The sequence below is a fragment of the Conger conger genome, chromosome 5 (genome assembly GCF_963514075.1).
Source record: "Conger conger chromosome 5, fConCon1.1, whole genome shotgun sequence".
NCBI classification, from domain to species: domain Eukaryota; kingdom Metazoa; phylum Chordata; class Actinopteri; order Anguilliformes; family Congridae; genus Conger; species Conger conger.
The window spans coordinates 16,350,482-16,404,807 of record NC_083764.1 but is presented as its reverse complement, the minus strand read 5'-3'; the positions used below and the strand labels follow the sequence as shown (position 1 = coordinate 16,404,807).

Sequence of the window (54,326 nt, the reverse complement as noted above, 5' to 3'; positions counted from 1 at the left end):
ATGAAATATACAGGACATTGAGGGAAAAACACATAGCTGCAAAGATGTGTGGGATTTGTAGTTGAAGACATGAAGACCGGTGTCTATTTCCGCAAAGTTATTTTCTCTAACAGAGGTATGCTACACATTTACCCGACGCGGGAGCTGCAGGGATCTCCCTGCTGTTGACTTGCTAATAATTATACAAAATCGACCAGAATCCTGAACTATTACAAAAAGACGGAATTACAAATAGGCTAAATCAATCCACTTTCAACATTTTGAAATGGGTTTAAATTTGGGCCACGTGAATATTCTCTAAGAAACAGAATTCATATTAAACATATTAAAAACATAGAATCTTACCACAGTATTTGCCACTACATGTTGATGAATTGTATACAAAACGGACATACAGTATCATTTAGCAGTGGGATTTACACGAAACTCCGATAAACACTGACGAGATCGACAGGCCGACCTTGCTAGGATTAAAACGCAATGCAAATGTATCTGCAAATAGTCGAAAATTCCAGCAAGATGCAAAGCTTGAGGAAAGCACCAATGGAGTCACGTTTTGTACAGCATCAGCCCACATAGCGTTTCTACAAGGGAGCTTTAGCCTGAAAAAAATATGATGTAGATTTCTACCCTAAGGGAGTTTGCATGCAATTATAAATTATCATGCTGCACCAGACAGATTTCCTTTACAGTGGAAAGAAATCTCTTTTCATCCCCACACTCTGTACATCCTTAGTGTGTCATTTTTTAAGAAGAAAATAACCTCCTACAGCTCCACAGATGGAATTGAGAAGGAACATTGACATCAAAACACACAGCAACAGGCATCCGTTTAAGGAACAGCCAGGCCTTGCAAAAATATGTTGGTTGTTAAACAGGCATGACCAATAATTAGAATTAGTTTGATGTAAATTTTTATTAATACACATATTAAAACAGATTCTTCAGAACCCATTTGCAATGGGGTTGGTTTCACAGGTTGTTTCAAGCAGAAAACCCAATCAATAGACCCTTATACAGACCAGCAATTCAAGACAGCTTTTATTTGGCACATTAATTGAATTCAAACTGAAAAGGAAACCAAATAACAGTCATTGCACCAAAACTACAAAGACCCATAATGCATGGGTATTTGCCTACCCCAGAACATACAGTGTTGTAGGACTCATTCTGGAAGCATACATCCTTCATGGTAGGATTTGCAGTAGGTGAGTAGGAAATACAGTCCTGAAGTGTCCACAGCAGTATTTTTGGACAAATTTTCAAATGTTAACTTTTTGGAGAAACCGTTCAAAAATGCTTTAAAACATACATTGTAATTTTACTGAAATACAATTTGGGACCTACGTACCACTTCGGCCTTCCTCATTAAATAAACAATCTACACTATTTAACCTTTGATAACAGGAATGAATACGACAAGAAGATGCAAGTGAACTGAAATTAATTCCATTTCAAACATGAACAGATTGTATGTGTGAAAATCGGTGGCAGAAAAAAGCCGACAAATCTGGGAGGTATAGGTTCCCAGAAAGAAAAAGAAAAACGACTGCATGATTATGCAAAACTAATCCACCAGATTAGTGGATACATTCACAAGCATTCACTTGTGAGGCGGTTTCTTCCAAGTACATAAACACAAAAGCCCGCAGGGTGGAAAGGGGTATGTGTGTGTGTGTGTGTGTGTGTGTGTGTGAGTTGGGAGGGGGGTTCTTGTACTCTATGACCTTTCCTCTTTCCTCAGGTTCAATTTTAGGGAGGGGTTGAGTCTACACCGGTTAGTTTACACCTGCACTGAGGATGAGCACAAGCCTCAAGTCCACTTAGAGCTAATACAAACATGTGCCGTCTCTGTTACTTGGACAACAGCCTGAAATGAGCCGTATAGAAAAGAGCTCGACTGAGCAACCTGAAAAGAAGGAGGACATGTCATAACCTAACCAATCAAAGTAATGCACTTACTGATGTTCTGGTCTTTAGAAATGTCTTGCTCAAGGCTAATTACGACTAAATGGCAGTTATATTTCCAGCAATTAATAATGTGGCCATAAAGAAAATGTGATTGTAAAGCATACATATCTTTGTATTCATTTACTGGTTTGGGTTTAATGAGAAAATACGGCTGAAGAAATATGAAATCCTCATCTTTTGTGTTCAAAAAGTCCACTGTGTAGTGGAGTGTAGTGTACAGCCAAACTGCACACATCTCAAGCCCTGCAACTGGAAAACTGAATGAGTCATACCTGGAGTGCTTGTTGAAAAAAACCAAAACAAGCAAGGCATTGAGCCGGGGCTGGTCAAGAAGCACATCAGAGACAGTGTGACTCATTTGGGGAATGATTAATTGGGTTTTGCGGTCACAGAGATAGGACCCCGTGCCAGAATGCATCCGAAAATTCTGCCAGCTAAGGAAGCAGGCGAGCCGGGACGGGAGGAGGAAGACGCAAGCACGGGTGGTGTTGTTAGACAAAAGCCAGGGGGGCGAGAGAAAGCCAAGCGCCGTGATTACGTCAATTACTGCAGTTCTGACAGTGCCTCCGGGGACCCTTCTAACCGCCATTCATAACGAGGCCTGCCACAGACAATCTTCTTGTCTCGGGTTTCTCCCAGGACTTGTGACGGTTCCCGCACAGACGGGGAGAACGCGCACATGCCGATGGTTTAGCAAACAAACAGCTGAAAACGGGAAGTGAGATGCAAGTCCAAACTTCCCCAGGCTAGCGGGTTGGCGGGTCGATGTCGGCACCAAAGCCCTTTGGCGGGGGTGCACTTTAAGCAGATACCTGCCAAACGGTCTGCCACAATTCCACCATCTGCCAATAAGCTGTTTTTGGGGCCAAAGAAAATGCTTTCCTGACAGACAGGTAGTTATTTCATGGTTAATAACTGCACTAGTGTGTTGGTGTGAGCAGGGGAGTTTAGGTGATGTGGCAGGGTTCAAATCAGTGTCAAACTGAAAGTTCCGTTTTTTGTACATGAGCAATCACTCACACAATGTCAAAGGTTTCATAGTAAACTATAAATGAGCACTGCATACTGACTGTTCGGTCTCTGTCCAACACAGAGGTGAGAATGTGCAAAGGTGAGAATCAGCATAGAGCCCTCAGGGTGGGGCTGGCTTCTGGAAGTATGCAAGTTGCTTTTGTGCTTGGTCTTCGTGTTCTTTTTAACCCAAGCCAAAAGTTTCCCACGAGTCAGTTTACAGAAACCGCTATGTAGATAGTATGTGAGACTAAACCGTGGCAAGAAGGTTCTTGCGCTCCATATGTAGCCAAGTGGCCAAAAGGCTTTCTTCACTCAGGGACACTAGGAGGCAATGCCACCACATTCTGTAGACAAGTAAACAAACAAAAGTGAATGGAGTGTGAACAGAAATGACTCATCACTTCTGAGCGCTGCGAGTGTGTCAGTCTGCTCCACATCCGCTTTCCTGGCCCTGGTAAGTCTCTGCACTGCTTCAGACATTACTCTACGCCCACATGCCTTAAGTCCAGCTGCGGCAGCCCCACCTGAACCTGGTCAGCTCTGCGCAAATACGAACAACGCTGACCAGTCCCGCAGAAGGGAGCAGAACTGACACCTGTAAGCAATGCTTCGACACCGTAGAGACACTGCTCGCTTCGCGAACCGAGAAGATGTTTGTGGGCGGAGCGGGCGTTTGAGACTTCCCCCGCAGCGGTAGGTCCTCAGCTGACAGGGTTGCGGTTGGACCAGCCTACCTCCCACCCCCGCCCCTGCCCCCGCCCTCCACGAGTGGCAAGTGGGAGGACGCACGCCGCCCCCCCCCCCCTCCCCGTGCCGATGGCTCGGGGCCACCTGGAGAGGAGATGTGGCAGGCGACGCCATTACACACGGGCAGCAGGCCTGCACCACTCAACTCATCACTCACTCACAGCGTGCCTCTTCAACTGAGTCACCGTCTTTCAGAGGGGAACATCTGTTTGCATTACACTGCCGCGCGACAGGCCGCAGGGAGGTTTTTCTCATTTCTTTTCCACCCTAATGGAAAGAAAGGTTAGGTGTCGATAGTCTTGACAGCTGCGATACAACCGTGTGCACACAAGCCTCAGCTCATTGAATAAGCGGGGAAAAAATAAATAAACAAACGAGGCTTATGCCATCTCTTTACTTTACCGGTGCTCTGTAGCCTCCCTTGGCATGCAAAGATGACTGACGTTCTCATTTCGTTTTTTTTTTTTTTTTTTTTTTTTTTTTTTTTTTTAAATCACTGGTCTTGTCAGTTCAGGGATCTGGTGAGGGTATGAAGGCAACATCCCCACAAGTTTCCATATTAGTCAGACAATCTCATGTCATGACATCAGTATTTTATTACATGTACGGTAGTGACACATGGCAAAAGTAGAGATGACATTTGCTTTTGTAGGGAGCAGAATTTCAGTTCGAGTTTTAACCATTTTAACAGTTTTCACTGTAAGACTGGGGCACAAGACTAATTAAGGAGTAATACTTTGGCTATTTTCCTTCGTACAAGAAGGCTGTCGCAGCACAAATGCAAATCACACTAACCACAAATGTAACCTTAGGATGTAAACATTATTTAAATTGTCCAATTAGGCTACTGCAGAGGACCTACTAGGTTTACAGGAAATTGTTTTACATCATACATGGGTTTTATAATCACAAATCAAACGTACAATCTTTTCATCTAGGGTTGCGTCAGATGTTAGCATGCTGCAGCCGACGCCGCGGATGCTTCACGTCAGACAGGTGCAAAACTGCGAACGCAAACAAACAGCGTGATGCGTCACCTCGGCCAGAACACAGTGGCTCTTGCCCTTTAAGCGCTGAGGTCTGTGGTAAAGCCTCAAAATCAGCAGCAAAGTTGACATTTCACATTTGCCATTTCAATGTTCAAATGTGCAAAAATCAAACAATGCAATTTGCCAGCGACTTTTTTTTTTGAGGTCTCGACAAAACCTAAATATAACATACCGTGTCAGAAGACAAGAAAGGTGATATAAAATCGGGGGTTCAGTCGAGACTTGACTGGAATTAAGCTCACTCTAGAAGAGTCATACCACTTATCTCTTACCGTACCATTATTAAACGGGAGAATGGCTGCTCTTTGTGGAGACAACAGGCCTCTAATAATGTAAAAACACATTCAAAAATCAAGTGGAAAAAATAAAAAAGCAGCAGTGTCCCAGTAATGATCAACTACTACACATACACCTATTCCAAATTACTTCAAATAAATAATCAAAAAAATAAAAAATGAAATCAAGAAACAAACCAAAAAGGACCAAGAATAACAAAGGACCAACACCAGATGGTCACACTTGGACCTCCCAGGATGAAATGTTGCAATGCTGCAGACATCACTACATTAATGTCAGAAAGCACAGCTTCTAAGAAGAGATTTTCGATATCGCCTCCATGTCTAAACCGAAGCAAATCTCCAGAGGGGTGTCAAGTCAGATCTTGGCAAGCCCTTAAATAATAGCCCACAGCCACCTCCCGATCCAGTCAGGGACTCGCATAGATTAATGGAATACGTATCTGGCACACAGTGCAATTTATAGACCAACACAAATATTATGACCTAAATTATATCCATTATTAAAAATGGCAACATCTCTCCTGTTTCTAGCCTATTTATGTCGCTGAGTTTCCATGGATACCATTAGATGGAAATAAGCAGATATGAAATTCCAGCTAACTTATTCTCTTTTCAGCCAGAGATAAATGAGGCTGCCTCCAAGAGTTATTAATGGACTTCAAAAGATGCATTCATTTCTACAAAGGGCAATAAATCACAATACTACAGAGCGATATGACTTCAGCAGACAGTATTTAGACTTATTATTTAGAAACTTCTGGGACATGAATACTACATTACCCATAACATGCAAAATATTGCCTCCGTGAATGCATCGTAAAAGCCCTTTACATTCTTAAGAGCCTCTTTAAAGTAATAACACCTTTACGATCACCCGCATTAATTCATCACGTCAGCGTTATTCCCGGTGACTGATGGTGTATCCACGCTCAACAGCTACTTTCCTCAAATTGGCGAAACCACATTAATAGTCTCTCGTTAAGACTCCTGAATTCTGAGGCCGTAGCAATGCTCATGTGCACATACTCCATCACATACTGTTCCTTTTGTTAGAATTATAGCGTCATTAAAGTGCTGTCACCGTATCATTTCCCCGGATGCAACAGGGGGGACATCACCATACAAAGATTTAGTGACCCGATTCTGATGTCCTCAGGGCTACATTGATACCTGTGATGCGTTTCAATCTGAGATACCAGTCTTTTCACAATTATCTAAGAATGTTGCTCCTTAAAAACTCTTGGTCCACACTGCAGAACTAGACTGCCATCTCTAGTTGCTGCGCTCTTTGTTACACACCTGTACTCTAAAAACTGAAAAGGAGGGTGGACAAGAACACTATTTCAGAGTGAGAAGGAAGGGATGACATCACCTGTCCTGAAAAGAAGCAATTTCCCAAGAATCTGCAGGCTTTGCCTCTATTGTCGAGATGAAAATAAAGGCTTTGTCAGCAACGTGGTCATATTTTATTTATTTATTTCTTTTACCATAAAAGCAAATCACAGATTCTGCATTTTTTCCTTTTCTTCTCAAAGAAATTACTGTGACCTCAGTCGAACAAGTAGAATGCAGTAACACAAAGAGCCTTCGTAAGGGAAATACACTAATAAATAAAAATAATAAATAAATAAAAAGAAACATCAGTTGCTTCAGTTACTTTAGCATTTTAAGTCAATGGTTTAGTGGGACAAAGGCTTATGTTGAACCTTTTGCACTTCTGTCAAAAAATGAAACATGTCCTGGCCTATGCTTAATGATAAAGTAGAAATATTGGGAGACCTTCACACAGACCTGTCACAATAAATGGTGATAAAACCTACAATGTAAGAGAGGCTGTTTTTGGTTACCCGTGCATTAAAAGGGTGTTTTATTCGATGATAACCTCTTCAGCACTGCTGCTATGTAGCATACATAAAGAATTGCAGACGCTGCAGAGCTCAGTTTCTTTGTCTGTGAAAACCACTCTCACTGTCGCTTAGGGCTACTGGTGTATGGGAAATGGTCCTAGAGCACCACCTATTGGCTGGGCCCGGATTGTCTGATGCAAAGGCAAGGATTTCACTATTTTCACCCCACATCAATTATTTTTCTACAAACTAATTCTTTTGAGGTTGGATGCATTCATTTACGGATTCATCCAAATTATCATTGCTAAATTCCAAATAACACGATCATGGGTTGATCTGGGTTTTTTCCCCCATAATCCTGAAAATAAACAAAGTAAAGTTTTAGGATTTAGAAAAAATGCAAACAAACGAAAGTTATTTAAAAGCTTCGCAAGAATTACTCGAAGACCAAAAAAGAGCAAGGAGTGCTGGACAATCCACAATCACCTGACTTCAACCCCACTGAATATTTATGGGGGCACTTGAAGACTGACAAAAGCCATTCAGTAACATCACAAGATGCTCTTCGGAACACTGTCAAATAATGCTGGCATAACATGAATCATCAGGTTATGCACAAATTTGTGGAGTCCATGCCAGCTTGAGTGCATGTTGCCATTAAAGCAAAAGGTTGGCATCAAGTACTAAGAAATTCTGAAATTAATGTAATTTTTTCAAAGATTCAACGTTTAGTTCAAATTGTTATGCTGATAATATAATTAGTAATGAAAAAGTTTGTATTAAATTAGAAAATAATTAAACACACATATAAAAGCATTCACATAATTATGAAATGACTACATACATGACTGAGCAGACAAAACATTCTTCAATCCCTTTATTTCACCACAGTTCCTGTTTCCACTGATTTATTCCCATATCCATAGCTTAAGAAATCAGATATTTTATATACAGTACATAGTAAATAGTATAGCGTGAACTCAAAACCTTAAAAAAAAAAAATATGTGGGGAAAAAACCTCACTGCATATCATAACTGAATTGTTTAAATATGTATTCTATACATATCGATAAGTTACTATTTATTTGGCTTGTATAATAAAACAGCTGTTTTCACATACAAGACTTCAACTGTATAATTATTTGCTAACGGGTGTTCAGTAAAACCATCTGATTGTGCAAAACATTGAGGGGCCTAGAGTGCATGTAAAATTAAAACAGTATAAAGGTACACACTTAAATTAAAAGGTGCACTCCTCAGCGTTGCAGAAGCCAAGTAGATTCATTCATTCATTCATTGCATGAGCGACTCTCCAGGGTTTCGGAAATTCAAAAGCGAACGAGAATTCCTTTGCAGCATATCTTCGACAATCAATTACAGCGAACAATCAGGGGCATCGGCTTCCTGCTTCCTGGTTTGTTCATTTGCATATGCAATTCCCGGAGTAGTAGAAGTCACATTTTTCAGACGGCTAATTACGTTACACGAGGTTCAGTTTGACAAGCTTTCAGTACGGCGAAAACAAATGAAATACTTTAAACTGCAAGCGATACAATTCTAAGGCATCTCTGTGAACTAAAAATGTACTGTGTTGAGGCGGAGGAAGCCTTTCTGTTATGCGAAGTACCGGAGCAAAGCTACTGTCCACAAACCGGCCTACGCGTCATGCGAAACCTACTTCGTAGAAAAAAAACGGCGAAAAAAAAAACAAAAAACGGTGAACCCGTGATGCTTGTTTAAAATGTCGCCTCTCCTTTTGCACGTTCAGCAGATGACAGGCAGAGCGATTTCTTGTTTTTAGTGTGAAACACTGTTACTGCAAAGCCAAAATCTGCTTAAAGTTTAAAGTACCTGGTACAACTGCACGGAGCAAACGGTCAACAGAATTTCATTCAGCATTGTTAATTATTTGGTTGCTTTGCTTTAAAAAAAAAAAAAAAAAAAAAAACCTGGAGAAAATGGAAATAAAACAAGTCTTGCATCTTATTATGTGAAGATAAATTCAAGGATTGTATTGAAACTCGCCATACATTCCTTGTCTTTCTCTGGATATTTGACCCATGTACAGTTAAAGCTATACTTAAAATAGATCCACCATTTAAACAAACAAAAAAAACAAAAAAAAAACAAGAACATTTCATGTTAGTGAAGAAGTTGCGGTAGACGTCACTCACTCTGCTTACGTTCACATTAAATTCTTTACAGGGGTAGAAGAGCCACCAATGAGCATTCGCCCCCCAGACGAAACCCCGGTACCCTAGCAACGGCCACGTTCCAACGAAGGCGAAAAAGGTATACAATCAAATACGCGACGTCAAAACAATCGGTTTGGTGTGTGGCACGCACAGCCTGTTCAGTTAAAATGCACTGGTAATGTTTTGTTGGAAACGTGGCCATCCAAACCCACCCCGTTCCTCTTTGATTGGGGGGGGGGGGGTAATTTGCACCACGACTGACGTGCTGGTTGCTGTGCTCTCTTAAGAGAGGCTGAGATGTGTGGGTGGGGGGTGTCTCACCAGATCCGCTAAAAACATCTCAGCCTCTCCACCCGTGGTGCTCCTGGAAGTCCTGACTGGGGCGTTACACGCCTTCCTGGGATTCTCCTACGCTCTCATTGCAACGGGTATTGCTGGGACGACCCTCGCTCGGACCAAGCCACGCACGTTCGATCCGCGTCTACTGTGTCGGCGCTCACCAGACGGTTGAAAGAACGAAACGCGGACCGCATTGCCATTCCTTACGCCTTAACCGGGATGCGGCGGTAGCCTTGATTGTCAACGGGAATGGCGCCCCGGTCCCTCCCTTCCTCCGCATTCTCCCCATTCCCCCTCCCTGTTCTGAAGTCACATCGGGTGCGTGATGCAGCATGCTCGAACACAGTAGATTCTAGGTCTCTTACAGTGCAAGAAAGCCAGTAACCTATAGACCAGGGAAACCCATTACCCATGTCCCACATGATAAGGTGAAGGGGGGAGGGAGGGTGGATGGGTGGGGCGGGGGGGGCCGTGGTGGAGAGGCATTGGAGGGGAGGGGTGGGGGTGTAGGAGGGGGAAGATGGTGGTCACGAGGTGCCCTGTCTCTTTTGCTGCTGTGCGCGGATGAGCTCCAGCTGCTTCTTGCACTTGTGGAAGTACGTGGACAGGCTCTTGTTCTCCTCCATCAGCTTCTTGTGCTCCTGGACCAGGCGGGAGGCGTTCTGCTGGTCTTTCTCGTCCTGGTCCAGCTCGGCCGTCAGCTCTTTCCTGACGGGAGGGAGAGAGAGAGAGAATGAGAGAATGAGAGCAAGAGAGAGACAGAGACAGACAGAGAGAGAGAGAGAGAGAGACAGAGAGAGAGAGAGAAAGAGAGAAAGAGAGAGAGAGAGAGAGGATGGGACAGGGAGCAAGAGTGAGAGACAGAGACAGAGAGAGGGGGAGAGGCACAGACAGGGAGAGAATGGGAGAGAATGGGAGAGGGACAGACAGAAGGGGAAGAGAGGAAGTGAGAGGGATGGGAGGGGGAAAGGTGATAGAGCGGGAGAGTGATAGAAAGAGTGATAGAAACAGTAAAAGCAAGAGTGCAATAGACAGAAAGAGGGGGAGAGATAGAAAAAGAGACATGCAGGCGGGGGGGTAGGAAGTGAGAGAAAGAGCGGGATGGGAGGGAGAAAGTGAGAGATTGATAGAAAGAGAGCGAGAGTGAGACAGAGAGAGGGGAAGAGATGGGGGGGGGAGAGGTGTTGAGCTGTGGTTTAATTAAAGTGTTGACAGCTGTAGGGCATCAATATTGACAGGCCGTCGAGGGTCTTGTGGCACAGTGCAGGGCACGCTTCTGCCAGCCCGCACGAATAATGTATTTTTCGCCACTGCATACCTAAACTTTCCATCGCCCCCGCTCCATAATCAACTTGGGTAATTAAAATTGATAGCATTGAGCAACGTGGCATGTTGCACACATCGACAAGGTCTGTCAAGTCAGCGCAAAGCTGACGCGTTCTTGACCGACTCTGTGAAATGAGCGATTCACACATAAGCAACGGGGTCGTTCGCACTTAAACGCCTAAGAATTGGACCCTGTGCCGCATTTTGAAGAAAATAAATAAAATGGCCAAGATTGGCACGCTTTAAGAAGGGTAAATGCATCCTTCTCTGCGTAAGTGAAGATCACGTTCCACTGGAGTTTTTCAACAAATGTGAGCCGTTCTATCATAATCAGTCATAAGTCGCGCCAGCCAATTTCACATAAATCAATGCTTATGTCAAAATGTTCATCTTTGTTTTGTAGAACAGTATCTTGGCTTTCCGCATATAATCTGCTTGTCTTGATGCCAAATTCAGAGTAAATATAGTTTAAGCTTTGAAATGCAAAGTGAAAGTAACACCAGAATTGTGCATTGTTGAGGCCAGCCGGCTTGTCATGTTAATGTACTTGCTTTCATGGTCTGTATGTCTTAATGTCAAGAGTAAAGAGAGTAGATGGATAGTTTTAAAGGGTTTATACATAAGATGAGCTATAGCCCCAGAGTGTCAGTAGTCTCCCAGCCTCAGGTAACTTTCACATCAAAACTCTGAAGCAGTTTGTTTTCTCAAAAGCATGGTTTGGTGGCACTCGAAACGTAACGGGACACAACTCCCGTGATATCTGGAGTAGAGAGATAACTTTGGTATTGTTAGAATGTTTACATTCCATTTTCAAGCATTTCACAATAAATAAAATTGCATTCGGCAAAAGCTCGGACAAGATGCCGCAGTCACCTAAAAACCGAACGACGCGGGAGAAACGCAGACACCGCGCAAGATGTGCCCAACTTTCCGCTGGAGTCATGGTCTAAAAATACTGGATGAGTGCCTGGGCAGAGTGCAGGCGGCTGACCCCACACACTGGGCTGTCACTGGGAGATCTGTGTGACTTGTTTTCCTTGGACCCGTCTTTTAAACGTTCTCTTCTTCAGGACGGGTCGAGCCTGAGGCCCCCTTTTTAAATATAGAGCTTTTAATCTGGCTGTACTTTCTTTGGCGTGGTTCCCTTGGCGATAACTTACCATGCCCGTGGTAGACAATGCAAAACGTTCGGTCCCTACCATTGGACAGAAACGTGACATTGTGTGATTTCTGTGCTAGTGTGACGGCCCCAAATGCACCGGTGCGACGGCTCGAAGCTTAAAGGCACACACACATGTTCTATACTGATTCAAGTTTAGAAAATGGCGGGGCGAAGTATGCATATTTTACAGTCAAAGTGCAATTTCTCAGAGCTCTTCGTAAAACGACTTCCCACATGGCATGACGTACGTTTTTGCATAATTATCGGACGACGTAGCTAAATGTTAACACAGAGAGCTAACCATTGGGCTCTTGGGTGCTCGGGGAGCAGGGTTAGGGACTAACCACTAAAAACCTACTGCTCTTTGCAAACTTGTTGTGGGTGTTTTAAATACTAAACCCGCACAGAGAAAGCCGATGCATGCAGGCCTTTAAAACGCACTCATTTTCAGGCTGACGTAATTTCTGCACGGCCGACAATAAAATCATTTAATAAAAATCCAATGAAATATTAATGGAACCTAATATGGCGTAGAACATGACAGCAAAGCTAAACATTAATAAAGCTGTGATGATGCTCTCGCCATTCGAGCGGAAATGGACAGCAGAAAGCCACAGTTAATGACAACACTTGGACGGACGCGTCGGAAACGGGAGTTCTCCCACTTACTTCCTCTGTAGCAGCAGAGCGATTTCCGTCTGGACTTTCAAGTACTCCTGGGCCATTTTGCAGTGCTGCTCAAACACGGCCATGGACTCTTTGGAGTTAGGACAGGGTGCGAGGGGCTGGAAATAAACGGGCATTATGACCACGTTAATCGCTTCTGAAGATTACGGGCCATTAGGCGGCAACACAAACGTATTTATAACGGCAATCATCCCAGCTTTTAAAAATACCCCTCGAAATCGGTGTTGAAATGTGGCGCCCGCCCACCGCCTTTGCCAAAATGTATTTATATTGGCGTTCCGCCTATTACGCGCCATCATTTTCTCTATTTGCAACCAGAGGTAATCCCGGCTTAATTATCTAAATTGACAGTCTGCTTTCGGTGTCCTTTGAAACATCTTCGAGTTCAGCAGATACAGGTTGTAAACTGAATACAAATGTATCACCTCATACGTAGGAGTAGACAGATGCTTGTATATTTTTTATGAAGGTGATTAAAATTCAGATGGACCGACACACGCCTGGTGACTTTTTGTTTGGCGGAAGCTGTGGACTGGGGGCTGGGGGACTCAGGGAGAGATGGAGTTGCTCCCTACCTGAAGCTGGTGGTCCAGTGTCAGATAGGCCATGGGAATGGAGTTGTCCGATCCGTTTGTATCTGGTTGATGGCGGGAAAAAAAAAAAAAAAGCAAAAAAAAAAAAAGCCATTTTACACCTTTTGCACAATGCTAAACTGGAGTGTGCTAATCAACACCAGACCTGGGTCAAATGCCCTTTACTGAGCTTGTCTGGTGTATTGGAACCTATGAAATAGTCTCAAAAAGTGCTAACCCTGCCTTCTGGTCCTCTTGGTTGGCTCAATTGCACCAGGCAAGATCAATCAAGCACAGTATTTGAATCCAAAACAATTAGGTATTTGACCCAGGTCTGATCACCACACACAAGTCCTTAAAATATATTTTTCCCCAGGTTGTTGGGTGCAAAGAATTGAGATGTTTAGTTAATCTTTTATTCAATTCATTGATTCATTCAATACAGAGCAGGTACAGTGAGAAACCAACAGTGACTCAAAGACCATAAAGGGATGCCTTCGCCAAGTTTCTTACGGTCTGAGAGCAACATGATCCTACAGAACGATGTAGAAAAAACTATCCAACCTATCAAAGTAGTTCAGTGGAATCAGTTTGAGCCGAGTCATTCTCTCTTCAAAGAAAACGAATAGGAAATACCAGAGAAACATCCTGCAGTTTCTAACTCTGCTGGCCTCAGCATTCACAGTGCTGCTACAACCACTTCAAAGAAAGTGAGGAGGGCCCTCAGAAACAATCGCTAGCAAATGGCTTAATGAGGAGAGCCCTGCAAAACGGTACAGTGCTCCAGTCACTCGCCCTTTGAAATAATGAAAAGAAAATGCCAAAAAAAAAAACTCGCTGAATTACACCGCTAACCAATTTTGAGGGAATAAGAAAGTACCACAAAAACAAATCATCTTTAACATTTACCCCGGCTCTCTTGTTTAATCTTCCATTAATCCTCCAAGAAGCCTAGGAAATACATTTGACACGGTCTGTAACAGTTTAGATTTGCACTGTCAGTTCAGTTCAGCTGAAAATGCACTCATTTAGGATGGCTTTTTAGTTAGTATGTTGGTTTTATTACCGATTTTGTGTTTGTTTTTTGTTTTTGTTTATTGAAATTTGTATTCCTCTTGTATACATTTTATTGTTCTCCTGTTTTATGTACAATGTCTCGTATCCTTGTGTTATTCTTTTTATTATACTTATATTTTCCACATATTTGTTTATTTCCATTTTTAATGGCAAATGCTCTTCTGTGAAGCCCAATAGGCTACAAACCATTATACAAAAAGTGCCATATAAATATAGCGATGAGCTGTTTTTCGAAACTGTGTACGAACACACTACTCATACTAAATTTCAAGCTAATTTTCATTGAAATGTAGTACGAGTTGTATGCTAAATATGCGGTTTCGAACACAGCCAGTATTTAAACACAGTGAAGAAACTGACTCTCGGCCCTACCTGTGGGGTCGTCTGGGGAGAAGCTGTAGCCCCTCTTGTCCGACGTGACCATCCTCATGCTGGGGCTGGAAGACCGGCTGCTGTTCCTGCTCCCCTACAAGAGAGAGAGCACAGCCAATGAGTGGCCCCCTCGGCATGCCGTGGAGCCAATGGGGGACAAGCCCGGTCAGAGGCACGGCCAATTATCGCCACTGAAAGGGTTTGGTCAGTAAAGATTGTGCTTAGTCTGTATCATGCGACAGATCGGTCACTGCTGATGACTTAATCACTGCGTGCGCTAGGCCAGACTGGACTAAATCTGGACAAAGATTCAGACGGTATTATCTGTGCGTATCATCTCCATCACCAAGTCAGTGAGGTGATTATCAGAGGTATTTTTTAAGACCGAACAAACACACAAAAAAACCACAAAAAAACTCAAAATGCAATATGTAACAGCCTGTGCAATACAAATACAAAAAGGAAATCACAACAGCTCCCTGGTCTTTTTATAATATGATTCCAAGATATAATGGTTTTGCTCTTTGCTCCATTCAAGTTTAGCAGAAGACATTCCTAAGACGGCAGTACAGGGAAGACGAGAACTGTGTGTAGCATTTCAGTCGTAATTACTGGAGGCTTGTCATTTAAAAACGACATCTAATGTCTGCTAATGGTGATGTCATGTTTACTAAACTTGCAGAAAGAGCGTTGTTAGCAACTAACAGGGAACATATTGCTTGGTACACTGTAGCTGACTTTGATGAACAGTGACACGTACCACAGAGCTATGTATTTCTGAACAGGTAATACAGAATACTGATGGGCTTAGGTTTTGCCTGAACCTACTTGGAAACTCAAAAGGTGTTCCAAGTAGGTTCACTGTGTTCCAACAGTGAACAGTTACCGATTTTCACCCATTCTTTTCTCAAAAGACTATTCTGCAGAAATTCCATTAGCGGTTTCAGCACAGCCCAGTAGGCCAGAGGCTAGTGTTGTGACATCATGTTCAGAAGCACAAATTGATAATAATATTACACGTGGTTCTCCTGAATGCGGGCATTGCTCCTTTACTGGTGTACGCTCTTCCACAGGAACTCCTGCTGAGATGAAACAGGACGCAGAGGGAAAGCCAGCTTGAGAAAACATGTGGGTAACCTAGATAACACTGGAAGGAAATTCTGCCATCGATAAATCTTCCGTGGGCATCTCGAAGAATCACACAGGCATGGATTTAGCCTCAGGGAATTAAATTTAAATTAATCTCAAACAGATATCAAACAACCAGGACCCCCATCTTGCCTGCTTTCCCTTCCGAAAGATGGGACTTTCACCATTTTCAGACGATTCAGCAAACGTATAGAGCATAGAGTCATGTGCTCCTTGGAAAAAAACGTTAGGACAGCCCTGCCTTTCCAGTTTTCCCCTACTGTTTCTGCAAACACGGAAAGCCGTATTCTGGCTTGCGTGCCTCCGGCTCCAGAAACGGAGGAACAGCATTCCCTGAGACAGCAGGACTCTCTCAGGAAGCTGTTAGGAAAGACGCTCGGTTCGAGGCGGTCCTCGGGGGAGGGAGGATTTCCTAAGCCTGACATAAAGGCGGCTCCAACTGCCATTCTTCCCAGCCGCCACGACGCAAAGGCGTTCGTTCTTCAACAGAACGGCTCACAACACATCAGAGGAACGCTGCAAACGACGGCTTCCGAGTTATGTTTTCCGCTGTAAGCAGAAAACCCAATGGGGTAGACTGAAGCATTCCTTAAAAAAAAATACAAAAAACCAACAAAAGAGACAAAAATAAATAAAATAGGTAAGACCTAATAATAGCTTTCACCCTTTTCCAGGAACAGGTGGGAACAGGGACACATAAATCTCGGTCTGAAACGCGGCCCGAGTACGCAGCTGTGACTTTGTAAGCCCCAGAGACCCGGGGACGTGTGTGCAGTGAATTGTAACTCGGGTGTTTCCGTACCTGGCTGGACTCGCTGCTGATCCCGGGGAGGTCCTGCACGGATCTGCGTCTCTGGGCCTCGCAGCTGGCTGGAGGAGGGGGGGGGGGGGGGGGGGAGAAGAGGGGACAGGCTGACGCACCGCGAGCAGACACCACAGCGGGGGCCTCGTCCGCTACAAACGCACAGAGACAAAGGGACAGCCAGCCAGCCAGCCACACACACACACACACACACACACACACACACACACACACACACACACACACACACACACACACACACACACACACACACACACACACACACACACACACACACACACACCTACTCTGCCTCTTTCTTCTCCCAAGCTTTCCTGTCTCTCGTTTAGACAGACACCACCACTCGGCAGGCTGGAGGCCGCAGAGACGCTACATTTTGGGGACCTGACATTGCGGAGGGGACACCGTGCAACGCAAGCGGTTCCAGCCCTCATACCGTGCCAAAGTCAACTTGAGGGCAGTGTGGGGACTCGTCTGGCATCTTCAGAATAACAGCTCAATCTCCAGCGCTCTGCCAGGGAGTACGTGTTAACGGCTTCGTCACAGCCAGACTGCTCCCGACAGCGTCCTCGGTCACGACTTATGACGGAAATACTGAAATACTACTCTAAACTCTGCCACGTGCACCTGTTGTCAATTACCAGACAATGACAGCAATGTCAACTCCCCCCAGCCCACCCCACCCCCACCAAACACACTCACAGCTGTCCCAACAACAGACACGCTACAAACTGTACCAAAACACACACACACAGGAAAGGTTCAGAATGGTCTTAATCTTTGGAATATTTACACCAGAAAAGATAGCTGGCACTGCAGACCAATGACAGAGATCAAATAACACATCAAACAAAATGGAGGTTATCAGACTGGTAATTAAACGCATCACAGTGTGCGAAGAGACAGCAGATTCAAAGCCCAAATTGAGACACAGCTACTTGTAAATGAAAACCACAGAAGTTCTTAAAAGGTGTGAAGGAACTAGTCAAACCCACACTAGGGAGAATTAAAAGCCCTCAATCATGTACAGGTTGTGACTGGCAAATGTATAAAAGCATTACTGTGAATACTACTTGTACAGGTCTGTAAGTATTTTGACAGCGTTATAATTTCTGTTCTTTTGGCTCTGTACTCCAGCACAGTGGATTTCAAATGAAACAATGTCAAAATGCAGACCGTCGCCTTTCATTTGACGGTATTTACATCCATATTGACCCATGTAGGAATTACATCCCTTTTTATACAGTCCCCATTTTAGGGGACCAAAAGTAATCAGACAGTTGCCTTCTCAGTCGTCTGATTAGACAGGTGTAGTCAGTCACTTCTTGAGTGCAGATATATAAAAACGAAAAAGGCAAAAGGACAGAAATTGTACCACTGCCCAAAGTGTATCTCTCAGTGTATATCTAAATGCGTGTTGTACAGTTGGCAATGAGCTACAGGTAAAACAAAGACATCAAACACAGTAATAATGTGTGAAATAGTGCCATCTGCAGTATAAATCACCAAGCACAACCTGTACACTTAGAATGCTAAGGGTCTACACCGGACAACCACACAAAAGGACTAAGACCAGATAGGGGAAAGAGCGCGCTAGACCCACAACTAGTTTACGTGACAGGTACCTACTTTTTAGATGGGGTTTCAGCACTGCAAGCCTTAGCGAAGAGGGGGAAAAAGAAGATACCTCCATAGACTCCTAACTATCCCCCTCCCGCTTTAAAACAAGAGAAAAAAAAGATGCTCAATTAAGAGCACGTATACACCCCTCATTACATTAATTGTCGCCCCCCCACAAACAACCGCAGACAGCACCAGGAAAGACTGAATTTGTGCGTGAAATCGATACACCGGGTCTGATAAGCAGGAACCAGGACAAGTTGTAAGCACTCTGCAATATGAAGACAAAGGAATACTTGATTTGTTGCTTACTCAGTTTGATTTTCTGAACCCGTATCAATACTACAACGGGCTAATGTACAAGGCGCTCCAGATCCACGGTAGCTTCTACAATGGATAAGGGTACGTGCTTGAATTTTATCCAATTGAATACGACTACAGCAGCTCTGCAGTTCAGGTGTATTAAGACTGCGGGTTACTGTGAGCGGAACCAATCCAGTGACTATTTCAATGGTTAAAACGCACATGGAGTGGGCCCATCGGCAGGAGGACTGACCATCTCGATGAGTGGATTTACTTAATTGCACTTGAGCGCCGACGACAGTGGCTTACTATTAATTAACATCAACCCGACTCTGCAGAGCCACCGAGTCGCTACGTTTAATTAATTAGCGAGTAATTGAGTTGGATGTAACTTCCACTTCAGACGTGCTTTTCCTCTGGTCTCCCCAATTCCTCGCCCTCTAATCCCTGATAATGCCAGAAATGATCCTCGATGTGAGACAAATTGATTAATGTGACATTTGGAAAGTTAATGGGAGTGAGCGAAAAAAAACAATTAGTCGTGCTTTTTTTGAAAATGTCATCCTGGCGCGAACAAGGTGACGCCGGTCCGGGAGCCCGGGCGACCGCGCGCTCCTTTGGCGGATTCGGTCGCGGCGGGAGCAGACCCGGCGGTCTGGAACCAAACACCACAGAGCTGAAGGGCAGGGGGGCCCCTCGTGCATGTTACTCCAGGTCCTGTTCGCTCGAGTGCGCCTTTAATTGCGGTCCCCGACCTGTGCCCCGTATGAATATTTATCTCAGAAATCCCACCTTGGAATCTGCGGAGCAGAATACCGTGTACAGGCACCGGGGGAAAAGAATAAAAATCAATGCTGTGGGGGTGTTGCAGAGTCTATAGTCCCACCAGACTGCGTTCTTAACACTCAAGTTGTGTCTCCCTGAAGCCAAAACAATCAATTTCGGCATGTACATGAATATTAATCTTGGGGCGTAAACCAAGTTATTACTGTTACTATGGAAATGGATGTTTTGGATGTTTTAACATATGCAGTGGAAATTCTGGTTTCCAACTGAAACCTGCCGTCTGTAGAAAAGCAGAGTGAGCGGAATGTACGCAGTAGCTGAGCTTCTGGTTAGCCTATACAATCTGTGGTGGTATCAATGGTCGTGACCCATAAAGTTCAGACCACAGCAGGAAATCATAGGGCCTAAATCGTGAGAAGAGATCTCTAGAGCCTACGTCCTGGAGTAACAGACAGGAAGGGCCGCGCTACAGAGCAAGCCACGGATTAAGAGCAAGGGTTCAGATGGAGACTGGAGGCTGGAGGCGAGCAGGCGCAGACAGGTCCCCAGGCCCGCTACCACTGGTACCTGTGACGACGATCTTGGGAACGTCCAGAATGGTGCCGAACGAGGCGGTTTTACGGTGACCTCGCTTATACTGGGGGCGTGCTGCGAAAGACACACATACACACACAGCTGCGTACAAGCATGCACACCACACAGGAGGGCCGGAGCAGGCAAACGGTACGGTGTTCAGGGTCTCCTCTCTTCACGTCCCCCCTGCTCCCCCCACCTCCATTCCACAGGGGGGGAGAGAGACATGCAGGGTGTGGTGCGTGTGCGGATGGGGAGGGAGGGTTTCACTGAGGCAGGCATGCTTCCACAAGTCAGACCAGACATTACAGACATTTACCTCATGCAGCTGCCTCTGGCTTCCGCCAAATCGTAGCGATAAACGTTGAAGCAGTGGATATGTTGAAAAAGAATGAGGAATGCGAACGGTTCAAAGGAATTCGCAAGCCTCATTCATAATGGAGAACCTGAACTGCTAATGAACTCTACACACTATGGGAGACTACATGAAAGTTAAACATATTCCCTAAGCCCTTTCATGAAGTGAAAAATGATAATGGTAGTTATTTGTCATAAAATACATATGCAAGCAATAATGGTTATTTTGCACAGTAATTATCAATGTTGTAACCAGGGTTTTCTGACATAATAGAACAATGCATTACAGTACCACAACAAATGTTACGATTAGTCAATATGTGAACAAAGCAAAGTACAACATGGTTAATGGCCCCGAATCCCAATGTAATGAATATGTGAACTTTAACAGCCTCAATCTATCTGCCGTGTCAGTGTGGAACATGATGAAATGAGCGAAGCCTTGCAGTGAAGCCTTGCAAACGGTTACGTGAAACAGGAACTGCAAGCACACCGACGCAGCAGTTAATATTCCTGTCGGTTAGCATAAACACACACAGAAAGCACATGACAAAAACAGCCAGGTGAGATGGCGGTTATTAAGCGCTGTTTTTGCGCAGCGGCGACCGGACGGCGGGCTGGAATGCCGAAGCGCGCGTCTGCGGGAAGCGCGCGGTCCGAGGCGGCGTCTCGGAATGATGAAAGCGGATGAAACGTGGGTGACTTATAGCTGCTGTGGCGGCTTGCCGCGGGGACGTTCCTCCCCCCCCCTCCCTCCCGCTCGCTCGCTCGCTCGCCCTCCGAGCGCACAGCTTTCTCTCTCTCTGTGTTATTGACGAGATGAAACGTACTTTGTGTTTCCAACAGCTCTCAACCTGGATGCCTAACAGCGATAGAAACAGAGGCCGCTTTCTCAAGTTCACTCCTGCTTTTCCCCTAATAGATGTCTTGAGTGTATCTGGATCATTTCATGAAGTTATCCACATTTCCCTAACACCCTTATCCAGTTCCTCGCACTTACGCAATCCCTTGTGGATATCTGCACGTATGCATGTACATACACATAAAAGCTTCATGGATTTACCCGGTCCCTTACACACTTCCCGTTTCTAGAATAACCTTTGTCTCGTAGATGGCGGTAAATGGCCTTGGTCTCGTGCTTGGTTGCCGAGGTTACCCGTTCGCCGGCGTTACCTGCGGGTCCGAAGGGCATCCTGTGCTCCAGCTCTGATAGGTCGGTGCTCATTCGCTTGCTGTCGAGGGACGCCAGGCACTGCGGCCGCCCAGCCAGGCTCTCCACACTGCCCCCTCTGGACAGGGGGCTCCACATCGTGTCTCCCTGGGAAACGGATGCCACAATAACGCCACCCTGCAATACCATCTCACGCCTAATATCCTGTTGTCACTACATAACACTAGCCACTCGAAAGGGAACCAAAGTCCCGGCCTGTTAACAATAACAATGCAATGTTAGCCAGTCAAGGGAACATAATGGCCAATAGGATTCACATGCCCATGGGATTCAGTCATATCTAGGCTAGCCTTCTACAGACAAGCCAAACATCCACCTCACTGCGAAACAAGCGGCAAAATTGTAATTTATATTTGACACATTTTAGAAATAAAATATACACTTAGCATAATGCCATTACACTTAGCATAATTCTGATAGGGGAAGGCCATAGATTTTTATGGCAACTTTCAGAGTCTCTAAACAGACCATTGAGCAGATATTATTTGTTTTTCTCCCTTTTTCTCAGATTGATTCATTTCGATCTGATCTAAAAATAGACAATATCATCATCTTCCAATTCAGCTTGCACGATTCAACTCGTATAACTCACACGGGACTGAAGGAACGTACCTTTGGTTTGAATGGAGGTACAAACTTTGTCTCCATGATCTTGATGGTGTCGTTGCTCCCCTGAGAGTCTCCCTGTTCCATGTTAATGTCACTCTTGTTACTGGTGCTGGTGCAGGTGTATTCCACGTAGGACCCTGCAAAGAAGCAAGAGATGTTACCTGTAATGCAGTAGCTCAGATACAGGCAAAAAATAAATAAAAGGTGTATACATGCATGTGTACACATATGTGTGTGTATATATATGTGTGTGTGCGTGTATATATATATATATATATATATATATATATATATATATATATATATATATATATATATATATATATATATATATATATACACACACACACACACACATGCATACACACACATTTACATAGATATTAAAATTTGCAGTAGCTTTGCAGTCATATGCAAAAAAAATATGAAGAATACACGTATGCAAGATGTAAAGGTGAATAGATACTAGAAGCGCCCATGAAATGATAAAGTAACCTCAAAAACTACAGCACCCACTAGCTCCACTATCATCTTTTTGAATTCCTCGACCAGACTATGGGCTTGAATTGAGGTCTTCCAACTGTACCTGTGCTGGTGGCAGAGTTACTCTGACCTTCATCCGAATACTGGTAGGGATACTGCAGGGGTTCTTCGGATCCTGGAAAGTACTGGAAGGAGACGGAGAGTGTCACTGCACCTTCTGCAGAAGGCAAATGGTTTCCATAAGACTGCATGTTTCTGCCGGAGTTACCTTCATGAGGTGGGTCATGATCTTCACAATCTCCTCCATGGAGGGACGCTGTGAGGGGTCTTTGGACCAGCAGCGCGTCATCAAGCTCTCGATGGGCTTCGGAAGGTTCTTGATCAGGGGCGGCCGCGTACCTGGGAAAACACGACCAACGAGCGAGAACCCGTGCTTAATAACACGTTCCCATTCGCTCCCGGGAGTGCTGGCGTTCAATTGTCAACGCAACACACGGAATGGCACAGGAACAGTGCAAGGCAAGTTTATTTATATAGCACATTCCATATACAAAGATAATTCAAAGTCCTTTACCTAGGCATAAACGATTTTATGTAATTTAAAAATAGCTTTTTTAAGATTTAAAAAAAGAATATAGAGCAATAAAAGGTGTAAGTAATAGCAATATTGAAAAGCACACAATCATTGTAAACACGGTGTAAACAGCAAACATCTTCATTTAGCCTGGAGAAAATGAAGGGCACCAAATGAAGCGCTGCATTATCTGCTATAATGAGCAGCCGAAGACACGGCTAAAGCGCGGCGTAAGTTTAAAATTGCACGCGTTACCGCCAGGCCCCCGGGCGTATTCCCCGCGTCCCACCCGCGTTTTGCTCAATCATCACTCTGCCGAGGCATCAGCTGGAGCCGTTACGCAGGTGAAGCAGCTCTTTTAATGCCTCCCCCCGGCGCAGCCGCTAAGCTAATTAAACCTGGGACTCCGCGGATCTCCCGGGGCGGAACCTCACCGTTGTGCACGGCCCACATGATGCGGAAGGCGGGGCCTCCGATCTCGTCGAAGGGCTTCCTGCGCGTGATGACCTCCCAGAGAATGATGCCCCAGCTGAACACGTCGCACTTCTCGCTGTAGTTGCTGCCTGCGGGGGACAGAGGACATTTCCCATCGCTCAGAAGGCCGTTCGGTTTCGGCGGCGAGCCTGACGCTGCAGTGCAAGGCCGAAAAACGCACCTTTTCAGACCGGACCTTAGTCCTCCCTCCTGATTTACCACCCCCCTTTGCCCCAAAATCCCTCTTCTATACCTTATATACATTTTAAAATAAAGAAATTTCAAAACCGGCACTTATGAAAAATATTGTTCATGGTTTCAACTGTTCTACATGTGTGTTTGACGCCTTTCACTTGAGGAACTTATGCACTAGTAAGTAGCTTTGGATTAAAAGCGTCTGCTAAACGACTGAAATGTAAATGTTAATTTAAACGGAATTCTCAGTAGTGTGTTTTTAAGAAAGAGAAAAAAAAAAAACCTAACAATTTGCTCTGCGTAGCACGGGAGCACTTTACCATTCTCGCAACTTTTGAGCGTCCGCAGCGAAAACAAGGGAGGCAATTTACTCAAGGACAGCTCCTGAGATGGGCAATTACTGTGTTTATCATGGTGGAATTAAACCACTCATTGCTCGTACATTTTAAAGTTATTACATTGACGCCTTTTGATAATACAAACACTTTGCGGTGATGCCAATAAGCTTAATTGAGTTCATTGCGAGCGCAAATACGCTGGGTTTAATTGCATGAGCGGTGTTATTCCCAGCGCAAACACGACTAAATTAGAACTTGCGCAGCGCTCCAGCTCCCAAGACAAAAAGCTTCCATAGGTGATCAGTGAAATGAGGTACAGTCGAGACCGAAGGTAATTTAATATCCCGAAACACTTCAATTCCATTTCACAAACTTTCATTCGGGGCCTGTTCCTGGAGATGCACCATCCTGTAGGTATTCATTTCAACCCTAATTTGGCATACCTGATTCTACTAATTAGCAGCACAGCGATATCTAGCTGTTGAATGAGGCGCGCTTTGTTAGGGTCAGAGTGACAACCTAGAGGACAGTAGATCTCCAGGAACAGGATTGGGCAACCCTGCTTTAATTGCCATCAGAAGAATAGAGGTTACCTTTCATCGCTTAAATCTAGGATTTATATTTCCCAAATTATACAAACATATACACATGCAATCAACGAATGCTGAATAACATATAGAAGAAAGACATTGTCTCGAAAGCAGAGGGATCATCAAATCTGGACCAGAAATGGAACTGGAACTGGTTTTCTTTTCTCTCAGGTAATTAGCTGAACAAATGGTTCTACCAATTTGGTGGAAATGGTGGAAAGCCAGTAGTTCTCGGACCTCGACGACCGTGATTTGATGACCCCTGCTATAGCACATGATAGGTTCATCAAACATATTGTACTGGCCTTCAAACACTTCCGGGGCCATCCAGGCGGCGCTCCCTTTGTTGTTGGTCATGTGCGTCTGAATATCGCAGGCCGTTCCGAAGTCGCAGATCTTCAGCACGGTCCCTCCCGCCACAAGCAAAAGGCTTCAGAGAGGCAATCAAAGGAGGTGGCCATGTTTAATCGAAACAGGGAGCCATTTGCACGGCGACCAAACAAACAAGCAATTGCCCTCGAAGTGCAGACGTCTAAATGTAGGAGACTAAAACGTGTAAATGTGTGGCTACTTTACAAAGCTCTAAAGACGCAATTGATCGCGCTCGTGCAAGCAAAGAACTTAATGGTGTGGCGAGGCAGCACTAAGCAATTCAATCAAAACTACATTAAAATGCCCTCATCTCCCAAATCCTAATACCGCTGCAAAACAACACTTTAATGAACATACTTTAAAGATCTCACAGCGGGGAGCAAATGTATTACACAAATTAAAAGCACTACCAGCTCATACCAATATAACAGGCTGGCTAACACAATTCTGAATATGCAAGACATCAGGAGACCTGACCCTAGCAACCATCTGTGGACGACGATGGAAAGTTATCGGTGTGAGAGAGTGAGAGAGAGAGTTTACACCCTTATTGTAACACTACGACGAAACCGCACAAGACACAGAAAACCATCGACTCCTACAAATCGCAAAAAGAAAGAAAAAAAGGCGCGAGCGAGAGAGCTTTCATACTTCGGTGGTTTGAGGTCCCTGTGGATGAGGGCTTTGGGCTTCATGCCGTGGAGATAGTAGACCCCCTGGGAACACTGTAAGGACCAGCTCATGGCGTGGGACGCCGTGTAGTAGGGGAGGGGTTCGGCTCCATGCAGCACTGTGAACAAACCGCACCATTACATTACACAACGATATCCTGCTTTTTGGACTAGTCACAGTGATTAAGCATTATTGTGCAAAAACCACTAAAATGGCCAAACATGCCATTCGACATAAGAATACGTTTGGCTTGTCATTCTCCTGCACAGCAATGATTCCTGTAGGCTTCTGGACCCAGATGATTCAGTTTTATGTAAAATGGTTAAAAAAAAAATTTAAATTAATAAATAAATAGATCTACAACACAGCCAGGCCATTTTAAAACAATGACTCACCATTATATAAAGATCCTCCTTCAGCATATTCCATCACAAGGCAAACCTGCAGATGAGAATGAAGAGGTTTAACTGAGGCATACTGTAAAAGAGCAGGCAACAGACAATGCTGGGCAACCAAAGAAATATATTGGTTTATAGTCTTATCTGGAATATCCCCAAAGACTATGAAAAAGATAGCACACATACTGTTTCACTCTATAAAACTAAGCTCATATTTATTGTCAGAACAGCCCTATGCCAGACAACAGCCCAGTATATTCCTGACAATCCCATAAAGGTGCACTTTAAATAATGGACTTACTGGGTTATTACATGAACCATAAAGCTTCACGATGTTGGGGTGGTTCACCCGCGAAAGTTGTCGAAGCTGAACGGGACAAAAAAATGACACGTTAAAAGGAGGGTGATGGATTCGCTTCGCATCTCAACGCAAATAACGTGAACGACGGCATTCATACACATTCCGACGGCTTTCAAAAGGTTTTCCAAAGCAAGCACTTAACAGCACCTCACGCCCCCACCCCCTTCCCCCACCCCAAAGCGTGTGGCAGCCTTCTAATTTCCTGCTTTCCACTTGTGAAAATACGCTCGCAGGTCGTGATTAATAACGGTGCCGACAATGCCACCGAATAGCGCCGGTGTCTCGGTTTAATAAAATGCAGCTCTGCTCCGTGATTACCATACAGAGGAGAGAGATGCACTAATGAGAGGACACTGGGAGTAAATGTAAACACATTACTGTTATAACTAAACTGGGAGCTGCCGCCGCCGTTGCTACATTTTTAATCAATATTTTGGGGCACGGCGCAATAATGAAACTCTTTTGGCTCCTGTAGGATGCAGATCCGAGTAATGGCTGGCTGTTAACCGAATAATGTTGCGCCCATTTATTAAGAACGCGCGGCCCACTTTGGGGATAAGGAAGGCAAATACAAACAGAACAAAATTTAAACCAATTAAAAAAGAAAAACTGGCGAGAGTACCTCAACTATAAACGCTTTTCGCTCGGATTCGCTCTCTATTGTCTTGATGGCTACGTCCTTGCCTCTCCACTTAGCTTTGCAGACAACGCCGAAAGCTCCTCTTCCAACCACCTGAATAGGAAAAGAAACAAGACAAGTGAAATGTCTGGAAAGGTACTGCTTTTAAAAAAATTTTAAATACACTGAGTGTCACCAGGTGTCAAGCAACGCAAAGTTGCAAACAGCCTACAGGATTCAGCTTTGGTAGTGGGGAAGGTTGAAAGGAACAACCATGTGCTAAAACCACAATTATATTTCTAACCCTATAGTTGATTGTGATGTGTATATAATCTATAAATATACTGGTATCAAAATGCTGTACCATAAGAACTGGTAGTTTGGGTAAAGGTTTGGGTAAATCTGAAACCAAACAGAAAATTAAGCAAATAAGTGTACCTGTATATAAACTACCAACACAGAATACAAATCTCAGTTTGTGTATTGACAAAAACTGAGCAATTCTGATTACGGATATACAATATGATAATTCTGGGGACAATTTCAAAAACCAATATTTGACTGGCCATATTGCCTGATGCAGATACCAACAGGTTTTACATTAGAGCAAAAATGCAAACTGCAACACAATATCCACATTCAACACTGATATCAGCATAGCTGATAAAAATATAGGCCGATATACTGTTATATATATATATATATATATATATATATATATATATATATATATATATATATATTCAAACTTGCGTCTTTCATTATTTAGCAGACAGAATTAGTCGAGAGCTATGGAGTCTCCGTACAGCTTTTGCTAGGGTTTAGCCGGCAAACATTATTTACTTATGACACTTAAGATGACTATGATTAGGTTACTTTTTGAACATGACCTATTCATTTAATTTACAGCGTCTCCAGTCACATAAATGCATTGGCCTCTCTGATGCATGCATGCCTCATCACATTGGGTGTTGCAATACATTTACCAGCTGGTGCAATACATTTTCGGCTGATACAGACACAGCTCCAATATTATTGTGGAAATATTTGTTAAGTACAAATGTCGAGACAGAATTTTTAGACCATGAATTGCTGTGTGGCTGTGGCAACAAAATCTGATAGGCTAAACAGTCTGAAAACAAAACAAGCACAAGAACATTCACTAGTCCATCAACTCAAGCATTATTTTTTAATTGACCAGATTTTGGAATTAGTGAGACAGTGGTCAGTGATGACTGTACTACAGGAGCCCAAACAGTACTACAGGAGAGTGCCTTTTGGAGGATTTCCCCCTAATGAAGACCCATAGCTTTGGGACACTGGTGTGTTGTTGAAACCTAATGGAGCAGCCAGCAACCTGAAGAACCTGGTTGATTGAAAACCCCCCCTGGGTAATTCCATGTCAACTCAACACACTTTTGGACTGCACTGCCACAGATCTTAATGAGATTACAGTAGGTAGGAGAGAAATGGTTCTTATATCAGTTAGGTCTTCACCAGGTCTATCTTCCACAAATATATATGTATCGAAGTGGTTATAATCTTGAAATCTGATCTGGAAAAAACCTATACATTATAAAAATGGATGACATTTTGAATCATTGTTGCATTTTTGGGTTGAACATCACACATTTAAAAGATAGAGCTGGTGAAGACATACAAAGTGATTTCAGAACCATTTCTCTACGACCTACATTAATGACAAGTCAAAGTCGGGGAGTCACATGAATTTGTGCAAACTTTGTTAACGCATAGATTAATAATTTGTGGCAAGTGTAATTTAGGTTCTAGGGGTTTCTTATCAGGCCAAATCAGCATGCCAAATCTAATTAAAAGCTGTGATGATGCGGTCCTAAAGTGTGGGGAGTTGACATGGAATTACCCCCCTGCCAAATCAAGGCCAATATTTCATCTTGCCACAGTGGTCTGCCGGACCTGGGGAGGACACTGCTTTGGCCAAAACTCAAACAAGGCAAATATAGGGCACCTTTACTGGCTGGGTCACTTGGATTTAGCTGACAATTCCTGTGCAAGCCCAGCCAACCCCCCTACAGCTGACTCACCATTCCTCATTAACAGGAAGCAAGCCTTGTAGGGATAATCTGTAGACATGTCCATCAAAACACTTTTATTGACTGTTCAAGTAGATAGAGTGCTAGTCGTTGAGAATTTACTGGTTTAAGCAGCTTAAAAAAAAACTGGGTTACTTCCCCATCAGCAAAACAGCCTAACTGGCTAGCATTCATACTGAGTGGCTAAACAAAAATTGGAATGTAGGGGGAAAAAAACATGTAGCTTACAAGAGAAAGCAACACACAGCCATCACACAAAATTATAGGCCACTTGTTTACAATGGGTATGACTATATTGCCATTCAAAAAGAAAATTCAGTTTCAGTTGCATTGCGACTATACAGTGCCATCCATTCTGAAATCAGAAGTGTAAGCCAAAGTTACCACAATCCAACAGAAATAAGGCCAGAAAGCTTCCTATCAACAGGGTAGGTATTAGTCAAATCTAATAAACTCGTCAGAAGTCACAATCACAAATGACAGATTCAAGACAAAATTGATTCAACACCTGCATTTGTAAGAGTGAGACTTCAGAAAAACATATTTTGTCATACTGCTGCCATTTGCAGTAGCTACAACACATATTTCACAGCATTCTGCTAAGGTTTTTAGAAACACGAGAGGCTCGCATATTTTAGCTACAGAAAAACAACAAAGCAAGATGTTTATAAAAGGAGCAGTAGAGTTTCATTCAATAGGGAGGCTAGTAAAGGGAAACATTTTCCTGATTGCTCAATTTTGCTCAGCAAGACGAAAAGTATTGTCACACAGACTAGGGGAGTTAGAGTTATCTATCCAGATGATTTAGCTAGCTAGCTACCTAATTTGCTCATTATCCTGCATGATACTGTCATTGACAGGTAACTTGGTTAATCTACTCTACAACAGACAACCTCATACAAAAAGTCACGTTGACTGCCAACAACCAAGCCAATTAGATTAACTTTTAGCCTTAACGAATGTTAATTGTATGCATGTTTAACGTTAATGAATCAATCAAACACATAAGTAAAAATGCTGTACTAGCTTTTAGCCTACCTTAGCTAGCTGCATAACTTGTTAGCCACTTCATACTGTAAAGTTAGCTAAGTTTAAGGTTAGCCTTTTTCAAGGTGAGTCCCTTTAATGCAAGAAAAACTGAAGTTACACATTTAACGTCAATAGTGACAGACTAATTTATTTGGGTACTCCATTAGAACATGATGGTTTGCACGACAGATAGCAAGCAAGCGATTCAACCTCATTTGACACTGGCTGCATAACGTAGCTAGCGGCTAACTAGCTATATCGCTAGCTAGCTACTGCTAGTTATCAAACGCTAGCCAGCTAAACTAGTTGCGGTGGTTTTGACTGCAGGACCAGGCAGTTCATGACTTACCTCTTCAACTTCAATATCCCCATATTCTATCTCTTCAAAGGGATATCCAGGTGGGGTTTCAAGCATATCGGCGGAAGGTGTAGACATTGCAATATGACAAATTCCGAGTTATGGCTATCTAGCCTTGCTAAAATGAAACAAACATTCAGGAGGTAACGTTACGTCTTTCTACCTGAATTATAGGTTTTTAAAATGAAAAATAAAACGTATGCAATAAAAACAAACACCTCAAATAGAGAAATTATCACTTTGAAAAACTTAGCTAGCTTGCTAACTTAACGTTAGCTGTCCAGGTTGAAGATTAGCTAGCTAGCAACCTACAGCGCAACTACAGAACTAACTAGCTAGCTGGCAAGCCAGTTGTGTTATATTCAGTTAACGTTAGCCAACTAAGTGTCATAAACACACAACTAGCTACAGCATAATTAAAAGATACACGATATAAATAGCCATGTATTGGTCAAACTAACTAGCTAGCTAGCTGTCACTGATCTAGCTCTAAGTGACTGCGTTTAGGCCGCTTGGTGGCCTAAAGCCTACGGATGCAAGTAACAACACCGCACCGTGGAGCTCCCCACATCGGCGCAGTAATATTGAGACATGGAGCCTGGACGATACCCCGATTAAATGCGTCTAGAACTGATGCTATTCGACATATCTGTTGTACAAAATGGGTGCTTTAGACCCATCTGAATACGCTTTTCAACTTTACAGCGAAGCTTCCATTGACTGTTATTTTTCCGCAGTTAGCAAGCTTGCTCCTGCTGCAGCTCCAGGAAGTCGGTGTTCCTTTGAATTCAGCCCCTCCAGTATTTGTTGCTTTGATGGCTTGCAGTATTATGCCCACAGAGGCGCTGTAATGTGACAAGCAATAGACTACTCAATTGTTACTACCACTTAATGCAGGCCAACATCAAATCCACTTCATGTTTCTGCTTGTTTAGCAACAATACAAATATATCAACCGCTAGAAGGTGGGATGCTGTCTGCTTCAGACCAACAATGTAGACTTTACGTAGACAAAACACCAAGTTACAAGTCAAGCTACAAGAAGTAAAAAGAAAGGCAAATGTGACATTAAATTGCAGTAAATTAGTTATACATGGAGATAGTGTATCAGAAAGGATGACCACCCAATGCAAAGCATTATATATGCTTAAAAGGGGTATTTTAAAAATAGAAAGCTCTTGGACAAAGAAAATAAAACATTTCAATTCAATTCAGTTTTGTTTGTATAGACACAAACAATGTGTTTAATAGCAGTATTATATGTAATATATACATAAATGTAATTAATTAATTAAATCAGTTATTATACAATAATACGCGTTAATAGGTCCGGTTCTTGGCACAAGGAGGACAGAAGTAGCAGGTTAGCTGAAGCTGGGGTCAGGTTGTGGTGCTTGAGCTGCAGCTCCAGGCCAGAGCCCAGAGCAGGGAGGGGAAAGCAGAAACAAAACAATGATTAGTAGATGGTAAAAGTGGTAGTATTAGAAAAGAGAACCAGGACAGCAGACCATGGCTACATCCACTCAACACAGAGGGTCCATGCCATGATATTAGTTACGTTTTGAGCATAGACTCAAAGTCTAGAGCCTCGCGTCCACAAATGTCAGTGGGTAAATTGATCCACAGGAGAGGGGCTCGATAGGAAAAGGCTCTACCGTCTACAGTACATCTACCCACTCTCAGAACGATGAGAAGTCCTGCATTAGGGAACAAAGCTCTATTGCACTTCCCCAATAGCCATCCCTCCCCATACTCCCACACCCTGAGCCAGCGAGAAGAGGATGGGCTCTCCCTGTGAGTCTGGTTCCTCCCAAGGTGTCTTCCTGTTTTTTTGAAATAGCGTGGGTTACCTTTTCCCGATCCCATAAGTGGGATTTTTTAAATTTATAGTTGACTTATTTTTTATAGTTAAACTGTAAAGATGTGAAATTCTGGACATCAAACAATAATGTTGCACATATTGTATTTTTTCCTACTTCAAAGATAAAGGCTGGAATTGAAGATAAAGTGTTTATGATAGAAACAAAAAAAGGTCCCTTGATCCACCCGGTCTAACTGAAATATTCAATAAATGTAATACAGTACAGTAGTAAGGTAATAGCATACTCTTAATACCAGAGCAAAGAATACGTGCTTTACAGTGAATGTGTAATAACTTTGGAGTATGTAATTAACTGTTACTGTATCTGAAATCTTGTCATTTTCACAAGGAGTTTATGGAATGAAGATTGTATTTTGATTGATCACAAGCGTCTATCAAAGTTGACCCGATATAAACAATCTTTACATTCGTTACAGAGACACCATTTTAAATTATGTTGCAATTACTCTGCACTTGCCCTGTAAGTTGCCTGTATTGAAAACACCATGGCCACTGTTACTGCTACAACAAGTAGCACAACTAATAGTGCTAATAATAACTTTAATTATTATTAAATGGAAACTCTTAAATTACCCGGCATTTTCTGGAACAATAACTAGGAAGAAATAAATCCAATTCCCTGTTTAAAAAAGAAGAAAGTAATAATGGGGATATATTTTAATACACAACACTGTGATTAGTGCCTTAGTGCATCATAAATCACTCTCATAGGTAAATCTAATGAGATTAAAGCAGCTCGCTGTAATTTATTATTTTGTGTGCATGATCTAAATCCCCTTACAATAATTATTTTAATCGCGAAGGCGAACGTCTCATTATATTTGCTGCCCCGGACCATTTGCAGTGACTACTGATTGCAACATATGGTGTGGGAGCAGCCTATGTAACTGTTTTTCAGACTGGGGAATGTTGTTTTCACACTGCTGCCCTCCTCAACATTTATTTAATTATGTATTATACATTGATTTGTTTTTAATCAATTTATTGAAAAACATCTATTTATTTAAACACAATTATTTATTCTAGTGGGTAGGTCTTTTCAGCTTTATGTTTGAATATCATATATGTTATCCTTAATCATTCCAGTAAAACTCCCTTGTCAAGGATGTTAACACAAGGATGTTATACGGCCTGTGTAATATATAAAAATATAGGCATTGTGAATTGTACAAATGTAGTACATCTGCTTGTAAAATAATTAAAACAGAAAACAGGTGGTTTGAAAAAAACAATGGTGGGGTCATAAACAGTTGCTGCAGTTACCACTGCATTTTTATGTTCTCAGGAAACACATTCAGAACACCAGCCTTGCCTTGTAATTCAATAACTTGTAAAGCAATTGTGTCTGAATATTATTGCATTTCTAATGTAAGAAAGGAGCCTTCCCACCCAATTAAAATAGAACAGACGTTAAGGAAGGTGTGTGTAATAACCTGTACTATCCACACAGTGGCGCTGATGTACTTCCAACAACAACTGCTATGATGACACATCTTTCAGACCAGTATTTTATTGCTTTGGGTGAAGGAATATGCGCAAGGAGTAAGACGGGTTCCAGACATTTGTATTTATGTATGGCTTTCATACAATTAAAATACTTTCATTAATATTGTTCTGTCAGTATCAGCAATCTCTTAAATTGGAAATAATCCTTTACATCTAATAATTTATATGATTGATCGCGTAACACTTCTGCAGCTGACAAACATTTGTCTTCCATTTATGGCTTTTGGTTGCCACAAGCTCTTTAGCTAGACATTATGAATATCTATGTCCAAAATAAGGCTAACATTGTTTAATTAGGGTGGAAAGAAAAGACTAGTCTTGCAAATATTCACTGGAATTGTTATATATAAGTAGAACAATTCCCTAAGCACCAACAGAGCAAATAAACATTGCAGGCACACGGGACTACCGTGCTGTCATTTTGTTAAATCATTTCAACTTCATCTAAATGCTCCATTCATTTGTGCCGAATTTATTTGACAGACAAAATAAATCAACTGAAAAATAACAAAACAGGCTAATTAGTACAAGTTTGCGATTCTGTACCTGTAGTTTCCGAGGCTGGAACACCCAGGGGAATGTTTCCGCGAGGCACAGCGAGGGCCTTCTAGAAGGAACGCACGTGACCCTGTGTGCTTCCAAAAGAGTAGCTATTGCTGGAGAGCTGGTTTTGGGGGCCTGCGATAACATTATTCTCATTTTTGCAATTCAAACCGAGGGGAGCAGAAGAACGCTTATGTTTGATTCATGACAACCAGTCTGCAAATGTTGACCCAGCAAAAATGACCTGACTTCTTCCTCTTCTTCACACATCGCCATTGAAAACGGTCTGGACCTCTTTCCCAGTGAGCAGGGATAGGGCCACTTTCCTAACCCACTGCTTGCTGCAGGGACTCTGGGGGCTAGGTCCACTGCTGTGGCCGTGGAACTTTGGCGGGGGCGGGGCAACCAGCTGAGAGTGACCTTTTCCGGATTATTCCGGCCCGAACTGAGAGACACGGCGCTTGATAAGTGGTGCTGAGCGAGAGGGCCAGAAGAGCGGCCGCAGCACACTTCTTCTCCCAGATCCCCACGATACTGTCTCCATTCTCCACGTCTCCTGTGATAATTTCTTTTTCCGCCCAGTCAAGGCTTAAAGAGGACATAACTGAGGGGAGGGGGGTGACCTTTTCATTTCAATGTGGCGGAGCGCTGCTCTGTTGAGATTGGTGCTTTTAATCTCCTTGACGGAGGAACATCTCAGACGCGCGGCTAATTGTTTACTCAGCGCAAAGTGGGTGATGCGCCCTGCTTGCTGTTCGTGGACCTCGCTTGACCCTACCCAAACTAGGTCCCTCGGGCTATTTTCTGATAAGTTTCCACTAGACATTTCAAGTAATTGTCCTATTCATCCCATCACCAATGTAAACATTTAACAAGAGCAAATAATATACACTCACCAAGCACTTTATTAGGTATTTATTGGACTTATTCTACTGCTGTAGCCTATCCACTTAGAGTTATGATGTGTTCAGAGATGCTCTTCTGCATACCACTGTTGTAATTTGTGGTTATTTGCGTTACTGTCACCTTCCTGTCAGTTTTGACCAGTTTGGTGCTTCTCCTCTGACCTCTCTCATGTTTCTGACTGCAGAACTGCTGCTCACTGGACTTTTTTAGTTTTTTGCACCATTCTTTGCAAACTCTAGAGACTAGTGGGCGTGAAAATCCCTGGAGATCAGCAGTTTCTGAGATTCTCAAACCACCCTGTCTGCCACCAACAATCATTCCACGGTCAAAGTCACTCAGATCACATTATAATGGTTCATGTGGACATTAACTGAAGCTCCTGACCCATATCTACATTATTGTATGCATTGCACTGCTGCCACACAATTGGCTGATTAGATAATTGCATGAAAAATAGGTGTAAAAGTGTAAAAATGTTCCTAATAGAGTGTTTGGTGAGTGTACACTGTAAATAACATGTTTATCACCAACAGCACAACTGTCCTCAAAGTAATACCTGCAGTCATTTTCATAATGAAAAAATGAATAGACAAAAAATAGACCCGCTAACATGATTTGAAAACCTTGTATAATGAATTTTCCTGCACCGAATCGCAACCATTTTTAGAACTCTATTCACTGTGCTGGAATGTCACTGGTGAATATCTCCAGGTGTCTTTTCACTAGTCTATGTAAAGTTCTTTGCTTATTTTCCTTTTTATTTCCTGTATTTATGTCAGAATGACTGTATCTCATTTCAAAGAGAATCAATCATATTTTAAGTGATTCATGCCACATGGATAGTGTCCAGAACAGTAGATTAGCTCTCCAAAAGCCTCCCCTGGGAGGCATAGCAGCAAACGCCCATTTCATTTATAAAGCCGTAAGGTCAAAATATTTGTCTCTGGGGTGACAGAGACCATGCCTACCATCTTTCAGATGTATAATTCCCTGGATGCTGTGGAAGGTCAGCTGAAATAACAGGTTAGGTTCATGCATTGGAATACATTTAGCTCAGTGGAACCCATTTCTCCCCTTAAAGGATCATTCCTAAAAGGGAATTTGGCATCGTTGTGACATCGCCTAAAACCAAGGGGATTACAGCTTAAGAGCTGCTGTCATAGAACAATTCATCAAATGACAATTGAAACATTTTCCAAGCTGTTAATAGCTTCACTATTCTAAATAAAGACTTTAAAATAATATTTCAACTTTGAAAAAATATATCCCTTACCTGTGAGCACTATATCCATCCCATAGCAAGAACAATTGAGATGGAGTGGAAACAGCGCGATTGTATAGAATTGCTTAGTTACAGCTTTCTCAGAATTGTCAGGTCTCAGCTTTCAATTTGTCATCTGTTTCATTTCCTGGTCTAAGTAATTTAGCCAGGAAAGTAGCCCTGGCTGCAATAAGGAATAAATGTTTTTCATCAAGGCAGATGATATTTTAGCCCTCTCAAGATGACGAAATATCAAGATCGATGAGTCAGATGGCTGGCGGTAGGGGAGAAGAGGTGTGGGCTCGGCGTTAAAGTCTGTGCCCTTTTAGTGGCTGTGCCGTCGTGAATGAAGCAAAAACAGCGGCCACATACTCTGCTTCTTCTGGAGAGAAACCAGGAGGGGATCAAGCGCATTCTTGTTATTTGTGCTTACTCTTCTCAGTGTCGGGCCGGATTTCAACTCAAAAGGCCATAAAAAGCTGGACCGGTGGCGAGAGATTTAGCGCGGCTTTCTGGCGAGTTGGGTAGACCTAAAGAAATCCTTACAGACCGGGGAACTAATTTCTTTTCGGTGTCACTGGGTCAGGTACACAGACTGGCGAGGATTTAGGGGGATTACGGCCACCCTTCTGCGCTCCGCACTTACCCTGACCGCCGCGGTTAGCGACACTGCGCGAGCCGAGCTCCGGCTTCGCCTCTCCCCGAGCGGGGTGGGCGCGCAGGGGTCAGGGGAGGTGTCAGGGAGCGTAATGGGGTAGGAGGATGGGGACAGGCACCCCCCCTGCCTCCCCACGCCCCGCTGCACCCCAGAGAGAGAGAACGACAGATTCATAAAGCTGTGGAAAAAGCGAAGAGAGAGGAAGGAGGACAGGCCAGCCGACGAGGCCTTCACCTTCGCCGGTGCCCTCACCCTGACTCACACGGCCCCTGGGTGTTTGAACATCTTGCTAACGATTTGCCCTGTGCTTGAGGTCCTCGGCCGGCTATCTGTTGGTCTTTATCGCCACACGCCGTTGGATGTTAGGGTCATTGTTAAAAGTCATACTGCAAGGTCAAGTTCACCGCCGAGTTATTGCTTTTGGATTTTTTCCCCATTAATTATCCCATAGTGTAAAGTCAAGCCTGTGAATATAGTGTTATTGTAATTATTGATTTACATTGTAATCTTTTTAAAGGTATCAGGTATGCAGTGATTATTATTATTATTATTATTATTATTATTATATACTGGTTACCATTAAAGTTTTGGGAAATATTTATATAGTTTAATATCCTCTCTAAAACTACGTATAGTGCAGTATTTGGTTATCAGTAGTTCTGTGGCCGCTGCTTAGTTCAACAGCAGATGTGTTTTCTGCCCTCGTGGTGCCATGGCTGATGAGCTGTGACAGGTGACGTCTGAACAGCCAGTCAAAGATACTGCCTGTAATGAGAAGTCTGTTGCTTGACAGACAAACAGCATCATATCTAAAATAAAGTTATTCCCCCTCTTCCCCTGGCGCCTCACCTCAGCACGGCAGAATTTATGCTGCGGTGTCGGTGTCACGTGGAAGGCTATTGTACGCTTTTTGTTTTGTTTGTTTATAAAATAGAATTGATTGACAACTGTGGTTTCAATATGAAGGCCAATAAATGCCTAGTTTATTTTTCCTCATAAACACAAGCAACATCTTTGAGACCAGATGGTCACAAAACCCTCAAAGGAGGTGTGGGCTATTATCATATTGACACATATCACGGCGTACTTATATGGGCATATATTGAACCATAATTTCTTTTTAAACCACAAAGAACTCTATTTAGTCAAACAATTGACTTTAAATTAAACATTCAGACATTATGGCATTATAATAAAATGATGATGCACTGATTGTTTGACTATTATACTGGAATACTGATTGGTGTCTTCAAAAACAACATTAACCCCATATGGGCCGATGCAACCTGCACGTTACATTTCCCTTAACAGATGGATGTGATGCCAGCATTGAATTTGCTCATATGACTATTTTTCAAGACACCTGAATTGCATTTAGATTCCTAGGCCTTTCCTAGAGTTTTCTATAGGGCACCTTAGTCCATAATGGCTTAAAGCCATTTTCTTCTTTAGATAAAAGTACTTTCCATTGGAAACACTGAGCAAGACAATACAGTGTAATTGAGATGGAAAGAGAGAGAGAGAGAGAGAGAGAGAGAGAGAGAGAGAGAGATTTGAATTTTTTACAGGTTAAAACTCATCTCCTTAAGTCCATAAGTCCATACATTGTTACAGAACTCTAACCTGGCTTTTGTTCTTGAGGCATACCAGTGGTTGGCATCTCACAGTGAACCCCGAGGTTATGCTGGTGGAGTCTTCTCTTGATGTTTGACACTTCTATGCCCAGAGCACAGAGTGTTCTTGATCTGTTCGACAGTTGAACTGGGGTTTTTCTTCACAACAGAAAGCATTCAGTCATTCACTACAGTGGTCTTCCGTGGTCTATCAGGTTGTTTCTGAGCTCAACTGTGCATTCTTGCTTCCTAACAATGATTGAAGCAGTTCATTTCAACACTCTAAATGTTTTAGCAGTGTGTCTGATTGATTTATTCTGATTGTTCAGCCTCATGATAGCATTCTTGACTGGCATTGATACTTCAGTGGCCCTCATGTTAAGAGACTACAAATGCAAATTCCACACCTAGAATCAACTCAACTTTTGTTAGCTTTCTTGTGCATGAGCTTATAATGCAACAACACACAGCTGGCCAATTGTCCAATTACTTTTGGTCCCCTAAAATGGGGAAAGTAGGCATACAAATGACTATAATTCCAACACGGTTCATCCAATATGGATATACTGTTAATCCCCTCAATTCAAATTAACAGTCTGCACTTTAACCTCTTAAATGGACCCATATTCACAGTTTAATTTGTAACCCAATGTACTGGCATACAGAGCCAAAAATAAATAAAAAAGTGACACTGTCCAAATACCTATTAGGATATAGACGGCATTGTAATTCTTTATACTCAAATTACTATGTTGCTCATTTCATTAGTCATTTCATAGATTGCTGAAACCATTATTGGCCATGGATTAGTATGGCTTCAAATAAATTACAAAAATCTCACTGGTCTAGTACAACAATGCCCAAAGGGAACCAATCAGAGAGCCTCATGGCCTTGTGGGATAAACCGCCACTGCATATGAGATAAAGTCAAATACAGTCAGAAAAAAAATGCCCAATAAGGTACAAAAGCTTGTCACTGGGGAGACACCCTATAGGTACATTACATTGTATTCCTTACATTGGATTAATAATTAATTTGTACCGTTTTTGTTTGTAAAAGGTAATTATTTCTACCCAAAGGAACAGTATTGTATCTTACAGGGTACTTGGGAAATTTGTTCCTTAAACAACAAAAATGCACCTCCACTGTACCATTATTTCCGAGAGTGTACATCATCACCATTATCAAGTAACGGTGATAAAAACACCCTAATAAACCCTAATAGATTTAGGCATGTTTAAAGTTTCTTTGGGTGCCAAATCCATTTTAAGGGTCAATGAACTAATTTAAGACAATAGAGGAAGGACCCCAAACAGTGACATGTTCGTAGAAATGTTTCATTTTCTTTTAGTCTTTTTAAATTAAGTTTATAATGAAACTTCCTAAAAAGACAAAAGTTTTCCTAGCAATTTTCACAGTGTGGAGTGCATCCTCTTTTATTTGAAAATTATTAATCACAAAAGTAATGACCAGAAGGAATTGCAATAGTTCACAGAATACTGAGTAGGGTATTCAAAAACAACATTAAAGCCCTCCGCCTCATTAGATTAAAGTACCTTCCATTAGACACACTGAGTATGACAATAGGGTGAAATAAGGAGTGTTTTTAAAAGCAATTACCACTTATATTGTCTTAATGACGGTTGAGTTGTTAAGCGGAACACGTTTGAAGAGATATCAGCATGTGCAAAGAGTTCAATTCACTATAAAAACAGACTGGTATAAAAATATCAAATCAGCAAATGTGAAGGATAAAGATTTAACAATAATGTAATTCTTAAGAAAACGTGTACATCTGTGATATGTATAGGGACATATCAAAATTTTGTATTACAAAACTTGTGACTTGCGGCAAATTTCCAGAACTACACTTTGGATTAGTATTGCAGTATACATGAAATAGAACATAGAGAAATTCAAATACTTCAGTATCTTCAGGAGGGCTGTGTTCTCCCTACTAAAATGTCTGCTTCAGCACTGCCTGAGGGGAACCAATCAGACATTGTCACCCTGGTGGGAAGACCTTACATTTGGCTGTGAACACAACCACACAGTGTACACATAAACACGATCACAAAAGTAATGGCCAGAAGGAATTGCAGTAGCTCACAAAATACTGAGTAGGGTGTTCAGAAGCAACATTAAAACAACTCGCCTCATTAGCTAAAAGTACCTTCCATTAGACACACTGAGTATGACAATAGGGTGAAATAAAGAGAGATTTTAGGAGCAATTATCACTTATATTGTCTTAATGACAGTTTAGTTGTTAGCGAGACACTTTTAAAGAGATATCAGCAATTATGTGTGTCAATGAGTTTGATTAGCTATAAAAACAGAGAAATCCAGATCTATAGATGTAGACAGAGTAGAAAAAAGCTTTAACCTTATTTATAATAGTGTGCACAAGTACTGCCCTTAGCCTGTTGTTGTTTTTTTTACCCCATTTTGTCCATACATAAAAAAAAAGAAAAAAGACTTCTCAGTGAACCATGCTGAGATGCCTGGACAAGTCTCCAGAGAAACAAATTTATAGTGACATGGAAAATTAATAACGGAAATTGAGATTAATTTATACATGCCGGCATCAGCAGGCACATCAGCAAAACTGTCAAGCAAAGGTCGCGGCTCGAACGACAACATGTAAAACCCCGGCCAAGTTCAAAATTGCTCCTTTTCCAAGTTCCCCGAGACGCGTTGTTCTCCGTGTGGCTGGCACGGGTCTTTCTTTTTTCATGCAAAAGCAATAAATCAGCTGTTTCGAGAAGACCTGTCAGGCCCGGCTCTTGTGGATTTTGCGAGAAAGTCAATATGCTCCTGATAGAATTACAGCTCCCTGCCAAAACACGGAAAACACATCTGCGACAGTGGCAAAGAGCAAATCAATTGAACGTAGTTGCACTCACGGTAACTGAAACCTCGAGGTTGCAGAACTGAACCCAAATGATGGGCAAATGTTGGTTTTCACCTGTGTTGGGGGCCAGAGATTTGTATGACCATTTGCTTGTTGCTACATGTCAAGGCTGATATAGCCTGTAGCCTAGGGGTCCATCGTGATCAAGGGACCCCTGATCGGTCAGATTTTATATTAAAATGTTTTTTATTAAGACTTGTGGACCCCCATTGGCCTATAAAATTATTAATGATTAGTTATATCCAATGGGCTCGCAAATTCACATTATGTAGGAAACCATTGTCACTGTCCTTGAACAGGAATGTACACTTTGTTGCAACAGTAACATTATCAAAATGTCCAAAAAACAAGACAGTGGGGCGCAGAAAAGAAAAGCCCAGAAGCTAAAAGAACAGTGTGGCCGGGCTCTATTAGATAAAATGCCAAAGTTAAGTGGCTATTTCTCTCAGCCTCAATACAAGGGGACTGACGAGGTAAGGCGAGCAACAACCGCAGCTGCAGCTAGCACTAGCCTGGGAAACACAGACAAAGAAAAGTCAGTTCCCGAAACGGAATCAGAGGAACTTGTTTTAGAGGCAGAGCCATCTGAAACGCAACCACCAACATCACGTCACCTCCAGAGCCCCATCGAGCCATGCCCGAGCAACAACAGCCACCGCTGTTTCGCCTGCTACTGCCATGGAGCTAGCAGCAACAACGGCTACTACAGATGAAAGGGCACCCGCACCACTCACAAATGCCAGTGGGGAGCGCTAATTTTCAAAACTGCCGTTGGTTAAAAATGGACTGAGGTCAACAATAGATCAGAAGAGACTCAATCATCTCACCCTTATGTCAATTGAAAGCGATCTCCTGCGGAAAAATTGATTTTACAAGGCTTATCAAAGACTTTTCAGCAAGAAAAGCAAGAAAGAAAACCTAAAGGTAAAAATATGTTTTCTGTACCTCAAACTGCTGTTTGAATTGCGCTCATCTCATCTGGACACGGCTGTTGCTGCTGCTGTAGTTGCATGCATGTAGTAGGCCTCATTGTTTCTGTTTGTCGGAGGTAAATGTGTGGTAAATGTATCGGTTGCATTGATGTGTATATGTTCCGAGCTATAGTGTGTGCGCGTGTGTGTGCGTGTGTGTGTGGTGTGAGGCGCACACCCTGTGTGTTCATTGTATGTATTACATCATATTCCGCTTGACTTGGCAGTAGTAGGACTATGCTTGCTTCAAACGCATCTTATTTTATTTTTTAGGTAATATGATATTTAGGGGGGGCCTACAAAAAGTGTAGCCTAGGGGCCTTTGATCACCTTAATTCACCACTGGCCAAAGCGCTTCCTAGTGTTTCTCTTTACTCATTGACCTCTTGTGTATTTGGGTTTCCGTACACTGGCACGATTAAAGTCTCACGTTAATGGCTCTATTAAGAAATACTGCATACAGCTAAATCTACGTAAATGGGACTATAATGATCGTATTTGTTTGAGATGATTGTCCCTGGTATTTGATATTTGCAGCTGAGCCATAAAGCACACAACTCATACTCCTCTAACCGATTATGAGACGCTTGGCTCAGATAATCCCCCCCAGTTATGGCAGTTTTCCACAGATGCGTGTAGTGTGCAGCTGTCTCCTTTGATGCTGCGTGTAGAATCTCGGTTGGCCATCAGCTGACTTGTGCTTCTGTGTGAAGTAAACACACTGGCAGAAATTGGTGGCATTATCATCCTCTACCAATGAATGGAAGCAAATAGGATTTAATTAATGGAAGCATGGCTTGAGATGAAAAGCATACTAATATACAAAGCCATGTCACAGTTTCATTTGAGCACAGGTTGCACGACTGTAGTTCCAATAATTATCAGGTAATATATATAAAGAGACCAAATCAGTACTTAGACATCAATAGTATTTGTTAGCTTCAGATGAATCTCCTGAAGGCCCTGAGTACTAATATGCTATTTATGTCCATACCACTAGGGGGCGGGAGGTACTGTAAGTGGTTTTTAACCCTATCCACTTTGCCCTCTTGTGGATGAGTAGTCGATGTCTCAAATTATTGTTGTGTTCATATTTATAGATTGCAAAAAACTGTGACATAATAAAACAGCAGAAAGACGATGCCAGATTGTTAAAAAGACTCTCTGCTAGCAATAACAGTAGTTTAGATGCTTATCAGCCTCTTATTTGCAAAGCACAATAATACAACTCCAGAAACCCTCAACTTGCCATAGACAATAAAGGTCATATTGTAACATTCTAAGATACCATTTCTCTACGTCTAAAAATCATGTTCCAATATAATAACAAAAATATTCCAGCTGGAAATGTATTTAAAAAGGTATTGATGCTGAAACCTAATAGCCTTTATTAAAGAGAAGGATAGACAAGGCTTGCTTAAGGACTAACTTATGACTTCCCTTTTAAACCATAATGCACAATCATATAGTCATACATTGTACCCCTAGCCAGCAATTCATAATTCATTTGTACCCTTTTTTTTCCAAGGAAAAGGTTATTACTTGTACCCGAATGGAGCAACACTGCACTTTCAGGGTTCTTTTGGGAAATGTACCTCCCCGTACCTGAGATTTGATGCAGTTACTGAAAAATTCCAAATAAAGTCAAATCTTATAAAGTCAATGAAAGAACAACACCCGTTAAATGCGCACTATAAAGTTACATGCTATTTAATTGCTGTTCTTGGCTTTACAAGCAATAGGGCATAGCGGGTTTGCAGTAATCCTGAAGTGGTAACAGATTTATTTGCGAACCATATGTGACAAAATTTTGTCAAATAAATTTTTACAATACTTTGTGATGTGAGAGTAAATGCTCCCAGATTGCTTTCTGTGCCAACTGCCCAAATAGTGCGAATGATGAATTCAAGCTATGTTGTTATTAATAACAGCTGTTCATTCCTTTTTATTAACTGGTTACCTGATGTATCCGCTCACACATTCATTGCTGTGATTAATACTGGTTTCTTTTGACCACGCGTAATTAACCAATAATACTTTTCACACGCCATTCCAGTGGAAAGGGGAGAAGCAGTAATTAATTGTGGTAATTACATTTGCATGAGTCATGATTTCATCAGATAACATTTGTGAAATAATGCTGGGAAACTGCTTTGTGCAACAGTTTATTTAGGAGCAAGTACAGCGCATTTCACCACTGGGAAGTCATTGTCTGGTTTATGTATGCTCTGTGTGGCAGTTATTTCTTTTATAGTTATTTTCCAGAATGAAAAAATATAGCAAATCACATAAAATATTCAAACTTCCCCATTCTCTGCTTTGCTATAAATCGGTAGTAACAGAGCAGAAGCATAATGATGGGTGAAATATCAAGTTATCTGTTTGGACTAGAGGCAGATTTTCTGTGAATGAAACTGACACACAATGCCAGTTATATGTTAGGGTCCTGTTTTACTAAACTTCAAATGTACTTAAACCTATGTCAACAAGGTTCTTTGAACCATCACAATATGATGCTGCATTTATAGGAAATTCAGGTACACTAATTTTGGCTTAAAGTGCCTTTCTATAGCTGCACAAGTGAATGTGCTTTTTTAGAGCTTTAAAGCAGCAAACATAGATATTACACTTAAAGCCCATTGGTGGTAAAGTAATGGAATTGTCACTGGGTAGCTTGCTACCTACTTGGCTAGGTGAACTAGCAAGTTATTAAACTACATTTACTATATGTTGAATTGCATTTGTTGCTGTAAGATATATTTACAGAGCTTTATAGCTAAAGGACACATTAGCCAAACTCAACTTTTCCTTCCATACTGTAGCCTTTATACCTGTAGAGTATGAATTGAACTAAACATGGGTAGACATGCAAGAAGGCTCGCAAGAAGGCTACCAACCGGAGTGTTTATTTTGACCCCTGTGCAGGGATTGTGAATTCAGCCCTGGCCCAGCATCAGTCAAGTATTCCCTGTTGTGTCATGCAGAAAAAAATGTTAGCTCATTAATTACAATGATCAGCCGTGGCGCCTCACTGGCTGACTACGCTCTACTGTATGGGTGAATATAGCTGGACGTGCTAGTGCCTATATGAAAGAATTGTATAGCTATGCTGATATGAGTATTAGAGAGTATTACTTTCATACAGTAATACTGCTTTCATATTCCATACCACACTGAACAAATGGATAGATTTTGTGCTTGAAAATACAGTATGTGGTGATCAACGGGCAAGGTTGTCTCAGAGGAGACCATCTAAAAGACAATGCCAAACTTTCCCCCCTTTTTCCCCCGTACTTATTCATTAAAAATTCAATTAACTTGAATTTTTCATTATGTACAGGTTCAATCACATTAGTGAACCTTGTAGGTGACTAATTGATTTAGAGAGCACAGCTTGCTTACCGCAGATACACAAGAAGAGCCCCTTCAATTGTCTAGAGAATAAGGACAGGAGTAATTTGGTCAAAAAGCTGTTTTTGTATTAGATTAGAGCAATGAATCTAATTTGAAACAAGAGGAGGCATGGCGCCGGGCTCCCCGGAGAAGCCTTGTGTACAGGCGTTTAGACGTACCGCGGGCAGACGTTATCTTCACATAGCCGTCTGGCCCTCTGCTGGCAATGGCCGACACCCCGCAGCTCAAATAAAATAAATGTCAATTATCCCAAATGGATTCTCTTCTGTCCCGCCTCCCCCCTCTTTCTCCCCGCAATTAACAAAAAAATGTCCGTCACTGCCTTAAGCAGCGCAAAAGAGGAACGAGCTTTAACCATCGACTCGCTCGAAACGAAATTAAATTAAGCGCCGTGAATGTCACCTCGTTTCACGGTTAACAGCTGAGTTCGCCCGCGACCGTGTCTTACGAACCTCAAAAGTTTCGCAGCTGTCAGAAGTTTGCAGGGATTTAGTGCCGTGGCTTCCGAGAGGGCCTGGCTTCCCCGCGTTGGGGAATGTCAGTGTTCGCTAACGCTACGGCGGTCTTGATAAAAAAGGACTGGCTGGTCCCCGACATGGCAGGGAAATAAGTGCCCTGCCACAGCTCATGGATCTGTCGTACAGGGTCCTCCTGACACACGGTGGAGGCCCATACCGTGGAGAATCTGTCCCTTTTTGTCCAGGACCTCTGTCTCAGCACATAAGGCATGTCCCAAGCAATCAGGCGCCAGTCACTCACAATTTACGGGGATTTGGGTAAAACACGCCAGGGCCTTTTTCCCTGAAGCTAGCCGAGCCCAATTATTGCCTCAGGAGGCTGACGGTGGCTCCTTCCTCCCTTCTTTGTGCCTTTAACACCGTCCTGTCACCTGGCTCGAAAACACCGAATGCAATCCCACAAACAGAGGAAACATCTTGTCGAATTATTTCAGGGGACTAGGTCGGGAACGAGAGACGAGGTAAATGAGCGGTTCGCAATTTGCGGAACGGCGCGAAGGTGCGAAGAGACGAGGCATCGCCCCTCGTGAACGCTTACACCACTGCATTGCGGGTCTTTTTTATCTACTGCCATGACATTTGTCAAAAGGGCACGACTAAGAATTTGGGGGGAGGCCGTCGCAAAAAGGCTGTGAATTCTACATTACGGTCCGCTAGACACCTCCATTCCCATAATGACCTTTTTAAAGTCGTGAATGATGCCTTCTTTAATGTACTGCCGGGCATGAATGCGGTATAATTGAATAGAATAGGCTTCCCTCTAATCATAAACATCAATGCGATGATTACCAGATGCAATACAGTAACCCCCCTGGCGGCAGCCAGGCATCTTTGATATCGCAGCAGATCAAAGCCATTCATGTTGCATATAAATGCGAAAATATGTTCATCCTGGCACTTCGGATTGATTTGCTTTAATAGCATTTGCTGTTGCGGTCTGCCTCCTTCAGCCTTGCACAAAACCTCTGAGTAAATGTTGTGCCCCTGTCTGGCTTCACCGAACGCCAGCCCCACAATGCCAGCATCTCAGTAAAAAAGAGGAAAAATCCTCACACATCCAATTAGCAATTACAGTATTTGCTAATGCTGTATCTTAGTGAGAAATGTTTCCGTAATGAGTCAATCCCTCAACATTAGAATGTACAGCCCAAATGGATACCTGGCTGTGACATTAAAATTATTTCCTTGTGAGCCAGTAACATATCCACACTTCATTGTGTTTCTAGTATTTAGCACCTCTGCTGGGGTTGGTTGAACGCACACTCATTTCTTACATATTAGCAGTGCTCCCCACTGACATCTCTATAAGACATTTCAAAGCGCAGTATCGAAACAGCTGGTTTGCTGGCATAAAGAGGAGGAGAGGTTTGGAATGGTGCTCTGCACAAAGCTGAGTGATAGAACACGGTGTATGCCTGTCTGTAAGCAGATCGTTGCGAAGCTGCAAAAACCTGTTCACCAAGCTGCAAAAACCTATTTACCTTTATACCAAACAAATGTGAACTTGAACCCCAAAGCCAAAGATGGAGGCAAAGACAGGGTGTGAAAGAAAGTTTTAACATGCCCTATTTGTGTGAAAAGAATAGGGTTTTAGAATGGAAAAAGGGAGAGACTCAAATGGGGATTAGATCAAATATGACTGAGTGCAGAGGTCTAAATCTTTTTAAAAGTTAATCCCCCTTTTGTTTCCTTTTCTTGGCTGCTGATGAGAGAGAGAGAGAGAGAGTGAGAGAGCAAGAGCGAGACCGAGAGAGAGAGAGTGTGAGAGCGAGTGAGAGAGAGAAATCTGGCTACTATGTTTGTTACATCTCAGCTTTCACAGGGCTCAGACACTTTTCATTATTTGGCCACAATGGGGATAGCAGGGTGAGTGCTGGAGAAGGGGCCACTCTGTCCAAGCTGTGCTTTGGTCCGGGGACATGAAAGGCAGGAAGTAACAGCCCAGCATTCATCAGTGGCGTCGCGAGGGACAACCTCAGACACACACGGTCATCTTCATTTTTAATGAGGAAGCGTCTCCCGGTGGTACGGATTCGCCCCCCTCGCCTACTCCCGACCGCGACCTTCTACCCCGCTTCCTCTTCAGAATAGTCGTCCAACTGGATTTCTGATGCCCTTTGAAGCGCACAACTAAGAATCAGCGTCTTTTTTATCCAATAAACGATGCAGTTCAGAGGCCAGAAAATCCCTTTTTTTCATATCCTTATTATTCCTCAAAACAAGACTGATATTACGTGCAGCACTGTTGGAAGCAACTGCGGTAAAAAGGACAAGGGTCTGTGGGGGTGGTCACAGGAAGTGTTTGACAACATTAGCCTTGCCACCACACTTCAGCCTTGTTGATGGAACAGAAGGAAGTTGAGTGCTCTCTGATATAGTCGGTTCGAAATGAAAAAATGACCTTACTAGCGAAACGTCAAACAGACTAACCTTGATTAAAACTCAGGTCAACACTGTAAATAATTCACAATTTCATGAAACTGGGAAGAGGACAACAGACAACATTTCAATGCTACTGCACTTCTGCCAGGTCAGAACAAGAGAACATAATACTCTCATCAGTTGACATTGCATATAAATATTACAGGATTCACATTGCGCAGAAACACAGCTCGACAAAGCTGATGTTACAGATTGTTCCTGATCCCAACATCACGACATGCCAGCTATATAAACAAAACGCAAAACATAAAGAAAACCGTATTTTAAAAGCCAAAATAAATGTTTACAAAAACATGATGAATTTAATTCCACACACTATCTGCTTGGTCTAACCACAACGACTGTGTATTATCCAAAAGGTTTCTCTTCAAAGTGGTCTACAACCAAGTGCCTATCTCTAGGTGATGAGGAAATGTTTTCTATGCCAAAAACATTTACAGGGTACTGGAAACACCTCAGTGTAATGGCGTGCAAATGTGTAATCAAGGTTTTTGTTCCACATTACTGCCTTGTGATTGGCAACATTAACCACCCATTTTGTTTGGTCAACAAACACAAGTCCGCAAGAACACTTCATGATTTACACCTAAGTGGAGCTGCAGTCAGTCTAAAAAGGTTTTTAAAAGTTTTAACTCTCACATTGGTTCCCAGGAGTTTGAGCAATGTGCACAATGGCTACATGGAACCTACTGCGCTGTATATCTTGAGACATTGGCAGTTTGGATAGATTTGTTCAGCAGTAGCTAGTTGGCACATTATTTGTTTCCTTTCTGCCACATAGACTGCACTTTCAGTTGTTTAACCCTATTGAAACATTTATCCCATTTCAATGACTGGGGGTTGTGAAGGAAGCGATTTATTTCAATATCAAAAAAGTAATATTTTATTTCAGTAAAAAGATGAAACAGGTTGAATAAAAATCTCACAGGTTCCATTTTGGATCAAGGCCTGAACACCATTCCGGTAGTCTGTCATTTCGTCAGTAACATATACTCTCTAAAATAAAATGACAGCGCATGTCAAGCACAAGTTAATTGAAAAGATAGGCTAGGCTACCACACCAGTGCTATTATGAAGTCTATCGGCATGCTCCGACACAAACCGTGGGTGTAGTAGGCATGTGAAGCAATTAGGCAAATCTTAACACTTACACGAAATGAATTACACTTTGATTTGTAATGATGGAATATTAAACAGGAGCAGCATTTTGCAAATGCTAGACAGGGTTATTGCTCATTTACTGGTAATGAGTACTAAACACACGATCAGAATACAGTTGTGTAATTGCATACTATAACTGTCAGTTTTGAATGGATACGTTTTTTTTATTTCAGTATATTTCTGGAATTGGAAGAACTATATATAAAAAAATAGTACAATATATTACAAATTGTGACATTAAATTACAAACCCCCCCACCCGCTTTTTTATCAACACATTGAAATGCCCAACTGAAAGGCAACTGTAGGCAAGTCCCATTGCTGCACAACAACAATACATGCTAACACAAACACTAATGCACTACCCCTGCTTCTGTTCACTACAGACAGAGTCGCACAGTTTCTATGCTGGGAGGCTGCATACGACTGACACAGGCACTTCACAGGCACCCGTGTTGACCGGAGGAGTTGCTAATGATTGATGAGGTGAGAGATTACCTATCGACAGAACCCTGCCTCCCTGTGTGTTAAACCAATCTTCCACAGTCTCATTCGGCAATGGCTGCCTTCACCAGGCACATTACTGCAGTAAGTATCCATGGGATGAGCCGTGAGCCACATAATACGCATTACATCTCGAATTCCTCATAGTACACTACAATAAACACAAATGGGATTATTTAGACTGATGCGAAATGTTGTATATTGCAGCACAGTTGTAAACGATTATGGTTGGAGAATACAATTTGAGGGATGGAAGTAATTGGAATGTTAGCACACAAAGGATAAATTAGTAGATTTCTATGTAAGATATTTGTTATTTATTTAATCTGATTACTGAAGGAAACACTAGATTAACTCCCTTTTCTCAGAGGCAATATTATCTCCATCTTTTGTGTTATTGTTTCATCCCACATTCCAAAACATTAAAATTTACCCAGTAACCAATTAGACTGCATTTCATCATCTGTATTATAATTATTACAATCACTCCCAACTGCTTGTTCATGTGACTTTATTGAATTTTTTTTGGTGATCTCTTTTACCAGCAAACTGTACATGTCAGCTGCATACAGGGACGCCATTAGCCAATCATAATAACTATGCAAATGTGGCAATACCATCTTCAGCTTTCGCAGAGCTTGGGTAATGAGTTATAGAGGAAAACGCATAAGCTGTCGTGAGATGAAAATTTGAGGGGGAATTACATTGGGAGCGGTTTCAATAATGTGTTTTGCTCTTACATCATTAGCTATCTAAATAGCTTGGGCTAATTTTGCCTGAGATATCATGCAATTAAATGAAAAATTACTTTGGGACTTGTGCCTACTGCAGCTCGAGTCTTTTCTAGTGACTGAGCTTCACTGAACGTTATTATTATTATTATTATTATTATTATTATTATTATTATTTATTATTTCAAGATTTCTTAATTGCAAATATTTTTGCCTTTTGTGCGGACATGTTAAAATGAGAGTTCATTTTCAGCTTTTTTTGGTATAATTTAATTTGTAGTGTATGTTTTTCAATGGTTTCCAACTATTTTGGGGACTGCCAGAAGGATGGTTTTGTGGTATAGCTAGCAAATGCAGGGTAGCTCCACCTGTGGATAATGTATGCTACTTCCTGATTAGTTCATTAATGGGTTAATTCACTGTCAGCACATAACCTTCAACTACACAAAACATCTTTACAGCTTGCTAAGTGATCTAGTACCATCCGCAATACCTGAATAGTGTCTCTCCCCACCCATTGCAAAAACACCATATGTTTTTTAAACAAAGGTCTTTTCCATCAGGTGATGATAGAGCTTTAGAAAAAGCACATCTGAACATATTGTCTGTTTAAAGTCTATTGAAAGACCTGATTAGTTATTTAAATGACAACTAATACCATTTTACACATGCTGGAGGGTAAAATTAACTATATATTATTTTATAAAGTTTTAATGCACTTCATAAATGTCAGGAAATGTGCACCCACTCGACTTTGGCAATTTGCAATACAGTTTCCCTGTATTATGTCATATTACAATTTTGCACACATTTTTATGGTTCTTTCATTTTCAGTTTTCTTTCATTTGAATGGCACTTAATTGTACTTAAAGTGCTGGAAATTAGAATGGCATGGAACAAGAACAGTCATTTCGCAGCCTGCTCTCAGAGGAACGTCAGACAGTAAAAGCTGGCGGAAAGCTATTGAATGCTTTTAATGCACAGTTGTGTTGGGTCGATAAGATAAGATATGATATACTTTATTGAACCCCGTAGAGTAATTTGAACTCTGCATTGACCCATCCTAGTTACTTACAGGAGTTTTGGCAACCACATTGCAGTACTCAAGGACCAACTCCAGTTCAGAGGCCAGTGCCTTGGTCAATATGCAAACTCCATGCTGAGAGGGTCTGGTTGGCCGGGATTCGAATGCAGAACCTCCTTGCATGACAACAGTGCTAATCACTATGCCACCCTCAAATGTAAAGTTGATGCATATCAAACGCTCGAGTGGACTTGAACCAGTGACACTAGAAGCGGCACAAGCATTTGCAATGTGCACCACTGCGTACTGAAACACTATGTTTCCATGTGGAGCAATGTGCTAGGAGCAATGTGTCGTCACATCTAGCATTGAGAACCAGAGAGGAGCTCCACCAATCACAGAGTACAGTATGCTGGCAATAAGAAACAAGAACAATCCCAGTGGTGATTGGTGAATACCTTCTGGCTATACTTTTGGGATTCGTTCAGCGATTAAGGGATCCTGGAAGTATAAAATGGAGGTGTGCACCAAACACTGTAGGGGTTGTTCTGTCCTTATTCCCGATGTTCACTGTGATTTGTGAAGCTCTTCTCCAGTTACTATTTGAAAAATGATGACATGTTGTGCCTATCTCCGTTTTATTATTCCTGGTTTGCAGTTATGGGCAGCAAGAGCCTGAGAAAGAAGGTATTATACAGTGATAAAAGACAGAAAAGGAAAGCAGGGAAAAGCGTGGCCGACACAGTTTGCATTGACCTTCAAATAAAGTAAGATTGGAACAAACTGCCTCTAACGATACATTCGTTTACATAAGTTTGAACTATTGTATTGGCATTTGAATGTGTGCATATCTAGAGAGTAAAATGCCTTGAAAATTCTTGGCTCTATTTACAAATTGCTAAATAAACCTGCCAATTAAGAGACAAGTACACAATTGTGTCAATATACAAATGTCTCTCCAATATTGTACCTTGACATGAGTTGCGCATTTCAGACTGGAGTAAGTATGCCAGTGGTCTGTTGGCTAGTGTTGAACAATTTGAAGCATGCATTCTTCACAACATTTCTTGGACCACCAAGTGAGTGTTTCTGCACATTCATAAAATAATATTATGTTCTACAGCGACTGTACTTCCTTTCAATGATTACATTTTGTTTTGCTTCTGATTATGTATCCAAGGTAATGCTCTGTACTCTCTTATACAGTCAACCCCAAGATTAAACAGACATTTCTTTGCTTATTTACACTAAAGAAATTGATTTACTTATAAAATTCCCCACCCTGAAACAACACAAATACGAAAATGATAACTGCAGCAATAGGTTTTTTTGGGGATAAAACAATAAAAGCAATAATTCACCCTGGACCGGGATCGGGAAGTGTGCTGATCGAGGTCCAATAAAAGTGAAGGGTTAAGTGTACATGTAGTTTGTATCTTGGGCAACACTTTGATATATTTGAAGACTGCTACATAAGAGCTATACAACTCCTTCATAAGCACTACATAGCACATTCATAAACACTACAAAAGCATTCATAAGTCCTTATGTCATTAACTGACATCTTGTGTCAGTTCACTTGTTATCACTTGTTGTCACTTGCTGCATCGATGTTGACATAACACACCATAGGCCT

The 54,326-nt window shown here is 42.2% G+C and overlaps 1 protein-coding gene across 3 annotated transcripts; it reads right to left on the bottom strand.

The window, feature by feature from the left end:
• Positions 1-7,789: 7,789 nt before the first annotated feature.
• Positions 7,790-31,430, bottom strand: map3k7 (mitogen-activated protein kinase kinase kinase 7). 3 transcript variants are annotated; one of them, XM_061241746.1, is made up of 17 exons: positions 30,635-31,430; positions 27,188-27,298; positions 26,506-26,571; positions 26,202-26,247; positions 25,786-25,924; positions 25,064-25,192; positions 23,600-23,724; positions 22,860-22,990; positions 22,695-22,776; positions 22,112-22,245; positions 21,442-21,586; positions 19,906-19,986; positions 16,609-16,676; positions 14,658-14,751; positions 13,212-13,273; positions 12,619-12,734; positions 7,790-10,169 (listed from the first exon to the last, which is right to left on the bottom strand). In XM_061241746.1, exons 1-17 carry the CDS (start codon positions 30,719-30,721, stop codon positions 9,989-9,991), a joined length of 1,797 nt encoding a protein of 598 aa, XP_061097730.1. In that variant the 5' UTR covers positions 30,722-31,430; the 3' UTR covers positions 7,790-9,988. The 3 variants fall into 3 exon arrangements, with proteins under 3 accessions (XP_061097730.1, XP_061097731.1, XP_061097732.1); XM_061241747.1 differs by lacking the exon at positions 19,906-19,986; XM_061241748.1 differs by lacking the exons at positions 19,906-19,986; positions 21,442-21,586; positions 22,112-22,245; ... (7 more) ...; positions 27,188-27,298; positions 30,635-31,430 and adding an exon at positions 18,259-19,833.
• Positions 31,431-54,326: the final 22,896 nt, after the last annotated feature.

Bases quoted from the DNA above. Each gene is read 5' to 3' on its own strand.
- map3k7 (XM_061241746.1), bottom strand. From the start codon at position 30,721: ATGTCTACACCTTCCGCCGATATGCTTGAAACCCCACCTGGATATCCC. The intron at 25,925-26,201 runs GTGAGTCATTGT...GTTTGTTCACAG, and splicing joins AGGAGGATCTTTATATAATG to TGCTGCATGGAGCCGAACCC. The intron at 14,752-16,608 runs GTACGGAAACAC...TCTCTCTTGTAG, and splicing joins TCAGCAGCGAGTCCAGCCAG to GGGAGCAGGAACAGCAGCCG.